The 72,089-nt window shown below is 37.8% G+C and overlaps 1 pseudogene; it reads left to right on the forward strand.

Moving 5' to 3' along the window:
* The first annotated feature begins 3,705 nt into the window (after positions 1-3,705).
* LOC118538356 (glycine cleavage system H protein, mitochondrial pseudogene) lies at positions 3,706-35,415 on the forward strand (annotated as a pseudogene).
* Positions 35,416-72,089: the final 36,674 nt, after the last annotated feature.

Genomic DNA, 72,089 nt, shown 5'->3' on the forward strand with positions numbered 1-72,089 from the left:
AAATAGCACCTTCCTCCCTATAGTCTTCACAGGGATTATTGGGTATATGGATAATCCATGGACCGAGAGAGACTGGCTTTGGACATTGTGCAAAGCCTTCAGTGTGAGTGTTTCCTCATTGTTCAAAATCAGCTTTTAAAGTGCCGTTTACCTTCATTCAGGGAATGTAGGAGCAGAGCTTCAGAATTTCAGAAGACTCAAACAGTATGTTTCATCTAAAAATTTTGTGATTTCCCCCTAATTTCTCCAAATTCCCAACCACCTTAAGTTAATGTCCACCACCAACAGTGACAGGATTAACAGATGGTAAGAAAGAACATCTTTTACCCTCTTTGCAGAATCAGTATATCTCTGTCATCTTCCCCTGCAATATCAAAAGAAGATAATTCTTCCTTATTTGGCTCTGATTCTCAATCTTTCCTTCCATTAAGTATTCTTCTTATGATATTTATTTTCTTCTTTTGTAGCCACTGCCTCTCACTGATGACATTCCAGCCTGATTTTGCTGACCGTCACAACTATCTTCTTAATTTTCTTCTCCTTTAGAGCCAAGTAATCTAAACTTTTACTCTCTCGCTTCCTCCTTGAGCCCTGGCAACTGGGCATCTTCCTCTTCTACCCCAGTGACACTTTTCTCCCTCAGGTGAAATCCAACCACAATTTTCAATTTTCATACTCCTGAGCTTCCTTCAGAAAGTGCCTTCATTCAATACCCTGGCTTCAACTATGGAATTAATACCGATAATGTCTCCTCTATTCTGTCCTCTCACCTTTTACTCAAGCTGAAATTCTGTCTTGCAAGCAGCTCAAAGCACATATACTTTGAGATATCTGCACATTCATCTAATTAAGGTATTTTATTAGAAACAAAACATATTCCTCTACCCTCTTCCCAAATATCTGTCAAACGTAAAAATTTGAAATCAGCATGGCTTATTTCCCTTCTTATCACTTATATATTTAGTCACTTAATCTTACTTATCTTTCTTTCACACTTTCTAAATGGACATCTCTCCATCTCCATTGACTGCTGGACAGTCTAGCCTCTCTGATCCTTATACTTGGATTAGCATTCTGATATCTCTGTCTTCACTGGCTAATCCATAGTGCTCATTACAGCCATTGTAATTGTTTCACCATTTTATTTTCAACAGGTCTTCCCCAGTATTAAGAGACTATTGCATGTTTGTTATCTACCATACAAATATCAGCTCTTCATTTGTAGCTGAAATCAATTAGCCTACTATAACTTTATATAGCAGACATCTTTTATTTTGGTCCACCCTTGAGCCCCGCATCGGGCTCCCTGCTCAACGGGAAGCCTGTCTCCCTCTCCCACTCCCCCTGCTTGTGTTCCCTCTCTCGCTGTTTCTCTCTGTGAAATAAATAAAATCTTTAAAAATATATATATTTTGGTCCACCTGCTGCCCTTACCCAGGCAGGTTTTTTCAGTCCTAGGAGCCATCCTTTCCATCCCATCCTTTGCCACAGTGGGAACAAGGGGCCAGGCATGATCAGTCACTATCTTGTTCATTCCCATGAAGCAATTAAGAGTGGTCACTTGACCAAGCTGAGCCAATCAGAATCCCTCCATGAGATGGCTATGGACCTGTGAGAGACAAACTAGTCTTCTAGAGGGATTATGAGCTATAAAGCAATTGGCCATATTCTTTTCAGTGTTGAGGAGAAAGAACACAAATGTTATTTTTTGCGCATAATGATCAAGACATATATAAAGCCAGACCCACTCTTGGACTTCTCAGTTACATGGACCAATACATTCAAGTTCAGATTAAATTTTTTATATTGGGTTTCAGTCACATGTAATTAAAAGAGTCTGTTTACTACACAATATCGATGTACTCACTATTTACTTTATTACTGCAAGACTATGTATGGAGTCCAGAGATGAAGATCAATCTGTGCCATTTTGGAGTTCATAGTCAATTTGAAGAAGACTGCCTTATTGTATAATAGACATATATGTTTATGTTTGGCAAGTGTTTCAAGAGAAACAAAGAGAGCTAAAAACGAAAGAAAGAAAGAAAGAGAGAGAGAGAGAGAAAGAAGGAAGGAAGGAAGGAAAGAAGGAAGGAAGGAAGAAAACAGGAAATGGAGCTATTCCTTCTGACTAGGGAGCTTCAGGAGGCTTCTGGGTATAAGTGCTTTTTGAATTGGACCTGGAAAGATGAGTAAATTGTCAGTACTCTTCAGTTTGATCTCCAGGTATATCATATTATTATTTTATTTACTCAAGTTTATTTGTAAAATCCTTTCCAATCCTATTTGTTACTCTGAAATTACTCCTAAGGCCTCAGTTCATGGGTAGCTTTGTCTTCGTTCTGTTTACCTCGATACTGACTTTCACCTGTCTTCGTTACTTCATGCGTCCATACCACTTTCCCTAGTTAGACCATTACCTGCTAAAAGCAAAGACCACGTTATCATCTCTTTAATATCTACCACAGCACCTAACTCAGCACTGGGCACAAAGTGCTTAGAAAACCAGAAAGGAATGCAGATGCCAAGTTTTTGACAGTTTGATTGCGTGTCTGTATATTGTAGATTAACTTCATTACTGGGTGATCTTGAAGACTTCCCATTATTTTCAAGTAAGAACATCTAGTAGTGGGTAGAATACCTTTATCTTCCATGAAATTATTTCAAGCATGCAAAGAAAAGTAGATTAAATTGTGTTTGGCTGACAGGTCTAAATTGAGATTACTTTTTTACCTGTTTCCACCTCTAAGCTTTTAACTGGAATCTTGGGATTAAGGCCTTTAAGTAACTTCAATATGGGAAATAACATATTTGTAAAGAAGATGATGAAAAGAGACAGAAATAAAAACTGAAAAATTATTTCATTTAGATGATTAGATGGAGATAGCAAGGAAACTAAAATAGCAGTAAAAACAGATGACATAGAGGATTCTTTTGTTATGGAATAGGAAGGCACCAAAGCCATTAAAACACAAGAGTGTGAAGTCAAAGACTTAGGAGGTTGGTATTACTGATAGCTTAGAACTGCTTTGCCATGGGAGACATAATTGAAGGTCACATCCTTGAGATTAAATGTGTGGAAAACAGCTCTTTCCACAGAAAGGATAACGCCAACTAATGTGAAGCCAATCAATGCGTAACAGTAATTTCATAAATAGGGTTACCGGGTAAAGACAAAATAGAGCTACAGAAGAATTGTATCTTAGCACAGAGAATACGGAACCATCCATCAGTGAAGAAAGGAAAAAGCAGCAGACTGATGGTTTAGATTATAGTAGACCCAGATTTTGGGGGGGGGCTAATGCTTATATCATTTAGAAGGATGCTCTTTAAAACAACACTCTGAATGAAAAACTTAGGACAAAAATGAGTATTTAGAATGAGAAGAAATCACCACAAATTACAAATTTGTGTAATGTTACAAATATGATACAATCCAGCTTAACACATCTCTATAATGACTTTTTCTGCATTTTTGCTGCATATTATTTGATTACCTTTTCATATGATAAAAATTTTTTAAAAATATCATTCTCTATAAAGGGCTAATTGATTTTTCCTCTAGCATCATTAGTCAAAACATATTTGTTATCAGTAGCTTAGAAAAGTCTGCTTCCTTGGTGTTGGTAATGCCATAAATTATTAGGGTTGTTCTGAAATTTGAGAATGTTTTCTCAAGTTGCTTCTATACATGAGCTGTTACAAATGTGGATGCTGTTTGTACTACTGCTATCGATTAAGCCCTACAAACAGGAATTCAGGTAAGTTCTGTTTTGCAAAATTTCCATCAAAAAGAAAAAAATACAATTTTACAATTGTACGTGCTGCTTATGAATATATTTTTGACGTGAGACAACTCTTTTTACTAGATGCTGTGAAACAGAATCCTCTGCTTATAATTTTGTACAGGAAATGATTAAGAAAAAAAAAAATCCCACACAGTAGCTTGTAGTTCATATATCTCAGACTTTTCTTCTCTTTCACTATCTATGTAACTCCTATGGTGGGCATTTCCATATTATGATACCAACATCCTTATCATGATACAAACTATGCCCACAGATGACTAAAAATCACTTGACTGTACATAGAAGTGACTGGGAACCAAAAAAATATGTCCTGTAAACCCAAACTAAATTCAACTGTGATTAGCCAGATCACCAAAATGTCACAGACACATCAAAGCAACCCAACTGACACAAGGGAAGGTGTGAAGTAGGTCAATCTTACTACATTACAGTTACATTAGGTTCGTAAGTTTTACAAAAACATGTGACCATGTGAACAAATTGCTAGGACACCTCCCAGGGCCAAGCAAGCAAGGGTTCCCAATGCTTATTGGTAAATATTTCTCTATTTAGAAAAATAGTGTTTAGAAAATGACACTAAAATTTGTGTGTGAAATGCCTGTAAACTTTGTAGAAAAATCTGCATTTTTAAAATTGTAAAATTTAACCTATAAACAAGAAAGTGCATGTATTAGTCTCCTAGGGGTGCCATAACAAAATAGCACAGACTGGGTGGTTTAAATAGCAGAAATTAACTTTTTTCACAGTTCTAGAGGCTGGAAGTCCCTGGACAGGGTTAGTTTCTCCTAAGACCTCTCTCCTTGGCTTGCAGATGGTCACCTTGTTGCTGTATTCTCACATGGCCTCTTAGAAGAGACCCCAGTCCTATGGGATTAGGGTCCCATTCTTATGACTTAATGTAACCTTAATTACTTCTTTAAAGGCCCTATCTCCAAGTGTACTCTCATAGGTGTTAGGGCTTCAACATATGAATTTTGGGGGAACAAAATTAGTCCATAACAATCCAGAAGACATATGTGTCCAGTTTAATGAAAAATCATAACGCAAACTTACCTATAATTGCCACCCAAGAAATTTAACATCACTATTATCACAACATTTTTCTCACACACATAACCCTTGAGTTCTTCCCTGATCATAATGTCCTTCCTCACGCCAGCAAAAATGACTCTTTTGACTTTTGTGATAGCTATTTTATTTATTTTCTTTATAGTTTTACCACCTATATATGCAGCTTTATATAATACATGCATAGTTTGAAATTTCCATCAAGGAGTGAGTTTTTATGCATTGTTTTGGCTCTTGCTATTTCTGCACATTTTCTTTGTGAGATTCATTGTAATGCATTAAATTTGCTTCGTTTTCTTTTTTTTTTTTTTTAAGATTTTGTTTATTTGACAGAGAGAGACACAGCCAGCGAGAGAGAACACAAGCAGGGGGAGTGGGAGAGGGAGAAGCAGGCTTCCCGCGCAGCAGAGAGCCCGATGTGGGGCTCGATCCCAGGACCCTGGGACCATGGCCTGAGCTGAAGGCAGATGCTTAAGGACTGAGCCACCCAGGCGCCCCAAATTTGCTTATTTTTCTTAAAGGGCAAGATTAAAAATACTAGGCTTGAGAGCCATATGGTCTCTGTCACAGCTCTTTTAACCAGTTCTGCCACTGTCTTATGAAAGCAACATACGCAACATATAAATGAATGGGCACGGTTGTGTTCTAATAAGTCTTTAATTACAAAATTTGGCAGCAAGCCAGCGGGCCATAGTTTGCTGACCTCTGGTCTATTGCATCTACTTTCTATGCCTGATATTAGTTATTTAAACCTCCTTTCTATTTTCCACAATCAAACTCAAAAAAGTTAATAATAATATTTGAAAATAAAATAACCTTTCAATTGGTTGATTCTCTGGGCATAGATTTTCCAATTGGCAGTATAGTCAACCCTTGAATAATGTGGGAGTTAAGGACACTGACCCCTGCACAGTCAAAAATCCACGTGTAACTTTTGACTTCCCCAAATTTAACTACTAATAGATTACTGTTGACCTGAAGCCTTACCAATAACATAAACAGTTGACTAACACATACTTTGTATGTTATATGTATTATATACTGTATTCCTTTTTTTTTTAAGATTTTATTTATTCATTTGAGACACAGAGATACAGAAAGAGAGAGAGCATAAGCAGGGGGAGAGGCAGAGGGAGAGGGAGAAGCAGGCTCCCCGCTGAGCCAGGAGCCAGACATGGGGCTCGATCCCAGGACCCTGGGATCATGACCTGAGCCGAAGGCAGATACTTAACTGACTGAGCCACCCAGGCGCCCCTATATACTGTATTCTTATAATAAAGTGAGATAAGAGAAAATGTTATTAAGAAAATCATAAGAGAAAATACATCTACAGTACTCTATGTATAAAGAAGATCACATACATCTGCACGTTCAAACCCATGTTGTTCAAGAGTCAACTGTATTTTTCTTTTAGCAAATTAAAGATATCATTTCATTATCTCTTGACTTTCATGGTTGCTGTTGAGAAGTCAATGATATATCTACCTTTGTTGTGCCTTTGAAGATGATCTCTCATTTCTTTGGCTGTGCTTAAGATGTTATTTTTGTCTTTAGAGTTCTGTACATTTGTTATAATGTCTTTAGATGTAAAATTTTAAAAATTACTTGCTGGAGATTCATTGGGATTTTTGAATGTCTTTTATCATGTCTGAAAATTTCTCTGTCATCATCTTCACATGCTGCCTCTCCCTTTTCTCTCCTTTATGAAGGGATTGAAATTAAATATATATTTTGTTTTCTCATTTTATCTTTCATATCTCTTAACTTCTATGGATCCATCTTTTCATTTCTCTATTCTGTTTTTTGTACAATTTCCTCTGGCTTATTTTCCATGACACTATTTGCTCTTCATTATGTTATATTTGCTTATAAATCCATCTATTGAGTTGTTGTATTTCAAATTGTAATCTAATCTTCATTTCCAGAATTTCAATTTGGCATTTTTTCTAATATGCTAGATTTCTTTTTATAGCTTCCTTTTCTGGGAAGATACTGCACGTTCTTTTTTTTTTTTTTCCCCATAGTATAACCTTTTTATAATCCATGTTTTATTTATGTTTGATATTTCTACCATAAGAAATGTTTGCAGATTGTTTGTATATTTGTTTTTGATGCTTCTTGCTCATGGTTTCTTTTTTCCTTATGTGCTTAGTTACATTGTCTGAAAAAATACTTCTGAGAGTTCTTTAAGGCCTAAGATAAAGGATAAAAGTCCATTTCTACATAGGGTCCCTCCGGGAACTATTAGTTCTAATCACTTTAAATTAAATTCAAGATCTAAAGGGTTTTTTTGTGTGTGTATATGTTTGGTTTTGTTTGTTTGTGTTTGGTCACTCAGGTGATATGAATTTGGTTTCAAATCTGAATAAGGGTCAGCTTTGGTTTACAGCTTATCTAGGACAGGATTCCCTCTCTGTCCCTTAATTAGGATAAAGGCAACTTTTCCAGAAACCCCATAGAGTTTGTCAGCAGAAGTAGGTTTATTTTTAGCTCATTCTAAATTTGAGAGGATGGGTCTTTGCAGACCCAACTTAATATGTAAAGGTCACCTCTTGGACTCCCTAACTAAGGTATTTCTGAGCTTTGGTTGTCTTCTCCATGGGTTATAAGACTTTCTAGTAGAAAATTCAAATGTTCCTGGGTAGACAAATGCTTCCACAGAAAAAAATGGCTTCTGTCCTCTTCTCCAGATTCCTTCTTTCTCTTTGATTTTATCCTGACAATCCTTTGTATGTGTCACATCTTAAATAATTATAAGACGTAAGAAATCTTTTAATACGTCATTTAGTTGTTCTCAGTGGGGAAATTAGTCTAAATGATCTGGATCACATTACTAGGAAAGAGTTTGAAATATCTTCAGTACATCTTTTGGTATTTTCCCCTTTACTTTGTATTTAGGAGTTTTGGTAAAAATGAGAAAGCCTTGATTTTTTTCCCCCTTGCTCAATTAGTAACCTATTGTGAATTGAAACCGCAAATGCTTAAATTGGAAACCTATCTATTAGGGACTTGGATTCTACTTTCAAAGCTCAGTATCTGGAATTAAAACACAGGGAGAGTTTACACTGTTTGTGTTTCTATTTTTGACCTGCAGCACTGAGCCGGAGCTAATGATGATCGTGATGGTAGGAGATGTTCTCAAGTGTATGCAGCCTGCACTGGTAAACTTGAGCAACCACATTCGTCATCATAAGACCCTGCCTCTGATATTATGGCCCACCCCAGTCCGCTGGTGAAGCATTTCTTCTCCATGTTGCCCTATCAAAGGGCACCTACTGTAGTCGGATTCCAAATTCTGAGAAGTAAGCTGGTCCCGTTATGCTCCTCTATCCTCTAAGAGCAACTGATGGCTGCATTATTTACTTGGCACCAAGAAAAAAATAAACAGACAAACAAACATAGAACTTAGGCTTTTTCACCAGCTTACACAGTAACATTAAATTTTATTATATAAATTACAGTAATTCAAGTGCCCTGCCTTTCAGCACAGAAACCCACTGCCCAAGTTATATCCCAGAGATCCTTTTGTGCCGAGGAACAGGGCCTTGGGTATGCTCTTGTGGCTTCTTATCAAGCCACCGTGGCATTGGCTTGTAGTCAGGGGCCTGACCTGCATTAGATGACTGCTCTAGCAGGTCCCATCAGCCTTGGTTAATATCCACGACTGGTACAGTCCCTCTGGTCTTAGGGGATAAGGCACTGCTCCAGGCTACTCTGTCCCATCCCAGGCATGCAAGAGACCCTTACAATAACTTCTCCTCACAGAAGTAAGGTCAGTTTGTGAGTTCTTACAAGACTTCGTGGAAATTTCAGGTAAATAAGAAAGTGTCACCAAGAAAACTAAAAATGCTTTTGGAAATGGCTACTCTCTGCAAGCACAGGTTCAGACTCATTCTTGTGGACTCTTAGATTGTAGCCCCCAGTCTCTGTGTATGTGTGCTCAGTTTACTGTCACTCTCCAGAAGCCCCCACCGCTTTTCCACATTCTTTCAAGTCAATGTTTCTCTCCTGGTCATTGTTTCTCTTCTGGGATTGATGCCTTCTACAGTGACTCGCACATTAACAAGATTTCCTTTACACCTACATGGACAAGTTAATCAGAAGAAGCCAGTCAACCATTAGTGTGCTCTGGATTATTTCTAATAACACCAGGAGCACATTCCAAGTTGAATGTCATAAAATGGGTACTCTATGGTGGGACAAGAAGTGCAGGGTGAAGATTTTGCCTGCATGTCCTTCCTGCAATCTCTGAGTCATTTCTAGATCTCCCATGAGAAACTCCTTGAACAAAAATGCATCTCCACAAGGATTAGAAATAAGTTGTACTCTAAATCTATACTTGGAAATGAAACATTTCTTCTAAAGCGGTTGTTTTAAGATTATAGATTTCAACTGTAGGGAAAGAAAAGAATTTTTCCCCTACCCTCTTAGGTTGAGTAACTGAGGCCTGTGAATTAAACTGACAAAAGACAGATTAATAGAAGGAAAAGTTTATTTCTTATGCACACAGGAGTCTTCACAGAAAATAATTGAAAACCCTAAAGAAGTAGTTAATCCTGGGATTTATATATCATTTTAAGAAAGGGTGATAATGTATGGAGAAGAGACTAGACAAAAGAAAAGAGGTGTCTGGGCTTCTGGAATGGGGTAAATTGTGGGAAAATTACATGAAATGTATGGTAAATAAGGTAAATAAGAGTTGATTGGTAAGGTTTGTTATGCAGTCTCAGATGATGAGTTGTATGGAAATTTCCTTTACAAATGTAAATTTCCTTTACAAAAAAAAAAAATTATGCCCTGCTTTTAGGCAGAAAGGGGAAGGACAGAGAGCTCCTCCTGTGTTTGAAGTTTCTTAACTGCTTTCAACTCAAAATAATCCTCTGCAAGTAACCCTTTGGCAAATTTTTTGCCAAAACAATCCTTTGGCGAGTAGTCTGTTTTGGGTTGGTCCTTCACCACCCAGTGGTATGCTTTAAGTCAATATAATAGTTACTATAGGCATTAAAACAAAACACAAAATAGCAATAGAAATTCTCAAAGATATCTGTGCAATAACTGAAATTATTTTGTGAAAAAGCTGTGTGTTTAGTACTGGATCACACATAGAATGTAAAATATATTTCTCAGAGCAGATCTGTTAAAATGTTCGAGAAAAGTTGTTTTCACGAAATAACTCATCTAAACGTACAGCCTTCGCCACAACCAAGGCAACCCTTTATATTGTTATTCTTCCCAGCAGTTCAGCTCGGTGAGCCACAGCTTCTCAGGCATCCATCGCTGTACTCTCTGCATCACGTTTGCATGACTAAAAATACCCAAATGATTTTCCTAGGAGAGGAGCTCCCAAAGGAGTATTAGTCTCAACTTCTAGCAGGGGGAAAAAAAAAGGCATTGTATCCCACTTTTAAATAACTTCTTTTCCCCTTCAGCTTCTACCTAGACGCATTTTCATAAATTTGTGAGCCAAATTTCAGTTAGGGGGCCCTAAATACATGATTTTACCCTGTTACTCCACAGCTATTTTCATGGGTTCATACCTTGATCTCCAACTAATATTAAACACTTGGAGAATAGATATCCTATTTATGTTTATTTGAATTTTCCATTAAAAAGGTACCTCATAAATATAATTTATAAAGGCCATAACATGATTAGTGAAGTCCAACAATTAAAATGCGGATTAGCATCATTGGGAAGTTAATGAAATGTCTGAGGCAGTTATAGCTAAAAAGCTGCAGCACCAGGAGCCATCCCTATTCGCCAATCTGTCCTTGTCCAGGTAGTGTTTGGCGCCATCCCGTGGCTCTTGTCTGCTCCACTCTAAATATTGCTGGAGTCAGTTCTGGGTCCCTGGGACTCACTGGAGATCAATTCCCAGGATTATAAGAAGAATTTGAGGAATCTCTAGGTCAGTTGGTACACACTTCATTGATAAGGGGAAGGGGAAAATCTGGAAATGTTCAGACCCAGTCTCTACCTCCTGGTTTGTAAACTAGAGTTTTCACCTTTTCTCCACCTGGCCCTACATTTCTAGCCTCACTTCCTTCCTAGCCACGCCCACTGCTCTGTTAGAAAAGAGGGGTCAGGGGAACAGGGCTGGTTCCATTAAATTTTAGTTCTTGTTATAGAGGAGTTTCACAGTACATGTTGTCAAATTAAAAAAAAAAAAAAATACAGACTTACTAAGGAGAGACTTCATTCAGAAAGAATGTCCCAAGACGGAAAGTGTTGGGAGAGACGCTGCTACCGGGGAAAGGGATTATTGCAATAGGAGAACGCTGTGGCGTAAGGTCGACTAGCACCTCAAGGACTAGGCAAAAGAATTTCCTTTTAAAGGTTTATTTATTTATTTTAGAGAGAGAGCAAGCAGGGGAGAGAATCTCAAGCAGACTCCCTGCTAAGCATGGAGCCGGACTCCGGGCTCCATCTCGCGACCCTGAAATCATGACCCCGAGATCATGACCTGAGCCAAAACCAGGAGTTGGATGCTCAACCAACTTAGCCACCTGGGTGCCCCAAGAATTTTCTTTTAGAGAGAAGAGTAAACAAAGCTAAAAATAATGGGAGGAGAGTGGCATGATGAGGATCCTAGATCAGCAGATGTTTTATCCTAGGCCAGCCTATTTTCTGGGAGGGTCCTTCAGGAGGGGTTGTATGCTGGGTCAGGCTGAGCGGGAGCCAAATTTCAGGGGCTTAGGAGAAGAAGAGCATTTAATCAAAATGGTTCACAAGCATTTTGTTCTGACTGATCAGTGGGAACAAGTAGTTCAGGTAACCCTTTAGAAGGCCGAGAATAGGAATTTGGAGGATCTGTGTCTGGCCTTGTTAGGTAAACAGGGGGCATCTTACAAATTATTTATCTTACAAATTGTCTGTTATTATAAATAAGACACTAGACACTAAAAAATTCCCTAAAACACATTCTGAGGAATTATGTAAATTGCTTAGGAGAATGATGAACTATGGAATAAAGAACATAAGAAAAGCATTGGCTAAGAACATATTTTTTTTAAAATACAAAACTGAATCATTTATACATTTTGTTTAATTAACAGGATCTGTGGAGAAAATCTTTGAGAGGAATTTTTTTGGTACTCTCATATATATGCTACCTGAATTACCAAGCTGTGAAGCCAATTTGTTAAAATTTAAGAAAGGATTTGCATCTAGGATTACAGAAATATTGACTTTCAGTTTTCCTTCTTATTTTTATCCTGCTTGGTTTTGCTTCCTGTCTTTCTTTCCTAGGTTGACATACAAGTGAAACTCTTGAAATTTATTAGCAAAAAAATTTGCCATAAAAATAGAGAGCTTCGTGTTTGTTAGTAATGACAGAAATAAGGTCAGTAAGGAATCAAAGAGAATAATTTTGAGAGCATGTGGTGCCTGGTTATGAGTCAGTCAGGGGCTTAAGCAAACTGAGAAAATTAATACTAAAAGGAAGCATTGAGTTTATATTAAAATGAGAATTTAAATCTTGAATTAATGAAAATGATCCGAAGTAACAGAGAGATTATTTTCTAGCTCCCAAATATTGTGTATCTGTGTGGGGAGAATGGAAAGCCTTCTCGATCCATAAAGAAACCTGTGATGATATGAATTAGCAGAGTCCCAGGAGATTGCAGCAAGGGAAAATACCACACAGACAGTTCTAAAGTGACATTTTGTTGAGGAAAATGAGGGTATGAGTTTCATTGCTTATTGGCTAGGCTAAAAAGTTCTTAGGGTAGAATATGGGGAGCAGGGTGAATCTTGGGGTTGAGAGATTTCCTGGGGGCAGAGTGAAGGCAAGTGAGACAAAATTCTGAGCAAAGAGGAAAGCATTGTGCAAGTCACAATACATTCATTGGTTAGAATCATCAAACTACAGAAAGCGGTGGTTCAGATTTTCAAGGATTATAATGTGTATCATCTTGAAATCTAAGGATTAAAACCAGGGTTCAGGTTTCACTTCAACATGTACATCACCCCTTTATACTTCTTTTCATCAACAAGTACAAAGGCAATTTGAGTTCATCGTCAGAAGGTGTCCCAGTCTAAAACGACGTACAAGCCTCTATAGGCTTGGTATTGATGTAACTGGAACACACCGTTATTTTACTTGTTACTTCATGTAACACAACTAAATGACTGAGAAGTAAAATCTGATGATACAGTAAGATGAAGTGTCCACAATCTGGATCATCAATAAAACAGTCAATGGAATAAAAATATAGAGGGAAAAAAACTGACGTGAGTGTTGGTAACCAGTGAAGGATTCTGCTGAGATGTCAGAATCTCTGAGAAATTTCTACACTAGAGTGCTGATGGGGAGAAACTGAGGTAGTTCAAGGAAGGTTGGCTTCCTGCAACCTCTGCATGAAAATAAATGTCCATAGGAAACACGCAGAGCAATCCTTGGAAAAAAATCCCTCTAAAACCTCTTGATTTAAAGAGCCTAGGGGTTGAGGACTGGCTATCAGACCACTGGGGAAAGTGTTAGATATTCATTTTCCAGTGCAGAAGAGCAGCATGTGAAAATTGTGGTTCACCAAGAGGCCAAAGCAAACGGAAAAACAGCAGAGGGTTGGAAGCTCAGCCCCATCAGTGCCGAGCAGTTTAGGAAGCTTTGGTTTTAAACATCAGACACCAACTAGGAATGATTTAAGCAAAATATAAAATTAGTAAGATATCAGGTCACTCACAGAATCACCGGGAATGCTGACAAGCTGGGATTATGAAGCAGGCAGGAAACAGGTTGGGGGTGCAACACGGGGCCCATCAGCTTGTCCCACAGCTGCTTCCAGCCATGGGCATTACTCTCAGTTCTCTGGTTCTCTGGCCTCTGGAAACACAAAGTGTTCCTCACAGTCCTTGCTTCTTCGAACCTTTGACTAATGATTCAAGATCCCGGGCAAATATACCTATTGTACAAGCCTCTGCTAGGGAGAGAAAAAAAAATGAACCAAACTGATGTTCAGTTGTTTTGCTGAACCAGCTACTCTTCTAGAAAAACAAGTTTCAGATAGACTTTTACTGAACACATGATCAGTCAAACAAAAACTTATGAATGGAAAGTCCGTTGACATAAAAGGAACCAAAACTAGTTCAACATAGCATTAATCATAAATCATTTTTTAAAATTGTTCAGCAATAACAAAAGCAAATATAAAAATAATAGTTCTTCACATATAACATATGCAATATAGATAATCAATAATAGTGACTAAAGTCCCACTTTGTGGGAAAAAAATAGAAAGTTAGTAGCATGAGAAAAAGTAAAAGCCTGCTAATTTCTTTATATAATACAGATTCTTTATATGACATTTATATAATGAAGTGTCAGATATTCTTTGATTATTGCTATTGATAATTAGAACCATATAGATTAATGTTTTATTTGAAAGAAACTAGTAAGAAAAATAGTAAAAAGATGTCTTTCAAATTTATAGAAAAAAATGACAATATAGTTCATTAATTAAATGGTAGAGCACTAAGAATAAGAAGCATAAAAACAAAAAAGTGAGATAGAAACGAAATGAATGAGAATTAGTGTTGTGAAAATAAAGAAAACCTCATTAAAAATGGACCTACAGCCAGCCCAGCCAATGAGAAATTGCCACACTCAGCCAATGAGAAGCCACCACCCGAACTCTTTGAAACATCCCCGCCCAGCTTTACCCTTTCCTCCATAAAAGCAAGATCCTCTCCTCTGTTCTCCAGACCTGCCTATGGTTTGTCATAGTTGACTTGTCCCCAGTTGCAATTCTCTGTTACTCCTGAATAAACTCATTTTGCTGGTAAAACAGCTGGCTCTTTTGTTTTTTTAAGGTCAACCATGTGAACTAATACAGTTTTCTATTCTTTTTTTCTTTCTTTTTTCTTTTTCTTTTTTTTTTTTTTTTGAGAGAAAGAGAGAGAGAGGCAGAGGGAGAGAGAGAATTTCAAGCAGGCTCCACGTTCAGTGCAGAGCCCAACATGGGTGTTGATCTCACAACCGTGAGATCATGACCTGAGCCGAAATCAAGAGTCCAATGCTTAACTGAATGAGCCACCCAGGTGCCCCCATACTTCTCTGTTTAAAGCCAACGTATTTTAAATTGAAAAAATATAATAGACATCTGGTTGCATTTCTAATACTTATTACTCTCTCTTTCCTAACAGAACCCAGTTATTTTAAAAATATTCACATTATCCTCCCACACCTGAGGATAATCCTGAATAATTTAAACCAACAGGTGCACAGAATTGCCCTCTAGGCTGTTATTAGTTCATGCATGAGCACATGGTCTAAGTTGGGCCTATCCCACTGAAGGGAAGAAATTATAGTCTTGCTATAGGTCATCTTAAAACTATAAGGAGAATAAGATTTAGGATGAAATCACTGCTAAGATGGAATAGTGGGGAGATTGAAAGGTCATGGGTCCTTGATGACATAATTGAGCCCTGATTATCCCACCTAAGTTCCCAAATATGTGAGATAAGGAAGTTCATATGTTTAAAGCCAGAGATTCCTGTTACTTTGAGCCAAAAACAAAACTCAAACTATAAGTCTAGTTTGCTCTCTACAGTCAAAAATCAAGCTCCAGTTATATGCTAGCTACAAAGCATACATACTCTTAATAGGGCTTTGGTTGAAATGTAATGGACGTATATAATAGAAGAGTATGTAGCTATTAAAAACAATGAAATAGATATCATCTGGAAAGAAGATCAAGTGACAGGCAAGGTAAAGAACAATGTGTGTATTTTGATAACATTTCTGTAAAACGTATATGTATAATGCATTTTCTTATGCAGTTAGGAATATTTCTATATTAATTAGACACTGTTACAGTGCGATGCATGGCTGGAGACACAGTTAGAAAGAGGTCTACTTTTCATGGTGTCTGCTCTGTTCCTTTTGAATATTCTACCAGGTACTTGTACTATCTAGTCAACACATAAACCAAAGTAAAATTGAGGTAAAGATTAAAACCAAAAGGATGAAAAAAATATTCTGTTAACATTTTGAATACTTCAGATAATAACTCTTTAAAAAAAGTGCCAATGGAACACTTTATCAAGAGTCATCATACGTTAGTATACAATTATTTCGAGTAACTTAAAATATGCCTATAAAGGCTCAAAGGTTTTCTTGCTGCTTTTGTCTTTTGTTTTTTCTTTTTTCTCACATAACAAGAAGTCTAGATGAAAAAAGTAACTGATGCTGGTTCAAATCTCAAGATTTCACAATAGATTTCTTCTGTGATTTTCTTAGCCTTTCTTTCAGGTTGTAATATGGTTGCTCTTGCTATCGGCGTATCATCTACGTTCGAAGCAAAAATAAATAAATAAATAAATAAATAATAAAAAAGGAGTTGGGGAGGAGATAGATTTTCTTTGTTTCAGGAAAGGAAAACCCTTAGCAGGAAACATAACAGACTGCCATTCCGGAAAAGCGTCTTCTGGACCGCACAGCTGGAATTGGTAAGGGAAGTGGCAAGAAATTGGGTCAACTAACCGATATTATTCACTGACTTATGAGATCAAGAAAAAGACCTCATTAAATTTTAAGAAGCAGAAATTATGCAAAACACATTTTTGCAACACAATATCATCAAAACATTAGTTAACATGAAATGTCAAAAGAAAGAAAGAAAATTTTCCAGAGTTGAAAATTAAAAACACTGTCCTAATTAAATCTCTGGTCAGAGAGGAACACTCTTCAATTGCAAACTCTTTAGAGAATAGTTATAATGAGGATACTATATATACAGATCTATGGTGAATTACTAGCACTATGCTCAGCTGAGCTGTTAAGGTCCTAAATATGTCACTAATAAACAAGAATAAATGGAAAAATAGTGAATCTATTCTAAATGTTGGATTAATTTATTTTTATATTTCTAGGGAAAGCAAGGGGCTGAAATTCAGTAAATAATATAAATTATGAATTAGAAAAATGAAAAAATTAAATGGAGAGAGACTCAAATTTATTTATTTTAAAAATCAATAAAATAGGCAAATTTTGACCTTATTACATCATAAACTAAACTTTTAAAAAAATAGAGAAAAAACAAAAACATATAAAATTTTGTACTAACTAGACTTCTGGTTATGCATGTCAAATTGAAAACCTATTATATCTCCTGGGCGCCTGGGTGGCTCAGTCGTTAAGCGTCTGCCTTCGGCTCAGGTCATGATCCCAGGGTCCTGGGATCGAGTCCCACATCGGGCTCCCTGCTCGGCAGGAAGCCCGCTTCTCCCTCTCCCACTTCCCCTGCTTGTGTTCCTGCTCTCACTGTCTCTCTCTGTCAAATAAATAAATAAAATCTTTAAAAAAAAAAAGGAAAAGAAAACCTATTATATCTCCTTTCCTTGAACTTCTACTAAAATTTCAATAAAGTAATAAGATTATTAATCTACAAGGAGAAAGAGAAAATAATCTACAAAGATTATTAATCTATAACAGAATAATAGTGATGCCAACCATTATTTGGAAGCTAGGAAGCATTTGTCAAAAAACAAACAACAACAACAACAACAAAACCTCTGAGAAAACAATCAAGAGGCAAGAAATGGAAAATAAGAGAAGAAAGGGTAAGAATTAGGGATAATTCATAAAAAATACACATCAGGTAAGTGAGTGTTCCAAAAATAATGAACAGGGAAAATGGAGAAGAGAAAATTATAAAGAATTAATTAAGGAATATTTCCAAGAACTGAAAGATCAGGGTCTACAAGATTAACTAATTGCCCAGATTACAGATTACTGATTGAAAAGAGGCCTATCTAGAGCTCATCATTATGAAGAGATAAGCCAAAGGGCATTGGAATTTTCAAAAGCAATACTGGAAACTAGAGGACAATAGAACACTGACTTGAAAATTCTGAAGGATATAGTTTCACTCTAAAATTATATATCCAGCCCACATAACAATCAAACATAAACATGGAATAATACACATTTTTTTGGCATTTAAGTTCAAAAAAAAAAAAACCAGAAAAGAAAAGAAACAAGGAAGGAAGGAAAGAAAGAAAAGAGGGAGGGAAGGAGAAAAGATAAGAAGGGAAATAAACTTCTCTGTATTTTTTTCCTCAGGAGTTTGCTAGAGGATGTGCTCCACCAGAATGATAAATGTTTGATAAATTAGCGGTTCTCTCTTTCTCTAATTTTTTTTTTTTTTGATTGAAGAGCTATTTGCCCAGATGAAAAAAAGTATTTGCATAGACAAATTGGTTTCCAGGAATTTCCAGAAGTAAACAGTGACATTATTTATTAGGGTTTGCTTTGTTTTGTTTTGCATTATCTTCCTGGACAAAGTTATTTGGACAGATAGGGGTCTCAGTTCTTAGTCTTGGTAATTAAGCTGGATGGACATAGATTGCCTCAATATTTCCTCCCTCCCTCCCCTCTCCCATCCTCTGTCCCTTACTCTCTTCCTTCTCTCCTTTCTTTTTGTCTTTCTCCCCTTTTTCCTTTATTTCTTTAGACTGCCCTCCTAGAGCCCTCCTTCCTCTTTCTCCTGTCTGGTTGACAGTTCTCTGAGCTTGCAGTGTGGTGGACATTCTGGGGCTTCTTTTTGTTATTGTCTGGTATTGGATCCTAATGTTTCCTGGGGCTTCCTTTTACATCATTCTGGTGGAGCACATCCTCTAGCAAATTCCTGAGGAAAAAATGCATAGAAGTTTCATTTCTTTCTTATCTTTTCTCCTTCCCTCTTTCCCTTCCTTCCTTCCTTCCTTCCTTCTTTCTTTCTTTCCTTCCTTCCTCCCTTGTTTCTTTTCTTTTTTTTCTTTTTTGAGAACTCAAATGTCAAGACTCACTCCAAAAACATTGTCTCCCTGTTCTGACCTATTTTTTCACTAACATCACCTAATCTCAGTAAATTCCCAATCTTAAACCATTTGAGCTGAAATTCCAAAGCCCTAGAAATATTCTCCCCTAAGTTTTCTTGCCTAAAATATCATTGTGACACTGCCAATGTAGTGTTCTTCCTTATGGTGTTCTCCTTACAGCAGGAGATTTAATAAACATCCTTGCTTGATTAACAGGTTACTCTGGTGTAGTGTGTGTATGGGGGGGAGGAGTGTGTGGAGTCAAGCTGGCTAAAGAAAAAAATAGCTAGATTATCTGACACATTTTATCACATAGAAATAATTTTGAGAGAACATTAGAGATGTGTTGGAAGAAATCTTGTAATATGTTATATATATAGTCTATTATATATGATATATGATAAATAGTAGAAAATGTTGGAGAATTATTCACTCCCCAAAAGGTAGTAAAAATATAAGAAACAAAGCATAATCATAATGCATTGGTTGAGTTAGTAGTAAATAACATTTTAGGGTCATAAGTTAAAAACTGAATTGAGATTTAGCTGGAAATTGTGGTATAAATGTTAGGATAAGAGGAGCAAGATTGAGAGAAAGATGGAATAAAAATGCTAAATCTTCCTTTACTATAATAGGAAATTGATAAAAGAAGAAAGAGGAAACAGCACACATTAAAAGGTAAATACCACCACCATCCCCACCACCACCAACAAAAGCTGAAAGATTTGGAAACATTGCCAAATCGATCAGGCTCCCTTCCTTAGAACAGTGTTCGAGCCTCCTAGCTGGCACTGTGGGGGTGACATTGTGATGGAGAAATCAGAGGTGGCAAGTGTAAAAGAGCCTCTCTTTGTCTGTCTGTCTCTCTCTCTGCACAGAGAGATGTCTGGAAATATGTTCTCATGTATTGGCAGTAGTTATTTCCCAGGATTTTTTTTTTTTACATTCTTCTTAACATTTTTTCATAGATAAAATTTTGATAATGAACATATATATATATATATATATATATATATATATATACACACACATAAGTTTCTACATATTTTGATAAAAGTAATAACTCATTTTCTGATTAAAAAAAAACTTTGAATCAAATTTCAGTAATAGCAGCAGAAAAGGAAACCACCACACATAGACCAAATACAGCTTTGGTTAGAAGACAGTCAGTCACTGGGCCACACAGAAGTGCAGGACAAGCTGAGGAAGGAAGGCTTGCTGCTGGAGCAGGAAGTAGAGTGAATGGGTTTGGTGAAGAGGTAGTCTCCGCAGCGACTTCTTACAGTAACACAGCACATTTATAGTCAGATGATCTAGCGTGTAGCAGCTAGAACTGTGCCTCTTTCACTGCTGTACTGCAGGAATCATAAATAGTTATGATTGATACTATAACACAGGAGCCTTCATCAAAATGTGAAGTCGTCTAAAGAAAAGCTGGTAAAATCTTCAGGATCCTGAGAATCTCTTTAGTTCTACTTGAATACTGGAATATGGGCAACCAGATAGAACTATTATAATAACTTCATAAAATTCTTGCAGTCTTCATCATCCTTTTTCTTTTTAATATTTATATGTTGCTCTCCCCCACATTCAGTAATTACATATATCGCTACAAGTTGAGATCAAACTCGAGCCTCTGCAGAATTTTTGATGCTACCTTTATGAGACTCTGGAGCCTCTTTAGAAGAAACAAATTAAAAAGCTTCAGTTTGGATGGTCACAGGCAGCTACTACCAATGAAATACCTTATAATTTTCGACTGGCACTTAATATGATCAATGAAACATTTCCATGAGATTTATTCTACACAGGATCTTGGGAAATTCAGCCTCCCGACAGATCGTCCTTTGCTGGCTGCCAACAGAATATGTCGATTATTTACCTTGTCTGTGTGATTCATTGGGTTTGAAGATGGGGAACATCAAAATGATTCTCCTGGGCATGGAAAGAAGGCAGATAGAGAAAATGCAGGGCTTGAGGATGTTTAAGATAGACTTTCTCCCTTAATCATCAATCACAGTGTATCTTTTTCTTACCCCCCCTTTTTTTTTTCATACATGTACAGGCACAGAGCTAGGATTATGGGGTCATGAGTTAAGTCTTCTGCTCACCACCTTTCCCTCTTCAGTATCGCTTGTCTTCTTAGGGATCATTACTTCACTGAATGCTGTGGAGTATTGACATATGTTTACAGCATTACTGCTAGTACCATGCTCCTCTCCTTATTTCATGGACCTGAGGATTCTACAGTGACGAATTTTTCACTGATGAAAACATATCAACTTATGATAAGCCTAAATCCTTCTGCACTTAAGCATTAATGGCAAAAAAGCAAGTCTTTATTCAGGTGACTTAGGCTGGCACATTCTGACATAGAAATCAGAACTCTCCTCAGAACACTCTGTTTGGTACATTTATGTATTTTGTAAGGGCTATTAAAATTATCTAGGGGTTTTTCCAGGGAAATGGTGTACTTTATTAGTTAAGAATACATACTTTGGTATCAGACTTCTTGAGGTTGGATCTGCCAGGTACCAGCAGTGTGACCTCGGACAAGTTATGTGATCTCTGTCTCAGATTTTTTATCTGTAGAATAAGAATATTATAAAAATGTTTATATCAGAGTTTTGTTGCAAGGATTCAATAAGACAATATATGTAGTTTTGGCCAAATCTTGCCACATTTAAATGTCAGTGATGATGATGAAGAAATCCTAATGCTCATTCAGCACTGGTTTGTTTTAGCTGATGATCTCTACCATGCTTCTTCCCATTTCTACCAATAATTGAGGAATTGGGCTAAAGTTTTGTTTCAAATATATGCTATATATACATATGTATGTATGTCATACAAATATATGTATGATACTTGTTATATCAAACAAGGTACTTAGCCAGATATACTTAGCCATGTGTGGACTGAAGTCCACAGAACATATTTTATTTTATTTTATTTTATTTTATAAGATTTTATTTATTTGACAGAGAGAGACACAGCGAGAGAGGGAACACAAGCAGGGGGAGTAGGAGAGGGAGAAGCAGGCTTCCCCCTGAGCAGAGAGCCCGGTGTGGGGCTCAATTCCTGGACCCTGGGATCATGACCTGAGCTGAAGGCAGACGCTTAATGACTGAGCCACCCAGGCGCCCCTGAAGTCCACAGAACATATTTTAAAGTGAGGCATATAGTGTACTGATTAAGAACATAAGCTCTTCAGGGCACCTGGGTGGCTCAGTCAGTTAAGCGCCTGCCTTTGGCTCAGGTCATGATCCCAGGGTCCTGAGATCGAGTTCTGCATCGAGCTCCCTGCTCAGTGGGGAGCCTGCTTCTCCCTCTCCTCCCTGCTCACGTACTCTCCCACTATCTCTGTCGCTACCTCTCTCTCAGAGAAATAAATAAAAATCTTAAAAAAAAAAACGAAAAGACATAAACTCTTCAGAAGTCAAAACCCCAAGATTCAAATCTTTGTCTCACCATTTGCTGTCTGTGAACTTGGGGCAAGTTACTTAATCACTCTGTGCCCCACTTTCCCTAAAAATAGAATGGAGAAAATAATAGTATATTCCTCACAGGGTAGACCTAAGCTCCATAAATTTTATTTATAAAAACTTTGAAGTTTGTTATTTGAAGCTGGAAACTTCCTGTAAAGTTTGAGGTACATATACAGTCTAAATTTTGGAAACTTCCCGTATTAAACCCCTCTGGGATAGATAAACTTCACTTTTTTTTTTTTTTTTTTTTTTTTTTGGTTAAGCATTTACTTATTAACTACTATGTCCTGGGTACTGTGATAGGGATGGTGATAGGATGAATAAAGCATGGCCAGTCCACCTAGCAATCCCCAATCTAGTTATGTGACAAAGCAAAGGAAAGCTGGGGAAATCGGGATGTAGTTTTGCCTCTGCATGTCCTTGAGACTGTTACTTCAACCATATTTGTTGCAGATGTGGATCTCATTATGAGATCTAATCTTCAGTTTACCCTTTCCAATATTTCAAATACTCCATCTCTATTGGTTCTATAAGATTTCAGGCTCATACTATTATTTCATTTCCTTCCTCCCTCATTTTTCCCCTTCCTTCCTCCCTCCCTCTCTCCCTCCCTTCATTCTTTCTTTCCTTCATTCCTTCTTTCTATACTTCCTTTTTTTAAAAATGAAAATATCTCCAAAAGAGTTTTATAAAAGCTATTAGGAATTCCAACCTAGTATAATTTAGGTTAATCAGAGTTTCACTACTGCTGGGAAAAAAACAGATGCTTGAGGGAATCAGAATTTTTCTAGAAGCAAGAAAGGGGAGAAAGATATAACCCGGAGGCTGAAGCCAAGCTCTTGAAAGTTTGATTTGGACAGCTGGTCCTAATTGGGATGTCTAGAGGCCAGGATAATGACTCAGAGTTGCTGAAGGAGCGAGAAATGGCAGGGGGTAGGAGAAAAGTGAAGTGTTGCTAGAAGGACTCAGAATTATGTTTTTCCATGTCCATCATGTCCATTATGTGTTTTTTTTTTTTATTTTAATATTAGAAAAACAAAGTGTGGAAGCTGGAAAGGAAAGAGATTTTAATTGTCAGCTCTGTTGTATAATGTAATTACATTCAGATTATACAACAGAGCTGGCAATTAAGCCAATTATAATTGGATTATAATTCCATATAATCTGGAATGTAATTCAAGACCTGTGTGTTGAGCCTTTATTATATGCAAAGCATTATATTATGTGTGGAGGATACAGAGTTACAAGGGCAGGAGAATGTGTCTAAAAAGATGCACTTCTGAGTTTCTTCAATCTTTAGCTGTTTGGTGTAGTGTTGGAGTTCTTAACCTTTTCTTTCCTCCTCAACATCACTGAGGGATAAAACATACCATTCTCAGCAACAGTAATTCAATTAAAACAGTGACTCTCAGTGGGGAATTTGGAGCAAGAAGTTCTGGAAGTAAGCCATTTATACTTGAAGCTTGGTGGGGGGGGGGGCAATCTGGTATGTGTGGGATTTGCAGAGTTTGGAAAAGGGCCCTCATGATTCTGACGTTTTTACTTATGGGTAAGGATCATGAGGTGATCCTCTCTCCTTTCTATTTCCTTTATGAGGATTACAGTATATGAAAGAAACCAGGTCTCATAAACCCCAAACACCAAATCCCCACACACGTGGCCCTTCCCCAGGGTTCCATACAATTCATCTGCCCTCCATCCCAAAATTTGTAAGTAGTCAAACAGGAAATAGACAAGCACAATCTTTACAAATCACTGAATCAAGGTTTGTGCTCTTTGATCAAAATCTTTTCTCTTACTAAGCTATTCTTTTTTTGTAAAAGTCATCAGGGAATCCAGTTTTATTACTCTTTTTAAATTCTAAACTCTCTATTTCATCACTCCCATCTTTCTTTTTCTATTATTTTATTTTTTTAACTTTAATTCCAGTAGATTTAACATGCAGTGTTATGTTAGTTTCTGGTGTCCAATATAGTGATTCAACAACTCCATGCACCACTTGGTGCTCATCATGACAAGCACACTCCTCAATCCCCATCACCTATTTAACTCATTCCCCTGTCCAACTCCCCTCTATTAACTATCAGTTCTCTGTAGTTAAGAGTTTGTTTCTTGGTTTGTCTCTCTCTTTCTTTTTTCCCCCTTTACTCATTGGTTTTGTTTCTCAAATTTAACATATGAGTGAAGTCCTATGGTATTTGTCTTTCTCTGACTGACTGACTTTGCTTAGCATTATACTCTCTAGTTCCATCCATGTCATTGCAGATGGCAAGATTCCATTCTTTTTATGACTGAATAATATTTCATTGTGTGTGTCTGTGTGCGTGTATATATAAAAAACATCTTCTTTATCCATTCCTCTATTAGTGGACATTTGGCTGCTTCTATATTTTGGCTATTGTATATAATGCTGTTATAAACATAGGGGTACATGTATCCCTTTGAATTAGTGTTTTTGTGATTTTTGGGTAAATTTACCCAGAAATGTGATTGCTGGATTGTAAGGTAGTTCTATTTTTAACTTTTTGAGGAACCTCCATACTGTTTTCCACAGTGGCTATCCCAGTGTACATTCCCACCAACAGTGTAGGAGTGTTCCTTTTTCTCCACATCCTCCCCAATACCTGTTGTTTCTCATGTTTTTGATTTTAGCCATCCTGACAGGTGTGAGGTGATATCTCATAGTAGTTTTGATTTGCATTTCCCTGATGATGAGTGATGTTGAGCATCTTTTTATGTTTGTTGGCCATCTGGATGTTCTTTAAAGAAATATCTGTTCATGTCTTCTGCCTATTTTTAATTGGATTATTCATTTTTTAGCTGTTGAGTTTTATAAGTCCTTTATATATTTTGGATACTAACCCTTTATCAGATATGTCATTTGCAAATATCTTCTCCCATTCTGTAGGTTGCCTTTTAGTTTTGTTGATTATTTTCTTCACTGTTCAGAAGCTTTTTTATTTTGGTGTAGTCCCAATAGTTTATTTTTCCTTTTGTTTCCCTTGCCTCAGGAGACCTATCCAGAAAAACATTATGGCCAATGTCAGAGACATTACTGCCTGTGCTTTCCTTCTAGGATTTTTTATGGCTTCAGGTCTTACATTTAGGTCTTTAATCCCTTTTGAGTTTATTTTTGTGTATGGTATAAGAAAGTGGTCCAGTTTCATTCTTTTGCATGTAGCTGACCATTTTTACCAACACCATTTGTTGAAGAGACCATCCTTTTCCCATTGGATACTCATTCCTCCTTTGCCAAAGATTAATTGACCATACAGTTGTGTGTTCATTTCTGGGTTTTCTAGTCTGTTCTATTCATCTATGTGTCTGTTTTTATGCCAGTGCCATACTGTTTAGATTACTACTGCTTTGTAATATAACTTCAACATTTACTTAGTTTAGGTTCCACAGCTCAAAGTTGTAATAACATTTTTGCCAATACCATCAATTCTCTTGCCTTCTTGTGAGTTTTGTCATTCCTATTTGGCAAAACCCCTGCTCAAGATGAACCCAACAATATTTTTTCTCTACTTTGCACCCAAGTGTGCAAATTATACTGGGTAAATTCACAAACCATGATTTATTGATATTATTATAAAGTCATAACCAGCAACTGCAATAGAAAATCTGCAATGTCTGGGGCTCCTGGGTGACTCAGTCGGTTAATAGCTGATTCTTGATTTTGGCTCATGTCATAATCTCAAGGTCTGGAGATCAAGCCCTGCATCAGGCACTGCACTCAGCTCAGAGTCTACTTGATATTCTCTCTCTCTCCCTCTACCCTTCCCCCTGCTCACACACTCTTCTTTTCTCTCTCTCTAAATGAATAAATAAAATCTTCAAAAAAATAAATAAAGAAAATCTGCAATGTCCAAGAACTCTTCAACATGAATTGGGTTTATTTGCTTTCCCTCATGAATTTGTTTTTCCAGTTTTATTGAGAAATAATTGATACCCATCATCATAAAACTGAAGGCACACAGTATAATGGTTTGATTTACATATATTGTGAAGTGATTATCACAATAGGTTCAGCTAACATCCATCTTCTCATATAGGAATGATAAAAAGAAAACAAAGAAGAAAAAATAAAGAGAAAATTTCTCCTTGTGATGAGAACTCTTAGGATTTATTCTCTGAACAACTTCCCTATATATCATACAGCAGTGTTAGCTACAGTCGTGTTGCAACCTCACAAATATTTTAGACATAAACTCCACTTATACCTGGCCACCTACTTCAGAGAAAACTGAACTCACTTGGAATTTATTCAAACTTTTGCTCTTACTTCTGTAGATTAAATCATGTTTTCCACTATCTCTTTCTACATTGTAGAGGATGTGCTTCTTCCTGTGATTAGCATCCCGTCTCCATCTTCCTAGGATCCTTACACTATAAATGATTTATGTTTCACCTTTCTATGGAATTTCTGCCTTCCAATAAATCCATCCCATCAACTATTGAACATGTTCATACTTAAGACACTGTTGTTTTAAATGCAACAATTCTCTCCAACTACCACCTTGCATTTCTCCTCACTCTCATAGCCAATTGCCTTAAAAATCATTGTTACACAGGCAGTCTCCATTTCTTTGCTTCCTATTATTTTCTCAAGTCACCCCAATCTGGCTTCTATTTACACCACTCCTTAGAAACTGTTCTTGTTAGTTTCCCAATTATCTTGATGCTACTAAATCCAGTGGGCTTTTAATCAGTCTTCTTTGTCTTGACTTATGAGCAGAGACTATTGGCCACTCTATTGCCCACATTTTTCTTGAAACATTTTGTCTCCTTTGCCTCTGACAGCTCATGCTTTTCTAACTATCTGCAGTCCTTCTCTATCCTTTCATAAGCTCATGCTAAAATACTTAATAATGAAGGTTTCCATTTTACTTGTTCATGTTCACACTATGTATTTTTCAGGCCATCCTGACTATGGTCATGGCTTCTGTTACCATTTATAATCTAATGACTCTTATGTTTACATCTCAGGTCAAAACCTCTCTTTTTATTTCCACATATGTTCAACTACTCACCTAGCGTCTCCATTCAAATGTCACAAAGAACATACCCAAAGGAGATCTTTCCTTTCAAGTCAAATTCCATTCAGAGTTCTCAGTCTCTGAGAATGGGGTCACCATTTATTTTCTTGCTCAAGATAGAAACTGTGCAGTCTCTTAACACGTTTTCTCCTTTTCTCTGTACCTCCACTATATCTGATCTAGCATCAAGTAATTTTAAGTGAATTGAGTCAACATTAAATTTCTTGTAGCAGTTTTTAACATCTCTATCTCCTTATCATATTCCATACATTCAAGCAATCATCAACTACTATGGATTTTAACCCATTACATGTCTTTGAAAAATAATATTATCTGTAATTGGTCTTCTCAAGAGCCATCTGGCACCAATTAAATCCATCTTCTACATTTCAGAGAGAATGATATTTTTTTTTGCCCTCAAATGTAATTATAATTATGCCATTCTTATGTGGATATCCAATTTACTTATGATAACAACAAAATACCTACCATGGCCTACAGGCTTTGCATGGCTTGGCATATACTTTCCTCTTGAACCTGGCCTTATTGCACTTGCCCCTCTGCTCTCTCTACCTCAGTCACACCGACCTCTTATCAGTGTCTCTAATGTGCCATTGTTTTTCTTCTTATTACATTTTCAACTCCATGATTTTAGGAAGCATATTTATTTTGCCTTCTATTATGTACTCAGTACAGAGTACAATGCCTTCAACATAGTAAAAGTTCAATATTAAACAATATCTACTATTTAACGTTATACTCGTGATATTTTTGCTTCCAGTCTACTGCAAGTGCTACCAGTATCATCTCCTTGAAAAGATTAGTCACTTTTGAAGCATGGAAGGTTCAGTGGTGGGTGGGGATGAATTTGCTTCTTGTGTTTCTGAGATCTACCTCCCTCCTGCCACACAGAAAACTACCCTTTGGGAAATTAATGCTACTGTCCAAGAAGGGACATGATCTTTTGTATTAAGAATCAAAAAGTGGATACTGTCAGGTGGATATCTGTTTCCCCCTACAAGACAATCAATAAATAGACCTCTATTTTTATTTCAAAGTATGTACTACATTTGAGATGTTCAGTGGAAGTGGAGTATTAGAGCCCTTTTCCATTTTAAGATTAGAAATATGTGAATATATTCATGGTAAGATACCCCAGGATTAGAAAAGGAAAGAGTGGAGAGTTAAGTAATGGACAAAACTTGTGAGTTAATCAAGACAAGCGTCCCAGGTCCAGTACAGATGGGTATGAAAAGAGATGGAACATTAAGAAAATCCAGCAAAGGAGCATTAAGGAAGTGAAGTCACCCTCCTCCTAAAGGCTTTGTTATCCTAGGAGCTGAGCTGGGGAGATTGTACTGTTAGGTGGTCCATCAGTGGAGGAAAAATAACATTTACACCAATACTGTATGTCAGGGATGACTGCACTTGCTGTTATGGGTACAGCAAAGAGTATACCTGATGGATTCTTAAAAAGATACATCATCTTTGGAAATCTCTTCAAATGCTGTGTGGCTATGTCCCCTTATATCTTTGAAAAGTGCAGGCTTCATCCTACTGTTGCTGATGCTTTAGTAATTCTCCAAAGGGAATGCCATTGTCACACTCAATGAATCTAGAAAATGTCTGACTGCAGAAACCAAATTCTCTGGTTTATTAAGAATGTCTCAGAAGCCCTTTAAATGAGAAATTCCCAGAGATGCGTTCATTCTCAAGCCCAGGGATTTGCTAACTTCTTTGTATCTCATTTTCAAACAGAGACGGGCTATGTGGCAGATTAAAGATGGCATCAAATTCTTCCCTTCAAGAGGTGAGTTCCACATGAGAGACTATGGACTCTGAAAAACAAACTGAGGGTTCTAGAGGGGAGGGAGGTGGGAGGATGGGTTAGCCTGGTGATGGGTATTAAAGAGGGCACGTTCTGCATGGAGCACTGGGTGTTATATGCAAACAATGAATCATGGAACACTACATCAAAAACTGATGATGTAATGTATGGTGATTAACATAACATAATTTAAAAAAACTAAAAAAAAAAAAGAGGTGAGTTCCATTTTATCTCTCCTTCATCATGGGCTGGTCTGTGACTGCTTTGACTAATAAAGTCAGTGAAAGTGATACTAAACTAATTCTGGGCATAGCTTTTAAAAGCATTAGTCTTGCCCTCTGGAGACCTCTGATCTATGAAGTTAAGAAGTCTGACTACCCTGCAGGAGAGACCATATGGAGAAACCTTGAGACTTGATGGATAGAAAGACAGTGATTGAGCAGAGCCCAGCCTTCTAGTCATTCGACAAAGGCAATGAGCATTGAATAACGCCATTGCCGAACCACCATACCAGACAAGCCACCAGCTACCCTATGTGGTAGGGTATATCCTAGCTGATCCCTGCCTGAAGTTTTAACATTAAGAAAATTGTTGTTGTTTTATGTCATTATGTTGGATGTAGTTTGTTACACAGCAATAGTTAAATGGGACTTTCTAGGAGGAAAGGTGAGGATAGGTGATCCAATTACCAAGTATTCATGAAACTCACCTTTTACTTTCCCTCTGCCTATGTCTTATCACTGAGAGATTTCTTCTTCTTCTTATTTCTTATAAAGGGTGAATGTATCAGATTTTGAAGTTATAGGTTTTTAGACACTTGTCACTTGAAGTGTCAGTTTTCTGGCATAGAACGTGGTTGCCATGACCTGAGATACCGGCCCTGCATCTAGCTGTGAGTGTGTGTGGTAGACTACATATCTGCTGTAAATTTAAGACATATGATAGGTTAATTAAAAAACATGCCAAATCATATTTATAAGTTATATGAGGACATCAATTTCTGGAATAACAGAGTGAAAACCTTGGTGACCTTACTCTCCCTCTAAAACAACAAAAATACAGGCAAAACAACTAAAACTAATCATTTAACAATACACTTGTCAATTCACCAACACCACAGAACAACCTGAAACTCATTTATCAAAGAGAAACTACTAAATTTCAGTTATGTTAGGGGAGGCAAGTCTGTGAAGGTTTAACTTGGGGCTATTGTTATTAGTGGTGTGATAGCCAAAAGCAGACAATGGAGAGATATGACCTACTTAGAGCTTCTTTAAAAACACCATCCCCACAATATTGCCAATGTTTTATCCAAACTTGCAGCTCCCTGGGAAATCTCTATTCTCAGAGCATGGTGGCTATGTGATTTGATCCAGAGCTCAGCTCAGTGAAAGTGGGAAAGAGGAAGTCTACCCCCAGGTTCTTACCAAAACAAAGGCAAGTCCCAGCAACATCTCAGCTGCCTGAAGCTGTGATTTCAGTTGAGGCCAACAAGAGACTGGCTGGAAATTTAAAAAGAAAATCCAACAGAACTAGAAAATCATAAGGAATTTTGAAAAGTTTCCACATATTTCTTGGAGACTAAACAGCTGTGAGAAAGCCCAGGAAAAATCTAGGAAAGAAGTCAGTGGGCACTCCTTCTGACTGACTTGGAGGGTTTGAATAAACAGGAAGTGAAAGCTAAATCTGCCTTGTAAACTGTAGTTTGAAGGTTTGCATTCTCATATAGATCCATTTGGCAAAGGGTATAAATATAAAAGAAAGGCATTTAAGAAACTCTGACCAGTTATTGCCTGACCATTAAATTATATTGATCCCAAGCATGACCCCTAAGAAGCCAGATTTAAAATAAAAACAAGAACTTAAGAAAAAAAAAAAAAAAGCTAGCAGAAGACTCAACTCAGGGGCCACACATTGCAGAGAACACAGAATCTATAATTAGTCCAGGAAAGTTACTAAACAAATAAGCACCAATAAGAAAACAACAGCAACAACAACACACCAGCAACAGCAAACCTTGGGGACAGAGGAATCCAATACTAGAACTGAAATAACATATTATCTAAATGTCTAGTTTTCAACAAAAATTATGAGGAATGCAAGGAAACAAGAAAATATATCACATACACAGGAAAAGAATCAAACCAAACCAAACAAACAAACAAAAAAGAGAATGTCCTTGAAAGCACCCAGATTGTGGACTAAGTAGACAAAGTCTTTAAATCAGCAATTATAAATACAATGTGCTCAAATAACTGAAGGAAATTATGTCTAAAGAGCTAAAAGAAAACAAAAAAAAGTATGACAATGATGTCTGACCAAATAAAGAACATTGGTATAGGGACAAAATTATTTTTTAAAAAAATAAAAACTCTGGAATTAAAAAGTACAATAACTGAAATAAATAATCACTGGAGGAGCTTAAGAACAGATTTGAGCTTGCAGAAGGATTAGTGAGCTTAAAGAAGCCAATAGATATTATCCAGACAGAGGAGCTGGAAGAAAAAAGAATAAATAAAAATAAACAGTGTCAGAGACTTGTTGGAAACTATTAAGTGTATCAATATATGTGTAATTGGACCCCAGAAAAGGGATAGAGAAAGAGGCAGAAAGATATTTGAATAAATAATGACCAAAAACTTCTCAGATTGATAAAAAAAATATTAATCAACACATTCAAGAAGCTCAGCAAACTCCAAGTAAAGTAAATCAGAGAGATCCATACCTAAACATATCATAGACATATCATGAAATCAAAGACAAAGAGAAAATGTTAAAAAGAGCAAGAAAAAAAAAATGACACCACAGACAAGGAATCTTTACAAGGACTAGAATGATTTTTTTTTTTTATTAGAAACCATGGTGAGGGGCGCCTGGGTGGTTCAGTCAGTTAAGCATCTGACTTCAGCTCAGGTCATGAGATCAGGGTCCTGGGATTAAGCCCTACATCAGGCTCTCCACTCAGCAGGGAGTCTGTTTCTCCCTCTCCCTCTGCCCCTCTCCCTGCTCATACTCTCTCTCTCTTTCAAATAAATAAATAAAATCTTAAAAAAAAAAAAAAGAAAAGAAACCATGGTGACCAGAAGACAGTGGGATGACATCGTCAAAGTATTGAAAGAAAACCACCATCAATCAAGATTTCTATAGGTAGCTAAATTCTTCAAAATTGAGTGAAAAATTATGACATTTTCAGAAAAATAAAAACAGAGAACTTATAACTTCCAGACCTATCCCACAAAAAGAAAAAAAAATAGTAAAGGAAGTCCTTCAGAGTGAAATGAAAACACACTGAATGGTAACTCAAATCCACACAAAAATATAAAGAGCACCAAGAGAAGTAATATATAGGGATTATGAGCAACAATATAAACATATTTTACTTGTAACACTTTACTTATCCAATCTATTTTTTTTTTTTTAAGATTTTATTTATTTGACAGAGAGAGACACAGCGAGAGAGGGAACACAAGCAGGGGGAGTGGGAGAGGGAGAAGCAGGCTTCCCGCTGAGCAGAGAGCCCGATGTGGGGCTCGATCCCAGAACCCTGGGACCATGACCTGAGCCAAAGGCAGACGCTTAACGACTGAGCCACCCAGGCGCCCCTATCCAATCTATTTTAAAGGGCAACTGCATAAAGCAATAATTTTAAAATTGTTTATAGGCTTATAACATGTAAAAATGTAATTTGGATGACAATAATTGTACAAAGGAGTGGGGAGGGAACTGAAACATTGGAGCAAAGTATTATATACTACTAAAATTAAATTAATATTAATACTAACTGGATTGTTTTAAGTTAGGGTGCTTAGTGTAATCCCCAGGGCAATCACTCACTAAGAAAATACCTAAAAATACAAAAAAAGTAAAACAAAGGAATGAAAAAAGGTACACTAGAAAATATCAACTTAACAAAAAAGAAACCAGGAATTAAGGAATAAAGAAGACATAAGACATATAGAAAACATATAGCAAATGACAGACATAAATCCTCCCTTATCAGTAATTACATTAAATGAAAATATGTTCACCAATCAAATGTCTGAAATTGGCAGAATGGGAAAAAATAAGATCCAAATATAGGAAATCTAAAAAAACATGCTTTATATTAAAAGACACAAGTTAAAAGAAACAAGTTAGAAAAATATAATTTATGCAAAAGGTAGCCAAAAAAGAACTAGAGTGAGATACTAATATAAGAAAATAGACTCTAAGATAAAAATTGTTACTATAGGCAAAGAAGAATATTTGATATTGTCCAGGTCAATATATGAAGGAGATGATACTAAGCAGAAATGTATTTCAGCACAGAGCTCCAAAATACATGAAGAAACATCTAATAGAATTGAAGAAAGAAATGGACATTAAAATACGATAGTCAGAGACTTCAACACCTACATGCAATAATGGAAAGAACAACCAGGAGAAAAGATCCTCTTTGAATAACAACTTCAATAACACTGTAAATCAATGGGAACTAAAAGACCTCTCTGGAAGACTCTACACAACAGTAGCAGAACATACATTCTTTTCAAGGCAAGACCGTATGCTAGGTCGTAAGACCAACCTGAATAAATTTAAAAGGATTGAAATTATACAAAATGTGTTCTCCAACCACAGTGGAATTAAATTAGACATCAACAACAGAAGAAAATTTTGGAAATTCACAACTATGTGGAAATTAAATAACGCTCTTTTAAATAACCCAATAGGTTAATGAAAAAAACATAGGGAAGTTACAAAATGAAAATGAGGAATGAAAATGAAAACACAACATACCAAAATTTACAGGAAGCAGGTAACACAGTGCTTCGAGGGAAATTTATAGCTATAAACTCCTATGTAAAAAAAAAAAAGAAATCTCAAATTAATAACCTAGTTTCCCAGGTTATGAACTACAGAAAAAAGAGCAAACTGACTCGAAGCAAGCAGAAAGAAAGGAATAATAAGATTACAGTAGAAAGAAATAAAATAAAAGATAGAGAAAAAGCAATGAGATCAAAAGTTGTTTTTTTGAAAGGATCAAACAAAATTGATACACCTTTAGCTAGAGTCACAGAGAGAGAGAGAGAGAGAGAGAGACAGGGAGGGAGGGAGGGAGAAAGAAAACTCAAATTACTACAATTAGGGATGAAAAAGAGACACCACTACTGATTGTACAGTAATAAAAGTTGTAATAAGGGAATACTATGAATAGTCATATGCCATTGTATTAGATAACTTCAATGAAATGGACAAATTTCTAGAAAGACAGAAACTAACACAATTTACTCAAGAAGAAAAGATAATCTAAAAAGACCTACAACAGGCAACAAAATTGAAATAGTAATTTTAAAACTTCCAACAAAGAAAAGGCAGGCCTAGATGGCTTCACTGGTAAATTGTATCAAACATTTAAAGACAAATGATGACCAGTCTCTTACAAATGTTTCCAAAAAAATTAGAAAAGGAAGTAACACTACCTAATCCATGTTATGAGGCATTTTCCCAGTACCGAAACCAGACAAAGGTAACAACACAACAAAGAGAAAATCACAGACAAACATCCTTTTTGAATACAGAGGCAACACGGCGCTGCGGAGCGGGGCGGGGCGGAGCGGAGCGGTGGGTGCGGGGCGGTGCGGGGCGGGGCGGCGCGGGGCGGGGCGGGGCGGGGCGGAGCGGTGTGGGGCGGGGCGGAGCGGAGCGGTGGGTGCGGTGCGGGGCGGTGTGGGGCGGGGCGGTGTGGGGCGGGGCGGAGCGGAGCGGTGGGTGCGGTGCGGTGCGGTGTGGGGGGGGACGGGGCGGAGCGGAGCGGTGGGTGCGGGGCGGTGCGGTGCGGGGCGGCGCGGGGCGGGGCGGGGCGGAGCGGAGCGGTGGGTGCGGTGCGGTGCGGAGCGTGCGCCCTGCAGTCTCCGCGTAGCCTCCGTGCCCGCTGCCGCCTGCTTGCAGTGACCCTGGGGGCTGAGGGCGGGCGCGGTCCGGACACTGCGCACGGGCTCCGCTCTGCTCTCCGTGCCTAAATTCACAGACAAACATGAATGGATAACAACAGAAAATGGTATTGGAACAGTGGGAATCAGCAATTTTGGACAGGAAGCTTTGGGAGATGTTGTTTACTGTAGTCAGCCTGAAGTTGGGACAAAACTGAACAAACAAGATGAGTTTGGTGCTTTGGAAAGTGTGAAAGCTGCTGGTGAACTCTATTCTCTATCAGAAGTAACTGAAATTAATGAAGCTCTTGCAGAAAATCCAGGACTTGTCAACAAATCTTGTTATGAAGATGGTTGGCTGATCAAGATAGCACTCAGTAATCGTTCAGAACTGGATGAATTAATGAGTGAAGAAGCATATGAGAAATACATAACATCTATTGAGTGAAAATGGAACCCCTAAATAAACTAGTATGAAACAACTTAATCTAGCATAGTTGTTTTAGATTAGTGGTACACAGAGGATTTAAAATAGCAACTATTAGCAATACCAGTGGAGAAAGAAACTACTTGTAACAATGCTAATGGAAGAAAATACCCCTTAACTTCATAATGATTGCAGAAAAACACAACATGCATCTGTTTTGCAACACCCTCTGATTTTTATGCTCCAGTTATAATATTCAGAATCCTGAAATTATCTTTGGTTAAAAACTAGTTATAAAAATTATGTAATTCAAGGATGACATTGTTACCTTAAGCCTTAAGCTTACATCTATCCCTGGATGGGGGTCAAAATGCTTAAATAATCTTTCCATTGGAAATAACTGGCAGTAGAGAAAGGTTTGTTGGTTGTAATGTGTCAGATAAAGAACAACACTACCTTAATTTTGCAATATACTGCACTTGTTGGTGCTATTTTTATACAATGAAGCAACAGCCTTGCAGGAAGATAGTTTAATAATAAAACATTGAACTTCTTCGTTATTCATGTTTTTTGTTTTACTCTTAATATTTCATGTAGTGACTCTGCTGGTATTTGTGAAAATGCTAATTTTAACTTATGGAAAGTTATTTTTTTAAAAGGAAATTTAAGCCATAACAATGAAAGTTTCCAAGAAAATGTTTCCTTTTAGTCACAAATCTGGTTTTTCAAAGTCCTAATTGCCTGGTAGCATTAAGTACCATTTTTGGTCATCTTTAATATAATCAAAAAGAAAGCACAAAAAAAAAAAGAAAAGAATAGCAAACTAAACACATCAACATATAAAAAGGATTATACACTACGACCAATTAAGATTTATCCCAGTAATGCAAGGTTGGTTAAACATCCCCAAACAATAAATTTAATACACCATATTAATAGAATAAAGAATTAAAACACATAATCACCTCAAAGATGGGGAAAAAAAGTCATTTGAGGTAATACAGTGGCCTTTGGTGATAAAAACACTCAACAAACTAAGAATAGAACTCCTTCAACCTGATACACACTATGAAAAACCCACAGCTAGCATAATACATACTAGAGAAAGGTTGAATGCTTTCCTCATATGATCAGTGATAAGATGAGAATACCTGCTATTGCTACTTCTTTCCAATATTGTACAAGTGGTTGTAGCCATAAAAATTAGGCAAGAAGAAAAAATAATGGACATCCACATTGGAAGAAATAAACTATTTCAATTTGCTATTTGTTTCAAAGGAAAAAAATCTTGAAGAAGGTCAAAGTGGGAGGATTCAGTTTTCATCTCACTACAAAGCTACAGTTGTCAAGAGAGTATAGTACAGACTCGAAAATAGATCAATGGAATAGAATTGAGAGTTTACAAATAAACCCTTTTATTTATGGTTGATTGAGTTTAACAAGGGTTTCAAGACAATTCATTGGAGAAAATATTATTTTCAATAAATGTACTAGGAAAACTGTATATCCACATGCAAAAAACTGAAGCTGGATCTCTATCTCACACCATACACAAAAATTAACTCAAAATGGATCATAGACTGCAGTGCCTGAGTGGCTCAGTTGGTTAAGGGTCCAACTCTTGATTTTGGCTCAGGTCATGATCTCAGAGTTGTGAGATCAAGTCCCGCATCCGGTTCCATGCTGGGTGTGGAGCCTGCTTAAGATTCTCTCTTCTTCTCCCTCAGCAACTCCCCCACCTCCCTCTCAAAAAAAAAAAAAAAATAGATTTAAATTAAAAAAAAAAAAGATCATATACCTAAATGTAAGAGCTAAAACGATAAGACTCCTAGTAGATAATATAGGAGTAAATTTTGTGGCTCTAGATTAGGAAATGGTTTATTAGATATAAAACCAAAAGCACAAATGACAAAACTTTTACTTCATACTTTTACTTAAAACTTTTGTGTGTCAAAGGATACCATCAAGAAAAGGAAAGGAATCCATGGAATGGGAAAAAAATATTTGCAAATCATATACCCAATAAAGTCTTTGTATCCACAATATATAAAGAAGTCTTACAATTCAACAATAAAAAGACAAACCGATTTTAAAATGGACAAAGGATTTGAAAAGATATTCTCCCAAAGAATATTTATGTGTCTAATAAACACATGACAAAATGTTCATCATTAACCTTCAGGGAAATGCAAATCAAAAAACCACACTGAGATACCACTTCATACCCACTGACATGGATACAATTTAAAAGTAATATCAAGTGCTGGTGAAGGTGAAGAGAAAGCATTGCTGGTGGGAATGTGAAATGATGCAGCTACTTGAGAAAATAGTTGGTAGTTTCTCAAAATGTCAAACATGGAATTACCCTGTGACCCAGAAATTCTACTCCTATTTACATACCCAAGAAAAGTCAAAACATATGCCTGTGCAAAACTTGTACACAAATGTTCCTAGCAGAATTATTTACAATGGCCCAAAGGTGGAAACAACCCAAATAAATGTTCATTAACTGATGAATGGATAAACAAATTATGGTATGCCCAAACAATGGAATATTATTCAGAAATAAAAAAAATGATGAACCACTAATGCATGCAATGACATGGGTGAACCTTGAAAACATCATGCTGAGTGATAAGAGCCAGCCACAAAGGCCACATGTATGATTTCATTTATGTGTGAAATGTCCAGAATAATGAAATCCATAGTGACAGAAAGTAGGTTAGTGGGTGCTTAGGGCTGGGGGGAAGTGGGGGTGGGCAACGGGGAATGATTGCTATGTATATGGGGCTTCTTTTCAGCTTGTTGAAAATGTCCTAAACTTAGATTGTGGCGATGGTTGCGCAACCCTGCGAATATATTAAATGCAGGGACTACATTTTCAATAGGTGAATTTCACTGTATGTGAAATAATTTTCAATAGGGCTCTAAAAAAATAACTGTATGAAAAAGATTAACTAAACCTCTGAGTAATGTTACTAGAATTCTTGAACTGATTAGTAAACTATAACTGGTATTTTCTTGAAAAACTCACGTATGTCCATGGCAATATGTAAACATCCAGTTGTATATCCAATTGCTTATCAAGATTGTCATATTTTTCCTGCAACTGAAATTGGCACCAAAAAAATGCCCTTAATTTTTTTTTCCCAAAAGTAATAATTTCTTTCCACTTTGGCTTGTGTACTGAGCGTATTTCTCCCCCTCTATGTTTGCAATTTTTCTCTCCAACATTAATTGCTCCTGGTTTTACTCAAGCTTTCAGCTTCCTTTTAAATGGGATAACTGGGGTGATGGACATTAAGGAGGGCACATGATGTAATGAGCACTGGGTGTTATATAAGACTGATGAATCACTGACCTCTACCTCTGAAACCAATAATACATTATATGTTAATATTTTTAAATATAGAAAAATAAACAAACAAACAAACGAACAAATTGTCCAGTTCCCACTATCTTCTTCTCAGACCTGTTAGCTTCAGTAGGATCCTTTCAGCAGTGGCAAACTAAACTAGTTAAAAAACCAAGACTTAAACCCTTCAAGTTTTAGTCCTTGATTTGATAATATGTTCTAACAGAGTTTTTTTTTTAATTCCCCCCTGGCAGTTATTATTTCATAGACCCATTTCTATAGTTTCATTGATATATGAATGACGGGAATCAAAATTAAAATAAATGGTGATAGAGGTGTTTCAGAATATGGAAAAGGTACATTTTTAAAAGATCTTGAAGCTTTTTGCCCCATCCTCTTCTTTTTGCTATGTGTAAGCAGGAACTATGGATTTCCTAATATCTATAGGAACTATGACCAGAGCCCAAATCACTTTCCTGGATAAGAACTTTATTAAACTGAAGGTGTCTTCCTTTTGATAGCATCAAAATGAATAAGTCACTACATTTACAAAAATTAAAGAAATCCTAATGGGGCATCATAAAAAGCCACATGACTATAAGTTGGAATTGATTTTCCATGAATTGAGCATGTTTCTAAATGGTCATGGATGGATGCAACTCTTCCATTTTATATTGGATTACTTCAGAAACAACAAGCCCAGAATCTGATTTAATTTGAAAGATGACAAAATTATATCCCTCTGCTGATTCTCCAGGTGTTAGAAGTAGATGAAGAGATTTTTTTTTTTCCGTTTTCCACCAGTCCTCCTAAGTTAATTTGACAAATGGCTTTTACAACAAGACAACATGCAATTGGAATTGCATCAAGAATAATGAAAGTGTCAGACAAATGGCAAAGCATAATTGGGGTAGCTTGTTTGCTTTTCCTTGAAATTGTAATATGTTTGACAAACCAAGATGTTGTGTCTGCTATGAAAACATCACTAGAGCAATTCTCTGATAGTACTAGCTAGTTGATACTAATTAATGACAACAGGAAGAATATTGCAAGCAAAATTTCTTAGTAGCATATAGGGGGACAAAATTGTATGAACAAAGCTAAAATCAATGTTTTTATTTCTCTTGATAAGAAAGTGAGATTTGACTTGAGAATGTCTTAAAAACAATTGAAAACATAAGGCTTCTGCTTAGTTCCATAGCAATTGACTATGTGACCTTAAGCAAGTTAATTTCAATCATTTTTACACATATTCTTTCAATAATTTTATTTTTGTCTTGTCTGCCAGGCCTTTTTCCAAATCGTGGTTACAGAGAATTTCTTAAGACATTCAACACCTGGTTATAGGAGCTGAAAGGTTTGAGGGGTTTTTCAAAGTTGCTATAATGGTACTAACACATTAAAAAGAGAGACGCAAAAATTGAATAGCTTAAAGGAAAAATCATACCAGTTTATTTCTCTCTCCTGCACAAGTCTTAATGAGACCTGTCTAGGTCAATGGGGAACTGGGTTCCTTACAGTCTATCAGGGACACGTTTCAAGTCACCATGTCCCTATGTCATTGTTGCTGTCTACTCAGCAGAAGCTGGTCACTGTTACAGGAAGACAATGGTCAATGGCCAATGACCACAGATGGTCAGCGACCAAGGATGGAGACACTACTGCTATTCCAATGGCAAGATCATAGTCATATAACCAGGCCCAAAAGCAAGGGAGTCTGGAAAATTTAGTCGAGCTTGTCAACCATAATGTCCAAGAAAAATAGGAGACCAGATTTTAGTGGCAATCAGCTATCTCTGAGAAAAAAAATTCAGAAAGCACAGTAATTGCCATATTTCTCATCTATAAAATAAAATATTATATTTAAATTAATTTGATTTAAGTCTTTGAAAGGAAGTCTCTTTGGTACAAGGCAATCTCCAATGCACTCACTTTGCATAAGAACACAGACCTTTAAAATAAAAAGATTGCAAGTTTAGAAGAGCAATACAAACACATTGAAAATGTGATGCTCTACAAATTTTAAAGCAAAAAATAATTAAGCTGTGGACCAAGAGATGCCCTCTGTGGCCAATTACTTTTTTTTTCTAATTATGATTGTCAACAGCCTCCAACAAATAGCTTGAGTTAAATTCACAACATTCTAGGCACATTAGCTATCATAAAATGTTCTTTCTTGGGAAATTTAAAATATTTAACCTTTGCTTGGTTAAGCGAAGTGTGGCTGTACCTTGAATAGCCCCAACCCTATAAAGTTGCTAAGGTTTGGGGTCATCTTAATGATCTTTTAAATTATCTCTAGGTCCCTTTTCTTTCAAAGAGATTTTAGATGTAGGAGTAGTAGGAGTATAGTGGTTAGATCGGTTATTATTATTATTATTATCGCTAATAATAATAAATTTTAAAAATTATCAAGCAGAACACATCAGAGTCATCTAGGGAACATTCAAAACATATACACTTGGTTCTATACCCAGATATACTGGTTCAAAAGTTCTCTGGAGGCCCCAAGGCCTGCATTTCTTAGAAATTTATAAGCCTGGTTGAGAATTGCTATTATTATGACCTCAGGAATAGGAAAGAGTAAAGGATTACTTTTTCCCAAGTCTGAGATGTTTTAAGTGTCTTCAAAGACTTGAAGAGAATTGGACACCCCATTAGAAGGGAGGGTTGGAGAGAGGGAAAATGGGGCAGAGGACACCTGTCACAGGCAGGTTTAGTCTCTGTTGGAGGCCCCTCCCCACTCACGTCAGCACATGGTACCCTTCCCCTTGGCTCCAAGTGTCTGTTTTTTTTTCTTTTAATTTTTATTGTTATGTTAATCACCATACATTACATCATTAGTTTTTGATGTAGTGTTCCATGATTCATTGTTTGCATATAACACCCAGTGCTCCATGCAGAACGTGCCCTCTTTAATACCCATCACCAGGCTAACCCATCCCCCCACCCCCCTCCCCTCTAGAACCCTCAGTTTGTTTTTCAGAGTCCATCAACTCTCATGGTTCATCTCCCCCTCCGATTTCCCAAGTGTCTGTTTTGAATCGGGTTTGGAAAATGTCTTTTCCTGAGAATCCTTTTTACATGTTGGACTGTTTCAGGGAGCATGAAACTGTTTCTCTGAAGAAAATCCCAAAGCTTCCTAGGGAAGATTTACTAACTTGGAGCAGATCTGACACCTTATTGCTGAGTTCAGTGCTACAGAAAATTGGCAAGGTGCAATAAAGAACAAAACCCTTTCTAATGCATCCCTTTGAGCTCTTTCAGAAGGTGGTACAGGAAAGAGTTCTTCCCATCTTTCAGAACTTGTCAGTGTCACCTGATAAACAAGTAATGGCGTCAGGGGAATAGAAGGTTTATCCATGTCTCTCCCCAGAGCTCACAAGGCTATATGATTTCAACTTACCATGTGCTTTCATTTTGAATATTTTATTAATCACTCATGATAGGAGAACATTTCATTCTTGAACCTGATTAATTAACCTTATTTTGTAGACCCCTCTTAGAAAGAGTGATGGTACAGAGCAATGTGGTGTAGTGGCTAAAAGAATTGAGAAGAATGGGGTCAGAAGGTCAGAATTCAGCTTTGCACTCTCTCATTCCCCACCACTTCCCACTCCCCTTTGCTCCCTGCTGGTTATGTTCCCTCTCCTTTCCCTCTTCCTCTAGGCTCTTTCAGAACATCTGTATCCTAGCCATTTTTTTCACTGGACTGTGTTGGTACTTAATACCAGTGGGATCATTTCTATCCAAACAGACTGTTTAGCAAGACTTGCCTACAGTGCTCAGTTGTTTGAGTGGGGACAGTGCTTAATTTGCTTTCAAAAGAACCTGGCCTACTGTGAATGATAATCACCATATTTATTCATATAATTTCACCCTTTAGTTTACTACTGAAAGGGAAGATTTTATAGTTTCAATAGTGATGAATATAAATGTAATACTGTTGCCCACATAGGAAAAGCCTACCTATGTTTCAAGACTTAGCTAAATGTCTGTTACTTATCTTCCCTTAAAGATTCACTCTCTACTGTCAGAGGAAGTTGGGGTTCTCCCCCACCACTTCTGTGATATTTTGGCATTCTTTTATTATATAACTATACTTATTTGCATGCCCGTCATCTACTCTAGACCAAGTCATACCCAATTTTCTAAATTCAACTACAGGCCTGGTTTGAAATTTTTTGGACTAATTAAATGAATAACAAATGAATATACATAAAGAGTTTTTTTTTTTTTTTTTTTTTTTTTTGGCAGGAGGGAAAAAGGAACAGTCAAAGTATAACAACTAGAGGCTAATTTTTTCTTTTTTCCCCTTAAACTTGATTTAATTAAGTATGGTTATCAACCTAGTTTTCTAAACTTCAGGGCTAAGGGATATACTAATAAATATATTCCCTATTCCATCTCTTGGGGCTAGGAGAAACAAATAAAATATTGTGGATAAAGAAAGTAAAACCATTCGAAACAGAATAATTTAAGAAAACTAATAGTAGCATTCTATGTGTTCAATATATTGCACTTTTTAATCCATTGCTTGATTTGATTTTTGACAACAACCTTCTGAGGAAAGTAAATTAAGTATTATCTCATGCTATAAAGCAGGGGGTAGGGGTATTAAGGAACTCATGCTGGTTACACAGCAAATAGTAGAACCAGAGGTAATTTAATTTCAGATTCCTAGTGTAGTGTTCATTTCACTACATCTCATCATGGATACCAAGTGTGAGGTCTTGGTTGGCATACTTAATGGAGAATAAAAGCATCTCCCCTCTTTTCAATCCAGAATTTGCTTTTTTTTTTTTTTTTATTGTGATGTGTGTGTATGTGTTGTAAGTGATCTGGATTTCAACTACACATTTCGGGGTTCTAGTCAGTTCACAAGTTTGTAGATAGGGTCATGGGCCAGGTGAAGAGATTTATGTATTCTCAATTTTCCCTTAAAGTCCAAAAGACAGAAGGTACGTAGGTGGCTCAGTTGGTTAAGCACCAGCCTCTTGATTTCAGCTCAGGTCATGATCTCACAGGGTTGTGAGATCAAGCCATGCTCCCTGCTGAGTGAGGGGCCTGCTTGAGATTTTCTCTCTCCCTCTGCCCACCCCCCCACTGCTTGCACTTTTTCTCTCTCTTTCTAGTAAAAAAAAAAAAAAAAAAGGTCCAAAAGACAGAAAGAGAACAGAATAACTCTTTTTTTTAGAGAGAGAGATTTTTTTTTTATTTATTTCTTTGACAGAGAGAGAGAGCACAAGCAGGGGGAGAGGCAGACAGAAGGAGAGGGAGGAGCAGGCTCCCCGCTGAGCTGGGGCTCGATCCCAGGACCCCGGGATCATGACCTGAGCCAAAGGCAGACGCTTAACTGACTGAGCCACCCAGGCACCCCTTTTTCTTTCTTTTCTTTCCTTCTTTATTATTATTTTTTAAACAGTCATCAGCTTATCATTCATGTAGTCCCAGAGCAGCCTCACCCAGGCATCTGGGACTGATAAGGCTGGTGCTTCTGTCAGTTTTTACAAAGTAACTTAAATCTAAAAATGCAATTGATGATGACACAGTGTTTTTAAAAGTTGCTCTTTTTCCCCAGGTTTCGAAGCTGTCTTTTAACATTTGGAAGTTTCACGCGATTGTCTGTCGCAGTGCCCGAGAGAGATTATACAGCTGCGGCCCTTCCTTCCATCGTGGACATCTTTGTGGTGTCTTATTAAGATAAATACCAAGAATAGCCTTGAAGGGGAAAAGCAACGGAGGAGGTGACATGGGAGGGCAGAGCCTTGCTGGGGAACCGTAGAAGAGGTGAGACTCTCCTGCAAAGCCCTCTGTTTCAGCTCTGTTCGTGTTCCTTTGATGACTCAGAGTGTCTGTACGAGGGGTTATACTGGTAGTGAGGCTACGAGAGGAGAGGGCAGCATATAAATACCAATTGTCATCAGCACATGCTTATCCTCTGACCTCAGGCCTCCTTATGTTACAGCAATTCCAGTGACTTAGAAGCTCACTCCGATTTACCAGTTCATCGAGATGGGTCCGTGTTGAGGGGAACCTGAGCTCTCGACTGGGTTTTCAAACAAAAGTATAGGTTTCCTGACGTGATTCACAAAGCTCAGAACAACTGTATTGTCAGCTAGCTTTTATTCCGTAACTTTCTGGTCATTACAGGAAATAGCTTACAAAACAGGAAATCTTTTCATGTTCCAGGTGATTTCCCAGACTTATTGGCCATGAAATGTCACCTTCTCAGGTGAGAGAACAGAATTTATCACAATTAAAGAAAGCATTGACATCTGGCTTTAAGTGGTTCAAGAGTTCCTTTTAACGTGAGATTGCTACTCTATTTGTTACACGTGCACGTGTGCATGGAAAATTTATTATGACTACGCGTTATGTGTTCTTCAAGAATGATCATGTAATTTTTATTGCTTTCAGAAATGTCTGCTGCAAGAAAACTTTCTTGTCTTTGAGAAACTAATGAACCATGTTTATGATCTACAAATGTGTACTGAGTAGTAAAGTAATACACATTGACCTGCTGGGGCTCTCGTTTTCCACCTTGCTCTATATTACTACACAAAGTGAGCAAAACAAATCAGGATAATTATGGGGGTGGGCTGATGCTTCTGAGTCTAATTTTCTCCAACTAGTTGAAAAGGTGTGAAGGCATTAATATCTAATTAGACCAGATTAGAAATGTATGGCAATTTAAATCCTTACACAGCCTTCTGAATCTAGGATTGTTACATCAATTTAGGAAACTTTTTTTTTTAACATTTCATTTATTTATTTGAGAGAGAGAGAGAGCGCATGTGCATGTGCAAGGTGGGGCGGGCAAAGGGAGAATGAAAAGCAGACTCCCCACTGAGCAGGGAGCCCAATGTGGGGCTCGATCCCAGGACCCTGGGATCATGACCTGAGCCAAAGGCAGACGCTTAACTGACTGAGCTGCCCAGGCACCCCAATTCTAGGAAAATTTTATAGCAGATATTGTTGCCCTCTCTAGTCCATCAGCTGTAGAATGTGGTTAATTGTGCTAGCTTCTGCTGATTTGGAAGTGCTAATGGCACTCCCTCTTTTCTTTTGCATCTTTTGTATTTGTAAGCACGTTGACATAATAGTCAAGCAGGCAAACAGAAATGGACTAAGGTATCAGTTAACAATTGTTTCCCAATAGTTTTCAAAGTACAGAGCTCCCTAGTAATGTTGAATTGGAGAAAGTATTACTCCTCCAACTGAACTCCTAGAATAGAACGGGAGAAAGGTAGAATGTGCCTACAGGAGAAACCCTTCCCTGGTGAGATTTCTGCATGAAGACAAGAAACAGGAGAGTGTGAGCCATCCACAATGAACCAAGCAACTGGCTCCATTGCTGTTCCAATGCCATGGCCCCACTTCCTACTGAGCATTGTCCAGTGGAAGCCAATTTTTCACCTGTCTGCTCTGTGGGAAAACTGAGTAAAGGGGTATGAGAAGAATAAGATCTGTTCCTGCCCACATAGTTCCTTCTTGGGGAAGAGAAGACAATACTCTCATTAGTAGTTCTTCAAAGGATTAGCTTTTAAGCTTCAAGTGCTATTGTTTAAGAAATCTTAGTCCAAATACAAATAAACAAGGAAACTGAGAAACTTTCAATCTAATCATATAGGCAAACTTTTCTGTCTGCCCTTTGAGAATTAAGAACAATCAGGTCCTGCTCCTTTAGCATGAATGAAATAGCTGTCCTTAAAATGGAGTGGACGAGGGTGGCTGTTGGTAGCAGTGGTCAGAGCAGAAAGTCTTCTCCCCTGATTTTCACAACTAAATGCAAAACTCTGGTGTTCACTGTTTACTTAAAACATATGGTTGTCAGTCAAATGTCCCATATAATAGTGTGACTTTAAACAGATTCCTTTGTCCAAGAGTAAGAGAAAATAATAATAAAGTAAACCAAAGTCTGAATTCCACCTTCTTAATAATAAGCAGTCAAACCTAGTGGGAACACTTTGGAATACAATTCAGGGGACCTAAGTCCTTCTCTACTTCTGCCTAAATGCCTGACCTTGAGCAAATTACTAAAGGCCTTTGCCACCATCTTAATGCACTCTAGAATAGAGATTTAAAAATGTTAGAGCCAGAAGAAACGTAATACATAACCTATTCAAATCCCTTTTTCTACAAATAATGAAACCTAGGACAAAGCATAGGGATCTTTCTCAAGGTCGTATCAATTAAAAGAAAAAGAAAAATAGGACCAAGGTCTTGCTTTATAATACCTTTTCCTTTAATGCATAGTTGCTGTGAGGACAACCTGAGAATGTGTTATGTCAAAGAATGGCATTATATAAATCTAAATGAGCATTACTAATGCTTGCCTGCATATCATTAGGGAAAATCATGAAGATTGAATTTTCTACACTAGATTGAAATGAACCTGAGGAATTGAGTTTGCAATGAAAAGAGAATGTGTGCCCTGTAAAGATTTATTTTAGTATTTAGAAAAAAATATGGGGAAAAAAAGCCCATTGAAATGTTTAAAACCATAATCAATAATTTCTTTCCACTCAAGATTATTATAAAAGCTCTCTCACTTATATTCACTTTGTTGTGTTGTATTAATTTTGGCTCCTCTGGTCTCTTGCTAGTCTATCTGGAAATACAATGAGCAAGGGAGAGCTAAAATCCAAAAAATTTTTCTAAGATATACTTAGCGATAGTAACTAGAAAGGATAAGATCAGATCCAAAATCTGTGCTTTAAAGGCTCTGGAGAAGTAGCAGTGTTATTAAATACATTGATGAGGGTTGTCGTGACTTGTATCATTGGTGCTCATAACCCCTGACCCACTGATAATCTGCCATGAAAAATAAAATTTTAATAGTATTTTTTTCTGAGAACATTGCAACAATCACCTTTAGGAGACATCAGTGACAGTATTCTTTGTGATCTGCTATTTCCTTGAGTTTGCCCTTGTGGATGTCCTTCACGAGAATGACCAACTTCTGTCTCTCCTCTGAACCACACTGACAAGGATCAGCTGCTCTCATTTAATTAAATGGCTATAACCTTTGATAGTCCTGTTCTCTCATTCTATCCTCTCAGCCGGCCGCAATGCAATACCCACCGGTATTTAAAGCGTGATCCCAGCACAGGTATTCTCAGTTGCTGGCAGGTTTTGGTTTACTTGATCAATGTCTCCAGAAATTGTATGTGGACTACATTCTGGTAAATTAAATCACATCTTAAATAAGCTAGAACTCACTTTTTCAAAAAAAAATGAAATAATAAATCCTGCTCCCAACCCCCACCTCAAGTCCTTAATTTACCTGAATTAGAACTCTGGATTCTTATATCAGTAGGTCTATTTAACAATTAGGTCAACTCTACATCATCTTAATTGTTAATATAATCTAATACTGTCAATAGCTCAGGACAAGGAGAAAGGTGTGAAATACTGAGAAAATATAAAAATTTGAACCCAGACTTTGGTTTTGTAATCTGTTAATATTCATAGCCGGTGTGTGACACTCATTCTTGACTATATATAGCTTATTAAACAAATAGTAATAAATGAATAAATGAATCTCTAAAAGAAGTATGTGAAATTGATTATGTGAAGGTAGGTTCTTAACCTTGAAAGGGAGAATACCACATGATGTCCTTTCATTTAAACTGATAATTGTTGTGTTATATATTGCAAATGAATTCAATTGTTTTAAAAAGTATTTTGTTTCATTTAACTGTGACAGTATTGAAAGGGTAGAGACTTTGCAGAAATATTTCATTATATTTGGCATTTATCACTTCATTGAGCAAACCTTTTGCCAACAATTTGAGGAGGTGAGGAATTTGAAAATAAACTGAATTTGTTCAGTCTGAATTGTTAGCTCAGTGTTATTTATTTATTTATTTTTATTTTTATTTTTTTAAAGATTTTATTTATTTATTTGAGAGAGAGAGAATGAGAGACAGAGAGCATGAGAGGGAGGAGGGTCAGAGGGAGAAGCAGACTCCCTGCTGAGCAGGGAGCCTGATGCGGGACTCGATCCCGGGACTCCGGGATCATGACCTGAGCCGAAGGCAGTCGCTTAACCAACTGAGCCACCCAGGCGCCCAGCTCAGTGTTATTTAAACATAAAGGAGTATGCAATTTTATGAGAAGTAATGAGTTTTCTGTCAATGGAAATATTAAGAAAGGTTAGTTGAGGAAATTTCTGCATATCAGGGAAGATGTTTCCTGACCACGGGTTTGCAATCTGTGTTAGACTTTGGAATGACAAGTAGAGCTTTAAAAAAAAAAAAAAAAAGAGCCTCGTATTTGATTGTTTTGTTTTTGATTGGGTCTTGGGGGTTAGCATTGTTTAAAAGCCCCCCCCAGTGATTTTACTGTGCAGCGAGGCTTGAGAACCATTTCTCTAGATGATTTCTCTATTTCCATCAAACCCTTAAGATTTTGTTCATTCAAGGGTGACTTGTACTTTATACTAGCTTAAGAAACACAAAACAGAGCCTATATTTGAGTTTTGCAATTAAAAATATAAATCAGGATGTAATGAGTTTTCTATGACCTAAGCAACCTAAACTGAGTTGTAATGAAAAAAAAATCTAGTCTTTGCACAAGTGTCTACTTGTGTTCCAGGCATGGCGTAAGTACTTTGCATACTTTGCTTATATTAGCTCATTGAGCTCTTAGAATAACTATATGAGGATGGTGCTATTGCCATCATCATCATCATCATCATCATCATCATCCCCATTACAGGTAAACTGATACAGAAATTAAGGAACATGCCTATCTGCTAATAAGTGGAACAACTGAAGCCAGGCAGTTTGGCTTAAGAGAATATATACTGAGTGAAACTACTGAACAGCCTCTCATGGTTTTAAAATAGGACCCAACACAACATGTACACCCAAATAATTCTTCCAACCGAGTGGCCTCCCTTAGGACATTAAAAGACAGTTGGGAAATACTTGATTTGTTTTGAATGAATGAGTGCAGAATTCAGCCCTGTCTAAAAGAATGAGCTTTACTCTCCAATACCATCCAGACATTCCATTAGAAACACATCGAAGACAGATGGAAATTCATCCTTGCGGCGAGACACTCTAGAAAATGATGTGGCACAAAATCCCTGAGGTAATACATTTTAATACCTACCCTCCTTCCTTCTTATATTTAATCCAAATCCCTCATATTCTAATTTAGACTGTTTTATTTTGTTACTTTCTTTTCTGTCTTCAGAGAAGCATGGGGGGAAAGCACTGACAGTAAAGTGCTGCTTCCCTCAGCCGATAGCTGCGATACAGGCAGAGCCCTGTGCTTCCTTCCCGTGAGCTAACTGAGATGCTGCGCCAGTGCTTGTCCACCCTGAAGGCTCAGGAGCAGTGCTTAGGGAACTTGAAAAAATGGCCCGTCCTCGGGCCCACCCAGGCCAATTCCATGTTGGGGAATTTTTCATAAATTTGTCACTTTTAATAAATTTTGGTTTTGTTTACAGTGAGTGTTGGCCAGTCTTTAACACATTCCATAGGTCTTCGCTGACTTTACCTTCCTGTAGGGCCAGGGCACTCAGTGAAGGTGACCTCACAGACTGACACAACCCATGGTGGGCACAGGGCCAAGTCCAGCCATTGCCGCCTCACAAAATACCAGACACATGCTTTCAGCTCCTTAGCTTTTTGTCAGGGTGGTGGGAGTTGTGTGTGGCTATAGCTAAGGATTCCTGAAACACCAGGAGAAGGGGCTCTGAATCTGTGCCACCTCATGCAGTGCTCTCCCCGGGAAGCAGAGGCCTGGGATGGGACAGCTGAGCCGTCGAAACGAGGCCCTCATCCTGGTGGCCAAAACCCAACTGGGGTTGGAGCTACTAAAAATTCGTGCTTGTGAAACGAAGAGTATAAACCAGGAAAATAAATCTGTCCACTTCAATTTTTTTTAGAGTTCCACTTCACTCACATAAATATTTTATGTCTAGCCCCAAAATGTCAGCTGAATCCAGTCCTCTCGGTGCTGGGCTAAAATGAGGCTCAAGAGAAAGCCTCTTCCAATTTTCTGCACAGTGTCCCCTAAAAATACAGCTGTTTCTTGCCCTTAAATAAAAAGCAGATTCTCTCCTTTGTCTGAAGAATTGCATCAAGGGATTGATTTGGAAATAAACATATTTCCAAATTGGATATTGCAAAAATGATTTGGCATGTGCTATAAAGTTAACAGGTTGGCAGGCAGCTAGATACATCATTGTTTTCTTATTTACCAAATAGCAGGATTTTTGAAAACTGGAGAGTCTCTATTATATAATTGTGCAAAACAACAATAAATCCACATGTGACATAAAACGGCCTCTTTTGAAAAGTTTAAAACAAAGTCTTGATAGGACAATAGAATCAAAGCGACTGCTGGGTTGTTTCAAACAAGAGATCTGTTTGCTGTCCCTATTGACTTACATCAAAATGATTCTGAGGTATAAAATAACAAGCAAACTGAAACACCCACACCTGTTCCTGCGAGGGCAAAACAAGAACAGAAAAGCAAATGAAGTAAACACCACAACATGAACAACAATAACCAGAACACCAGAACACTGCACAGTCTCCCAATCTGGGGAAGAGAGCCAACGGCCTCCGCAGGACCGCCCAGGCCCACCGAGCTGTGCGTGGGGCCAGAACGGGAAGAGGAGAAAGGTGTCCACTTCTATTTTTCACCTCAGGTTTTTCCATAAGAACTGCCAATTCTCTCGTTGGTGATTTATTGCTCTCACTTCAAGGGGGAAATTTAATATTTGGTTTAGGAAAATGGCATGAAATTAAAGGATACCGAGAAAGGCTCTGAACTGCTCTAGGGATGACGAAAAACATTTTAGAGGTTTCTGTGGACTGCGCTTTCATTTATTAGATGGTGACAACTTTTTACACAACCTACTTTCTGAGTTTCCAGTTTTCCTTTTCTTAAAGGAGGAACAAAGTCAGTGGGCTCTATCATGAATCCTAGAGCCTTTGTGACAGGGAAACCAGCAGGAGAGCATTGCCTTCCTCGCTTCTGCACAAAAGGGAGCCCATTTTGGAGGTAAGGGTTACTTGTAAGGTTATGCTTTTATTTTGGCATCTCTGGAAGGGCTTCATGTCGCCTTCCATTTTTGTTAGAGGGGCAGGCAGTGGGCCCTGGCCATTCTCCTGGAAGTCTAAGCTGAAGGGATGTGGGCCCAGAGATGTGCAAACAGGATGTCCCTGCGGCCCATTGCCTCTCAGAGCCCAGGCTACCACCTCGCCAGCGCCTCCAGTGCTCCCAGTGAGGACAGACCTGCATATCAGCTTTGTGCCCTTGGAGCTAAGGAATCCAAACTCAGGAAATTTTCATTTTCTGTGGGCAAATCACAATCTTCCTGGGCCTCCGATTTCTGAATTTTAAAACAATGAATGGGGATGGGTGTAAATGAAAGAATCTCTACTGATCCTTCCACCCCTGACATTGTATGAGTAGTGATTTAGTGTGTCTTTTTACACAAACACCCACACATGTATATGCACACTCGCACTCACACATTTCCACGGTTTGAGGAATCATGGTGCGGAGTGTTAAGAGCTACAGTTTTTCATGCACAGGGACACTGAGCTAACTCAAGAGAGGGAAATTTTCTAAAGGTTCATATTTGCAGGTTCTCCGTTAATGCATGGCCTCTGGCAGAGCTTCTCCTGTGCCTGTATGCCTGTAGCATAAATAAAGGCAGCAAGTGACCAACATTGTTTTCAGCCACTAACGACGGATTACTTCTGCATATTTGATATATGTTTACATGAGACGGAGATGGTTAACTTTTAAGTGTCCCCAACCTCCCAACACCCCAATTTCATCCAAAGGGAGTTTGATTTTTGCCTCCCCGGCTTCTTTCCTGTCTTCAGAAGGCCTTTCCCCTCTTTGTAGGTCTCTACCGGCCTTGAGCGTTTGCGATGCAAAAATTGGTAACAGGGTTGAAAGAGCACTGGAGATACTACAGGAAAAGGAGGAGGATTTAGGACATACCAATAGAATTAAATAACTGAGAAGTGATCCAGAGGGGTGAGCAAAGTTATAAGAGCTGGAGTAGAGAATCATTCTGTTCAGGGCCTTTTAAGAGAGGTGCATCTTAGCAGTGGCAGAAATATAATGGAAGAGAACAGGAAGGAAGAGAGGATGGTTATAAGATTGTCTTAAACTGTGTATTTGGATCCTCTTAGGGCTTTTCAAGAAAAACAAGCAAAAGACTTGAACTCTTTTGTGTTTTATTGACTGTTCCATATTTCTGAGACTAAGCCACACAGGACCAGGTGGTATAAGAGTTTCCATTCTTTTTCACGAGGGAATGAAAAGGTAGTTCAGAAGATGAAAACTTTGTTTAGCTCACAATTTGTGCCAACATTAGTTATGATGAAAATGTAAACCCCCTCATCCCCAAAGGAAAACAGAAACAACCAGCATTCATTAAATCTTGATTTCAGATAATGTTTTCGGTGCTTAAGGCATGTATTATCTTAACAGAGATAGCCCCTCTGCTTCCTCAATTGCCCCCCCTTTTTTTTTCCTAGGAAAGATGATAATTATGATAGCTATAAGAAGCTACTCTGTTATTCATGCTTTTAGCATAAATACATGACTGTCATTATGCCAATAAACAACCCAAGGCAAATGATAATGAGACCAATGCTGAACTCAATCCAATCTCAAGCAGTGCTTCCTGAGCTGTGAGGCTCCAACGTGTCATTTGTAATTTCAGTATAATGACCAGAATGTTATCCCCAAATTCCCAGTGTCTGATGGGACTAGGGAGATCTCTCCTGACATAGAGGAAGGCAGTGCTATAAAGGAAAAGTAAGGAGTCCAGATCTCCATTTCAAATCGCTATCTAGATGAGGTGGAGGGTCCTCTATTTCCCTGAATTAATTATCTGTGAATGAATTCTGTGCATTCATTCACTGGGGAAGAAAAGCTGCTGTGTATTAAAATATTCATTAATAAATTGGTCACTTATGAAATTAGACCCTAATCAACTGTCCCTGTCCAGTAAAATTGCAGAGTAAAACTACACATTTTTCAAAGGCAGGATTACATGTAGTTAAGGAGAATGGTTTTCGATTTGCTGCAATCACAAACACAGGCACCAATGAATATGGATCTGGGAGAGTTATTCTACTTGAAGACTGAGAAAATGGATGGATTAATCAGAAGGGAATGATTTGAACATCAAAAGAGGCCCTTGGGAAAATGGATGAATCCACTGAATGTTTCCACAAACAGATCCATGATTCTTGTGTTAAAGTTAAATCTGAAGGGATCAGTCCCGTAGCTTGCTTGCATATGATCTGTTCAAAAAGTCATGCTTTAAAAAAAAAAAAATCACATTTTGTTTATTCTTTGTTTATGCTAAGAATTAGTACAGAATGCAATGATATCCCAAATCTTTTCAAATATAAAACCATTTATTTTCATACCTCTAAGGTTTAATTTTTTTGTGAGAATATCTGAAATTAAGCCATGTATGTATGTGTATGCCTGTTTGTTTGCTCTGTCTGACCAATTATTCTGTGCTACTCCAGAATATTTAGCACCTTTCAGATCTGATAACTGGTTATTGTGGTCATGGTAATGGGAATGATAATTCTGCGATAACTCTATGGGAACTGGTACCACTTCCTCCTCTCCTCCTCACCATTTAAACTGAACCCAAATTGCTTCTCAAGGGTGGAGTCTTTTATTGTTTTATTATTTTTTTTTTTATTATGTTATGTTAATCACCATACATTACATCATTAGTTTTTATGTAGTGTTCCATGATTCATTGTTTGCATATAACACCCAGTGATCCATTCAATAGGTGCCCTCCTTAATACCCATCACCAGGCCAACACATCCCCCCACCCCCTCCCCTCTAGAACCCTCAGTTTGTTTCTCAGAATCCATAGTCTCTCATGGTTCGTCTCCCCCTCCGATTTCCCCCCTTTCATTTTTCCTCTCCTGCTATCTTCTTCTTCTTCTTCTTTTTTTTTTTTAATATATAATGTATTATTTGTTTCAGAGGTACAAGTCTGTGATCCAACAGTCTTACACAATTCACAGCGCTCACCATAGAAATACCCTCCCCAATGTCTATCACCCAGCCACCCCATTCCTCCCACCCCCCACCACTCCAGCAACCTTCAGCAAACTCCAGCAATCTGTTTCCTGAGATTAAGAATTCCTCATATTAGAGAGGTCATATGATACATGTCTTTCTCTGATTGACTTGTTTTGCTCAGCATAATACCCTCCAGTTCCATCCATGTTGTTGCAAATGGCAAGATTTCATTCCTTTTGTTGGCTGCATAATATTCCATTGTATATATATACCACACCTTCTTTATCCATTCATCTGTCGATGGACATCTTGGCTCTTTCCATAGTTTGGCTATTGTGGACACTGCTGCTATAAACATCAGGGTGCACGTACCCCTTTGGATCACTACATTCGTATCTTTGGGGTAAATACCCAGTAGTGCAATTGCTGGATCATATGGTAGCTCTATTTTCAACTTTTTGAGGAACCTCCATACTGTTTTCCAGAGTGGCTGCACCAGCTTGCATTCCCACCAACAGTGTAGGAGGGTTCCCCTTTCTCCACATCCCCACCAACATCTGTCGTTTCCTGACTTATTAATTTTAGCCATTCTGACTGGTGTGAGGTGGTATCTCATTGAGGTTTTGATTTGGATTTCCCCGATGCCAAGCGAGGTTGAGCACTTTTTCATGTGTCTGTTGGCCATTTGGATGTCTTCTTTGGAAAAATGTCTGTTCATGTCTTCTGCCCATTTCTTGATTGGATTATTTGTTCTTTGGATGTTGAGTTTGGTAAGTTCTTTATAGATTTTGGATACTAGCCCTTTATCTGATATGTCATTTGCAAATATCTTCTCCCATTTTGTCGGTTGTCTTTTAGTTTTGTTGACTGTTCTTTTGCTGTGCAAAAGCTTCTTATCTTGATGAAGTCCCAATAGTTCATTTTTGCCCTTGCTTCCCTTGCCTTTGGCGATGTTTTTAGGAAGAAGTTGCTGCGGCTGAGGTCGAAGAGGTTGCTGCCTGTGTTCTCCTTTAGGATGTTGATGGACTCTTGTCTCACATTGAGGTCTTTCAACCATTTGGAGTCTATTTTTGTGTGTGGTGTAAGGAAATGGTCCAGTTTCATTCTTCTGCATGTGGCTGTCCAATTTTCCCAACACCATTTGTTGAAGAGACTGTCTTTTTTCCATTGGACATTCTTTCCTGCTTTGTCAAAGATTAGTTGACCATAGAGTTGCGGGTCCATTTCTGGGCTCTCTATTCTGTTCCATTGATCTATGTGTCTGTTTTTGTGCTGGTACCATACTGTCTTGATGATGACAGCTTTGTAATAGAGCTGGAAGTCCGGAATTGTGATGCCACCGGCTTTGGTTTCTTTTTCAACATTCCTCTGGCTATTCGGGGCCTTTTCTGGTTCCAGACAAATTTTAGGATTATTTGTTCCATTTCTTTGAAAAAAGTGGATGGTATTTTGATGGGAATTGCATTAAATGTGTAGATTGCTCTAGGTAGCATTGACATCTTTGAAATAGTTGTTCTTCCAATCCATGAGCATGGAATGTTTTTCCATTTCTTTGCATCTTCCTCAATTTCTTGAGTACTTTATAGTTTTCTGAGTACAGATTCTTTGCCTCTTTGGTTAGATTTATTCCTAAGTATCTTATGGTTTTGGGTGCAATTGTAAATGGGCTCGACTCCTTAATTTCTCTTTCTTCTGTTTTGTTGTTGGTGTATAGGAATGCCACTGATTTCTGTGCATTGATTTTATATCCTGCCACTTGGCTGAATTACTGTATGAGTTCTAGCAGTTTTGGGGTGGCGTCTTTTGGGTTTTCCACATAAAGTATCATATCATCTGCAAAGAGTGAGAGTTTGACTTCTTCTTTGCTGATTTGGATGCATTTTATTTCTTTTTGTTGTCTGATTGCTGTGGCTAGTACTTCTAATACTATGTTGTTATTGTTGTTGTTTTTAAGATTTTATTTATTTATTTGACAGAGAGAGAGATAGCAAGAGCAGGAACACAAGCAGGGGGAGTGGGAGAGGTGGAAGCAGGCTTCCCGCTGAGCAGGGAGCCCAATGTGGGGCTCGATCCCAGGACCCTGAGATCATGACCTGAGCCAAAGGCAGACGCTTAACAACTGAGCCACCCAGGCACCCCCTAATACTATGTTGTATAGCAGTGGTGATAGTGGACATCCCTGCAGTGTTCCTGACCTTAGGGGGAAAGCTCTCAGTTTTTCCCCATTGAGAATGATATTCACTGTGGGTTTTTCATAGATGGCTTTTATGATATTGAGGTATGTACCCTCTACCCCTATACTCCGAAGAGTTTTGTTCAAGAAAGGATGCTGTACTTTGTCAAATGCTTTTTCTGCATCTATTGAGAAGATCATATGGTTCTTGTTCTTTCTTTTATTAATGTATTGTATCACGTTGATTGATTTGTGGATGTTGAACCAACCTTGCAGCCCAGGGATAAATCCCACTTGGTCGTGGTGAATAATCCTTTTAATGTACTGTTGGATCCTATTGGCTAGTATTTTGGTGAGAATTTTTGCATCCATGTTCATCAAGGATATTGGTTTGTAATTCTCCTTTTTGATGGGGTCTTTGTCTGGTTTTGGGATCCAGGTAATGATGGCCTCATAAAATGAGTTTGGAAGTTTTCCTTCCATTTCTATTTTTTGGAACAGTTTCAGAAGAATAGGTATTAATTCTTCTTTAAATGTTTGGTAGAATTCCCCTGGAAGCCATCCGGCCCTGAGCTTTTGTTTGTTGGGAGATTTTTGATGACGGCTTCAATTTCCATAGTCGTTATAGGTCTGTTAGTCTTGCTACAACTTGCCCACGGACCCAGGCAATTCTCCACCATCAGGCATTGTGCAGTGTCAGCCATTAGAGGGTGCCCGTGGTGCAAAATGCATCGTGTCCGTCATTTACAGACCACTGGAGTCCTTGTCATGCAGCAATTTTTGTCAGTTTTCAGAGAGGAGACAGGTTGCTTTTGATGCTGTCAGGTGATGATCATTGGTAGATGAGTCTATTGTATTATGTGGAAGAACTTGGCCTATTGCCTTAAGGTAAACAAATAAGCTTGGCTCCTTTCATTAAAATTGTCCCCTTTTGCTTATCAGTGACATTAACCCCAAACTATCCTCCAGCTTTTATTTATAAGGACTACTCTTGAAGGTTCCCTGCCATGGAGGGACGAGGCATGGAGGAGACATGGAAGGTGAAGGAGGATATAAAGTTATGTCCAATGAAAAAGAAACATATTCGATATTGATAACCAAGAAACTAAAATACAATCTAGTAGAATGAGAAACTAAATATGAAGAGATTGCCAAAGGACACCATCTCAAGGATGGAGTGAACTCAGATGTTAAATTAGAATTACATCCCAGTAGGATTCAGATGGAACCAGGCCATGGATTAGGGGGTGACATTTCTTGTCCTAGAGCTCATATAGAAATGTTCCATTTTGTTAATGTAAAGTAATGTAATTAGATGAATGTGACAGTAAGGAAGTGATGTCCATTAGCAATAGTGGATCATTCCCTCTGCAGACGGTTCAAGAAAACTTCAGTACCAGATAGTCTGATGTATTTATAAGGGAGAGCCCATTAGCTTAAACATGGGTCTGAGAAAAATGGGTTGGGAATAATGAATTCTCTTCTTCAAATTCTCATTGTAATGTATGCCAAAGACTAAAAGAAACAACAATTGGATTATCTGTTCCACAGTTCTGTTTCCTTAATGCAGATAACTGATATTTGTAAGTAATTTGGAAATGTTGCTTAAAAAAAGTAACAGCCAAGCAGAATTAAGAGCAGATAGATCAATAGATAAGCCATTAGGATGTCTATTCAAAATATCAATGTGGAATGTGTTTGTGACTCACTGTCCTTTTCACTGTTAGTTCATTTTTGTAGCCCCATTTAGTGCAGCTGATGCGGAGGGTAAGAGGCTGAAAATAAAACCAAGGTCATGATTGCCACACACTCAGGATGCTAAGGTTGGTAAGACTTGTGTTGCATTGTTGTAGCCTCTTTGCAAATCCTCTAGCCTACCCCGTGCCTATCAGTGGCATCTCCACACATACTCTTATTCCAGCAACTCCAGAATTGATTCCGTGTTCAGTTCAACTTTTTCTTGTCCATAGGAGTCTTCCTCATATCTCACTATTGGAAGTGTATTCATTATTCCAGGCCCGGGGGACATACCGCATTCTGTATAAAGGCTTCCCTGAGCTCCATAGTCTAAGAAACGGTTTTCGTCCTCTGAAACTATGACATTCTGTGTGTCACTTGATGAAAGTTGTCTTATTTCACTTGTGGTCGCATCTTTTATCTTCTAGTAATTGGTTAAGTTCCTTGAGAGCGGGAATAGTTTCTCCTCTCTTGTATTCCCCACACTACCAACCATTTTTCGTGGAAATGAGAGGCTTCAAAAGGATTTATTGACTGAGTTATTGCATTAACTATTTTAACTAATTAATTGATAATAGTACACTAAGGAACAGAGCGAGCTTGGTCTGGTACTGCTCCTGAAAAACCAATTAAATAACATATTCATTTAATATGAATGAGTTTGTGTATAAGCACTGCTCTTGAAGGCTGCCTGCCATGGAGGGGTGAGCTATGGAAGGGTTATCTCATGGAAAGTGAAGGAGAATATAAGGGTACGTCACATTAAAAGGAAACATAGTAAATGTTGATAAACAGGAAACTAAAATGCAATCATAATAGATTTTATTTTCTCTCACTCTCTCTCTTCCCCTCCCCTCTTCTTTTTTTTCCTAAATTACAGTTGTTTTGTGTACTTGGGATTGGGAGTAATGGATTACTATTTTGAATGCAGCCCACCAAGTCAGGAATAAATATGAAGACTTGCCATTCATACTTAGGCTTTAATTCATCCTCGGTACACGCAACACTCAAAGAGGTGCGTGAGAGGAGAGCTACCTTATGTTCTAGACTCCAGTGTCCTCTCTCTGGGGAGGAACAGAAGAAATTCTTTAGGAAAGGAGGGCAGTTTGTAAGGCAGAAGAATCTATAACTCTGAAATAACACAAGAGGGAGCCCTTTCCAACGCAGTCGTAGGAACGTGCCCTTGGTTTGAGAAGCCCAGTTCCCGAACCCCTAATGAGGCAGCAATTGACACTTGTAATCATTTTTTGCCTTTTTAAAATTCAAAATCATACAAAATAAAAACAAATATTAAGATGAAATATACTGAATTATCAAGTAGCATGTTGAGATGGTAGCTAGTAATAATATTCTACTGAAGTTTTGCTCTTTCATTATTATACTAGAAGCAACAACTGAATTAATTTTATTTTGCAGTAAATATTTATATTTCTTTATATGTATATGTGTAAACTGTGCATGTGGCTTAGTATATCATGTGTTTTGTTCTGTGCCCTAAGATGTAAGTGAAAGTATCCTGGCCTAGGATTCAAGAGATTGAATTTAATCCCATTTTTCCCATGACTTTAGATAATTAACTATTTCTCCTTCCATTTTTCGGTCTGTAGGATCACAAGTTTGTATCTGATGGTTTCTAAGGTTGTCTCCAGGTTAAATAGTTTACTGGGTCTATGAAATATGATAGCTTTATTAAGTGTTTGTTAAATATTTGGGATACGGATATTGAATGCATATAAGCCATAGATCTCTAACTTTTAGGTCTCTTACTAAAAAGAAACAGTATAAATTGAATATATGGGAAATGCAGTGTTTTAGAAACCAGGAGGAGGTACTTAAACTTTGAGGTCAAATTATTTTTGTGAATTTTCTACACAAGTGTATTACTCATATGGTCTTGAGGTGACTCAGTTTTGGTGACTAGGTTAGGTCTATAAATACATGAAGACATTACTCGATCTTTCTGATTAGTGTGTTGGTTTAACTGATCCAAAGAAATGGTTTTATTTGTTGAGGGTGGGGGCTGGTGGTTGTGATGGCTAGTTTTGTTTTGTTTCTTTTCTTAAGCAGTATTTTTTAAATGCCTGTATTTAGAGGAATAAATAAAACTTCACTAGATTGAAGATACTGTTTAAAGGGCTCAGGCTTACATAATAACTATCTTAATTAGGGGGTAGACAGCATTATTGCTATCATGTTGAGTTAAACTACTTTTATCCTGTCTTCAGCACATGTGTGTAGACATCATTCTAGGTCTTGGTTTTCATTCTCTATGTCATTTGTTTGTATGGGACATTCTTCCTTCTCCTCCCACCCTCCCCACTTGTCCTCTTTCTCTCTTGAGTTCTGGGAATCTTGCATTCCTCCATCAAGCCATAGGAATCTTTGCTAAGTACACTGGCCTGGGTAACCTATGAGGAAAATTGGAGATTGTGAAAGAACAGGAAAGCATTAGGGCTCCAGAAGTTATTTTCTGGGGGAAAGTAACAAAAATGCAGTGCGCTAGTGGTTTTGGGAAAAGAGATGCAAAAGAATAATCGGAGGTTATGATGAGTGCAAAGCACAGGTTATGTCCTATAAAGGGATAAGGTGCATATGGAAAATAATGTACAATATGCAGCCATAATGTAAAAGAGATCTGGAGCAAATGGATATTCTAAAGCTTAGGCATGAGCTTCCTTCCTTCCTTCATCCATTCTCTCAATGAATTGAGTATCTTCTCTGTGTCAGGCCCTGTGCTAGGCACTTGGCATCAAGGTCAAAGTAGATGTGTTCTATGGTTTCAAGACTACTGGAGTCTAGCCATAAAGGACACAGGTGAACAAATAAGAATGGAAAAAGTAAGTATATACCAAAGAGAGTGGTGCACTGTGCAGGAGTAATGGTCCTGCTTGTCTAGAACAAGGGAGCTTCACAGAGGAAGAATCAGTGGTGTTAAGTACAGGACAATTGCTAGTTTCCCAGGAAGATTTAGGGAGGAAGGGCATTGCAAGAAGGAAAATTTTGCAACCGCACAGAGATAGCAATGGCACAGTGCGTTCAGGGAACTAAAAGTTGTTTGGTATTGTTGGAGACCAAAGTTCAAGGGAGGTGGTAGAGGAAGGTAAAGCTGCTAAATGGGGTATGGGTCAAAACCGTGAGAAGGCTCATGAGCCGTGTTAAAAATGCCTGCCGGTTGATGTTAAAAGTGATGCACTGTAGGTGAGGATAAGGACAGTTAGGTGAATATTTTAGAGAGATCACTGTAGATGTTGTGAAAGATTGATTTGAGTGGTATAAGAAGCTAGGCAAGAGTTGATGAGGTTTATATCAGAGCAAGCTTCATCCTACCTACCTTTTCTGACTTGGTTTTATACAAGTACACTACTCTTCACAGTGCTCTATGCTTACACTTGGAGTTTGAGAGTGCTTCACAGTTTTAAAAGCCCTTCCTCTCACCTCATCTTATCCTCTGCTCTGATAGATATGGCAAAATGGCATCATTAGCCTCATTTTACATGTGGGGAAACTATTAGAGTCCATAGTGAGGTTGGGATTAGAGCTTGTACTCCTGTGTCCTATGTCCTTCCCTTCCTTTCCCTTCCCTTCTCTCTCTCTCTTTTCCTTCCTTCCTTTCTTCCTTCCTTTTTTTTCTTTCTTGCTCTCTCTTCTTCAGTTCTTTAATTACAGGAAGCCTCTTTCCGAAGTTGTTAAAGAAGGGCATTATGTAGCAATGGAGCTGTGCCCCAAATGCAGTCAATATAGTTACTAAACCAAGCAATAATTAATGTAATATATTTTACTGGATGAAAATTTCAGTGGCCAAACACAATGCTGCCGTTACACATTCATTACACATTCAGTTGCCAATACACAAATATATATGTATACACAAATGTATAAATCCATATACATATACGCCAAGTTGCATATAGGTTGTGTGTTTCTTATACAGATGAACTTAGGTGTAGATGGTCAAATTTGACCTTGGTTTGCTATGTACATGGGTTAGGAAAAAACTGTAAAATAAGTTCAGAGGCACTTGGTCTCTTAGAGGCTTTTCGTAGGTACCTTGCAAATGAGAATCATTGAACAAGACCTGTAATGCCAACCATGTGTTTCTCTGTGGTTTGCTTACAAGGAGTCTAACCAGCAATCCTATTACCCAGAGAGAATAAATTTCTTTATTTAAAGACCGGATTTCTCTATGAGGATCCTTTTTAGCATTTTTTTTTTCCTTAAAATGTCTGCCCAGTAAGAAATGCCTTTGCTTGTGTTAGCAACTGGCTCCAATTATGAGGGTTTTTTTTCTCTTGTTGATGGCTATAAAGAGGCAGGCTGTGGAACCGGGGATAATTTTCACAGCTAAAAATAACTTAATCTCTCTTACCAGGTCTTCAGGCACAAAACAAGGAAATTTTCTTCATGTAGCACTCATCCAATGAGTTCACTTTTTACTTATCTGAAGTCATGCCCCTTGAAGGGCAATTAGTCATAAGGATTCTGGTGCTGAGTGTTAGCAAAAGCTGTAACCATACATGTCAAGGAATAAAGTTCTCCGGAAAAACAAGTAAGCCCCTTAAGAGTTTCCCAGGTGTCTCAACAGTACCACGCAATAACTGGCACAGACGTCTTTATCCTTCTGTTTGGCTAGGCTGTTGAGCCCTAGATAATGTATATTGGAATTATCTCAGGAGTGTTGCAGACAGAAGCAAGGATTCTTCTGGAGGCATGCTGAGGAGACAGATCTCACATCCTCTCTTCATTATAATTGCAGTCAGCTCAAAAATAGTTTATTTATCTGATGAAGGTAGACTCAGCTTAGAGACAAATGCTGTGCAGCCTTTAAAATTGTGGAAGGCATGGTTCCTCTAGTAATGAAAACAAGTAGGTGAAGCACAGCTGCGAAGCACAAGGATACAGATTTAAGGGAGAGGTGGCTCTTGTTCTCTGGTGTGTGCTTTAGCACCCCATGCTGTTAGGACCCGTTTTACACCGGGATCAGAATTAATGGCGCAGTTCACTTGGGCTCAGTTCTAGGGCACTCACCTGGGAAACTGTAAGGAGCAGAACTGTAAATCTTATAATCAAATATTGAATTATCTCTAATTTATTTACTTAGGGAATTGAGAGCCCTGAGTTCTGCAATCAAATGTGTAAAGATTTATTATGAAAGGGCATTTTTTAAGAGCGCGAGGAACAAAGCTTTTAGTTTCTCCGTGGAAAAACGCCCCTGAACAGCAGGGTTTTGGGAAGCTAAACCTAATTTGGCGAGTAGGGGTAGATTGGCCTCTTGGTGCCAGGCACCGTGCGCACTGCGGCAAAATCGCCCGCAACACGTACCGCCCAACGCTCTCCTGCCACCTGTCGGAGATGAAATGCAGACATACCTCTTGCCCTCATAAGTAGAAACAAAATGAAGTTGGTCAGACCACCATAGCATTTGTTTGCCCTTTTACTCTTCCCATATTCACAGAGCCTAGAAGTGATCCCAGTGAGTACTTTCTCCCTGTCCATGGTTTACAGTCTTCCAGTCTAGTGGACAATGCTGACAGTTCTCTTTGTTTCCTTGCGTTTCTTTAAAGGTGCCGAATTACAGAGAACATCGAATTGAATTTTGCAGAAGATCAATAATTATAGAATCTGAAGCATTCCATGTGTCCTCCTCTGCAAATTTTATTATTCTAACATCTTGAATTAAAATGTGAGACCATATAAAATATTTATCAATAGGAAATTTACCTCGGATATTGCTTAGATTTTTAGAAGTGACAGATTATGTAAATACCAAAGCAAGCAGTCAAATGCTCAGTCATAAACAGGGGAGTCTCAGTTTACACGATATAAGCATTCAATAGTTGCTATGCGTCTTATGTTTGTAAAATAAAACTGAAGTTATATATGGATGAAGGTGGCACGGTTGTGTTTCTGAATCACCAGCAGGACTTTCTTGTTGCTGCCCACTATCACTCCCAGGTGTTCCAGAATCTTCAAGGGGAGGGGATGGATAAGAGGTTGTGCGGAGGGAAGCCACACCTGTGATTCAGATATGAACACCTCCACCCCACCCCACCAACCCCAAACACACACATTTTGCCACCATTAATTTAAAGCAGTGGTTCTCAATCAGGGGTGATTTTGTCTCCCGGGGAGCATTTGACAATGTTTGAGACATTTTTGATTGTCCAGCCATGGGGAAAGGGTGGGAGTGCCACTGTCATTTAGTGGATAGAGGTCAGGAATGCAGCTAAACAGATGTTCGGGACAAACTTCCACAACAAAGAATTATCTAGCCAGAATGTCCATAGTTCTGAGGTTGGGAAAGCCAATTTAAAGTAACTTTAGATGAAAGGTTGGCACACTACAGCCTGTGGGCTAATGCTGGCCCTCTACCTGTTTTTGTAAATAAAGGTTTTTAGAATTAGAACACAGCCATACTAATTCATTTATTATTGTCTATGGCTGCTTTCATAGTACAGTGATGCAGTTGAGTAGTTGTGGCAAAGATTGTGTGACCTACAAAACCTAAAATATTTATTATTCATCCCGTTGCAAAAGAGCAAAACAACATTTTGCAATATTAATCATTTTAATTTTAATTTTTTTCAGATAGATTTAGGTAATAATTATGTGATCACAAAAACAATAATAACGTTCATTGAGGGCCCAGATGCAGGATCAGATCGAAGTTCTGCAGGACCTGAACTCTATAAAATTTAGACAACCTCTTTTTTAAAAAATTAGCATAAATTATGTATTTATTAACAAGAAGAAAATAAATCTCAACAAATTATTGTAGACTTACAAATTCAAGTCCTTTTCTTTTAATACACATTTAATCAATTTTCCAGATTTGCTTGCATAAAAAAAGCTTCCTGATTGTATTATTTCTCTCCCAAAACACTCTATACCTCATCCATCTACTGCCCCCCCCGCAGGGGCTAGGGCCACCCAGGGGCTCCCAGCCCCTATTAGCTTCTCTGGTATCTTCAGCCCTGTACAAATGTCCCCAGCACTATGTTTTTGTTCAATAATCAAATCAATGAGCATCAGAAGAGCTGGGCTTTAATTCTGGCTTTGCCATTCATTAACTATGTGACCTTGGGCAACTTAAGTGTGACCTTGGGCAAGTGAATTCATCCCTCTGGGTCTCATTTCCTTAAGTGCTTATAATGTAAACTGTCCCTTTAAGTGACTAGTCTCTGTAAGCTATTGCTCAATTTTCTTTGATTTTAAAAATTTGGATGCTCTTGGATTTGTCTTAGAAAGTTTTTATTATCTGTTATGCTGCCACTTTCTCCCTAGTTAAAAGAAAATTGGTGTCTTAAGACCAATATTCTTATTCAGTTCCAGCTCTATTCCAGTCCTAGACATTTAAATAGTTCTGAATTGTCTGTCTATGAATCATTACTATTCCTTAGGGTTCCTCTCTTACAATTTGTTCAACCCAGTCTGCTTCATCGAAATGTGTTTTCTACTTTGTTGCTTATTTTTCATGCTTAGAAATATTTTTGAAGGACTCCATATAGAAGGTACAAGTAATTCAGCTGTAAGAAGCCAAGAGAAATTCCTTTTCTTTCTGAAGATTTTTTTGAACATTCTAGTGGCTATAAATCTTGCCTATTTTTTACAAATTATCAGCAAATTATTAACTCTATTGTTCAGGTTTCAAACATGAATAGTCTTCTCAACTGGATTTCTTCACCCAAAATAGTTCACTAGGTGCACTTTAAATCAGGATGTAATTTTAGTTTCTGTGTTCAGCTCAAGAACTAAAGAATTGCCACTTTGAGCTCACCAAGGATTCATCCTGCCTAACATACTACCTCTGACATGGCACCAAGGAGCTTGGGACTGGGGGAAGATAGGGAATTGATGGTGGATGGGAAGGTAGGAAAAGGTGGGGACAGGGATAATAACCATCATTACCATCAACTGCCATGTTCATGATGTGTCTAGATTTTAGATTTCATTAAACAAGATGAACTTATCATTCTTGTCACCTCTTCCCACCTTATATCATGAGGTTTTAGCATAATCATGATAAGTATGACTGGAAAGTACCTTAGAAATAGTTGTTTATCTGGGTAAACTAGTTGTTTATGTGGGTAAACTAAAGTGCAGATAATTTTAGTAACAGCTGATTATAAATGGAACTAAGCCTTAGAAACAAGATTCTGAAATTCAAGTTGAAAACTCTTGTTTAAAAAATAATTTATTTTCGGGGCGCCTGATGGCTCAGTTGTTAAGCGTCTTCCTTCGTCTCAGGTCATGACCCCAGGGTCCTTGGATTGAGCCGCGCATCGGGCTCCCTGCTCAGCCAGGAGCCTTCTTCTCCCTCTCCCGCTCCCCCTGCTTATGCTCCCTCTCTAGCTGTCTCTCTCTCTCTCTGTCAAATAAATAAATAAAAATCTTTAAAAAAAATAGTTTATTTTCAAAATCAAAAGCACAAGAAATAAGAAGTGTTGGTGAAGATATGAAGAAAAATGAACCCTTGTGCACTGTTGGTAGTAATGTAAATTGGTGCAGGCACTGTGAAAAACAGTTCCACAAAAAATTAAAAATATAAATACTATATGACCCAGTCATTCCACTCCTGGGTATTTACCCAAAGAAAATGAAAACACTAATTTGAAAAGATATATGCACCCTTATTTATTGAAACATTATTTATAATGTTGATATGGAAGCAATCCAAGTACATATCCATAGATGAATGGATAATGGATATATATATAGTGGAATATTACTCAGCCTTAAAAAAGAATGAGGTCTTGCCATTTGCAACAACAACACCTAGAGGATATGGTGCTGAGTGAAATAAGCCAGTCAGAAAAAAACAAATAACATATGATTTCACTTATTTGTGGATTTTAACAAGACAAAGAAAAAAAGAGACAAACAAAAAAATAGAAATCTCTTAAGTACAGAGAACAAACAGGTGGTTGCCAGAGGGGAGGTAGGTAGGGGGATGGGTGAAATAAAGGGGATTAAGAGTGCAATTATCATGATGACCACTGAGTAATGTACAAAATTACTGAATCATTATATTGCACACCTAAAACTAATGAAACACTGTAGGTTAATTGTACTTGAATAAAAAATAATTAATTTTTACTTTTAATCAAAGTAATCTAAACACATGTAGTTGACTCTTGAACAACACAGGAGTAAGGGGTACCAAACCCCCTTGCAGTTGAAAATCTTTGTTATTACTTTTGACTCCCCAAAACTTAACTACTAGTAGCCTACTGTTGACTGATAACCTTACTGATAACATACACAGTTCATTAACACATATTTTGTATATTACATGTGTTATATATTGGATTCTTGCATAAAGTAAGCTAGAGAAATGAAAATGTTATTAAGAAAATTAAGAAAATCATAAGAAATAGAAATATGTTTACTGTACTGTACTGTAAAAAATCCCACACAGTTCAAACCTGTGTGTTCATGGGACAATTGTGTATACTTTGACACCTTTCCTGGATGGAACTGCCTTTCTAGCATCAGCACTCGATTGACGGCTTGGACGAGGTGTCGAATTCTGGGTTGAACATTATCTTCTAAATGTTTGGGTTGCTGTTGCTGTTTCCTAGCTTCTGAGTAGTTCACTATTCTTCCGATTAATGGTATTTGTTTTTAATCTATTTTTATTGTTCTGAAATCTTGTAAGATATCTATCCTCAGTAACTTCTCATAATAATGTGAAAACTTTTTGTTTGCTGTTTTAATACATTGTGTTTGACACTTGGTGAATCATTTAAATTTATTTATGCATTTATTTATTTATTTTTTAGAGAAGGAGAGAGAGAGAGCAGAGAGTGGGGTAGAGGGAGAGGGAGCAAGAATCTTAAGCAGGCTCCAGGCCCAGCGCAGAGCCCAATGCAGGGCTCGATCCTACAACCCTGGGATCATGACCTGAGCCGAAACCAAGAGTCGGACACTTAACCAACTGAGCCACCCAGGCGCCTGGAATCATTTAAATTTAGAAAGTCATGTTCTTCAGTTCTAGAAAATGTTCTTGAATTATCCCTTTCATAAATTTCCTCCCATCTGTTTTCTCCATCCCCTTTATGAGAACTTTTTTAGTCAGATAATGGCAATCCTGGATTGATTTTCTATTTTTTCCTGTCATGTTTTTTACTGCATCTTTTATTCTAATTTCTGAGAAAATTTCCTAGACTTTATGTTTTAATTCTACCATGAGATGCTCTCATTTTTACAATCAGGTATTCTATTTTCAAAAACTCTTAACTATTATCTGATAATTTGCTTTATACTTAGCATCCTGTTCTTATTGCATAGCACTAGGAGTAAACAAGTAGGGGTTCACTGACATTTTATTTATTTATTTTTAAAAGATTTTATTTATTTATTTGACAGGGAGAGACACAGCAAGGGAGGGAATACAAGCAGGGGGAGTGGGAGAGGGAGAAGCAGGCTTCCCGCCGAGCAGGGAGCCCGATGGACCTGGAATCATGACCTGAGCCAGAGGCAGATGCCTAAGGACTGAGCCACCCAGGTGCCCCAAGTTCACTGGCATTTTAATCAAACCTCTATATTCACTATGCTTCATATCATGGTGATGACAGTCCTGCGTCCAATCCTCAACCATATACAGGCATACCTCATTTTATTGCACTTTGCTGTATTGTGCTTCACAGGGGTTGCATTTATTTTTCCAAATGAGAGGTTCGTGGCAACCTTGCATCAAGCATGTCAAACTGGCCACCATTTTTCCCAACAGAATTTGCTCACTTGGTGCCTCTGCGTCACATTTTGGTAACTCTTGCAATGTTTCAAACTCTTTCATTGGTATTATATTTGTTATGGTGATCTGTGACCAGTGATTACGACTCCCTGAAAGCTCAGATGATGGTTAGCATTCGTAGTATGTACATTTTTTCTTAGTCAACAGACTACGGTGCAGTGTAAATATAACTTTTATATGCACAGGGAAATAAAAAATTAATTTGATTAGCCTTATTGCAATATTTGCTTATTGTGGTGGTCCGGAACCAAACCTGCAATATCTCTGAGGTGTGCCTGTACATTCAAGGGCAATAAGGCAGTAAGAGATAAAGTCCCAGGAATAAAATACATTAAAAAATCAATTTATAGAGGCAGATCTGTCAGGATGACAAGAGAATTGAGATATGTTAGCTAGGGCAGTCTTTCTCAGTATCAGGATTCTTAGAAATATTATCTTAAGTTTGATAAGCATGGAATGTTTGAGCAAATGAGTTGGGTGGCATGAGATAATAATAATTTTATTTACTCATGAAAATATTAAAATATGTCCTAATTTCCTATTTCTGTACTTTTCCTAGCCATATTGACCTACTTTCCTGCTCTGCCGTCATGCTTGAAAACAGCTACATTGGTGGAACAGAATAGTGGGCTTTAGAATGACCTGGCAAACTAGTTTAAAAATATATATATATATATATCAAGGCCAAACCCCAGACTTGATCACATTCTTTAGTTATTGGTACCAGTATCTGTTTCAAGCACCTCCCTGTGATTCCATTTACATATACCTGAAAATCCCTGAAATGAATGAATGAATGAATACTTAACTTCAAGCTACCAATCAGACTGACTTTATCATCAGATAGAGATGGATTTTCACTCCATTCCTGTTGAGATGTATGATCTTGACTAAATTATTTAACCTCTGGGAACCTGAGAAATGTATGAAGGGAACAATAAGCACCAATATGTTACAAAATATGCCTATTATGTGGTAGAGTCTCAAAAAAATGTCTGGTGTCCTCCCTCTTTTGATAGCATTTTGAATGACTGCTTCCTGATGAGGTAGGAGACCATAAACCTACTGATAATATATCCCCGGCTACTCGATGTGATGACTTGCCCTCTGTAGATCTCTTGGACATAGTAAGTCCCATCCAGGGGGTGTGGATCTTCCTTAGATTCAGTCCCAGACAGTGGCACTTCCTGATCTGAGTGCTTATCCTTTTCCTGACTTTGTGACTTCCTGACCTTGTGCATCTTGAGAGGCAGCCTCTGTAGAAAGGAAATAGTGCTGGGATGTGGAGATCGCCATGTCGTTCTCACTCCTAACTGCATAACCTGGCAGGTTTCACAGAGGCAATTCTGGACCTCGTCATATAAAAATTTCCTTCTGAAAAGAGTTTACTCTCTCTTAGTACATTTTCTTCCTGTTACTTGTCATCTATATAACATGATTGTTAGAAATATACATTATGAGATAATTGGCTTCATGTCTGCTTCTGAACTCTGAGCTCCATGTCCATTTAGCCCACCACCATAATGCCAGCACACTTTGTACAGTGCTCACCACCTAGTAGACTCTCAGAACATACGTGTTGAGTGAATGAATGACTAAATGAATAACACAGAGATAAAACCCCTGCCTTTTCTGCTTAATATGGTAATTATACTGATCAAATAATGTATATGCAAAAGACTTGTAAGCCATACTAATACAAGTGTAAAATACCTTAATTTTGTTAACCTCTACCTCTACGCAATGCATTCACAAAAAGGATTAGGCCTATAGCAGCGCTACTCAGAGTGTGCTCCAAAAGTCAATAAGCAACAGCAGTATCTGGGAACTTGTTAAAAATGCACATTTATAGACTTTATTTAAGACCTACTAAATCAGAACCCCTGAACATAGAGCCCAGGAATCTGCATTTTAACAAGCCTTGTAGGAGGTGATTCAGACACACGCTAAAGTTTAAGTATTACTACCCTGGTAGTGTACAATAGTACTTCTTTTTTTTTAATTTTATTTATTTGTCAGATCGAGAGAGAGAGAGAGAGTGCACAAGCAGGGGGAGTAGCAGAAGGAGAGGGAGAAGCAGGCTTCCCACTGAGCAGGGAGCCCAACGTGGGGCTCCATCCCAGGACCCTGGGATCATGACCTGAGCCGAAGGCAGAAGCTTAACTGACTGAGCCACCCAGGTGTCCCTGTACACTAGTACTTCTTACAAGACTTTTTAGAATTGCATGAAGTAAGCTTAGGATTTATCTCTAAAACTATCCTTTTACTTACCTAAACAATTCCTCTGGATCTCAGCTTCCTCCAATCATTTAGCTCTCAGAAAGGCCAAATCTTCAGAAAGACACTCACTCTTAGCATTAGTACCTTGTTTATTAGCTTCATAGATCCTAATTTATAGTTGCTTCATTATTTTTGGTCTATTTATTTGTTTTTTGTTGGTCTCTCCCGAAAGGTAAGTGGTCCACAAGAGAGGATGGACTTTGTCTTAACCAACAATTGTATCTATCCCCGGTTTTCACACAGTGTTTTGGTGCATAATAGAGTTCAGTAAATACTTCATTGAACAGATAGCTTTAAGAATGTATTTATTGGCAAAGAGTCTTTGTGTATTAAAGAAGTATAGGATTCATATTGAGGATCATGGTTTAGGTC

The sequence above is a fragment of the Halichoerus grypus genome, chromosome 3 (assembly GCF_964656455.1).
Source record: "Halichoerus grypus chromosome 3, mHalGry1.hap1.1, whole genome shotgun sequence".
In the NCBI taxonomy this organism is placed as follows: Eukaryota; Metazoa; Chordata; class Mammalia; order Carnivora; family Phocidae; genus Halichoerus; species Halichoerus grypus.